Below are 72089 nucleotides of genomic sequence, written 5' to 3'. Positions count from 1 at the left end.
TCCAACAAAAAGTGCTTTAAATGCCAAGGCTATGGACACTTTCAAGCTGAATGTCCTAATAAGAGAGTTTTATCCTTGATATAGATACAAGCAATTGAGGAGTCCTTTCAAGAAGAAGAAGAAAGTGAAGTTTCTAGCCATGAAAGTGATGAAGCCAACAAGGAAGAAGAAGAAATTCTACAAGAAGTTGATGAAGGAGAGTTGCTAGTTATTAGGAGAGCTTTTCATGCCAAGCCTCTTCCTCATAAAGAGCAAAGACTCCACATTTTTCAATCAAGATGCACTATTAGAGGTAAAGTGTGTTATTTAATTATTGATAGTGAAAGTTGTGCAAATGTGGTCTCATCCACCTTGGTAGACAAACTTGGGTTATCTACCATGCCACACCCTTAACCATACAAACTACAATGGTTGAGTAATGGGACTAGCCTCCAAGTAGTCGAACAAGTGCTTGTTTCCTTTTCCATTGGTAAGCATTATAATGATGAGATTTTGTGTGATGTGATTCCCATGGATGCTTGTCACTTGTTATTGGGAAGACCTTGGCAATTTGATAGGGAGGTGAAGCATGATGGCAAGAAGAACACTTACTCCTTTAAATTCAATTTTGGCCCAAAACCACTTTTGGATATAGTCTTATTACATCCACCCAAGGTTCAAATGAATAGCTTGCTCTAATTGATCCAAAAGTTCAACTTTTAAAGTCCATCAATGGCCTAAACATCCAAGCATCATTTTAAGAAGCCCAAAGAGCCCAAAATTAGGTTTTAGTTACATTGAAACTAAATTAGAATTTAGTTGTTTTAGTTAGGAAACATCATTCGTAAAGTTAAGGAAAAAGCAACTAACTTTTGTCTTTAGTTAATTACTATGTATGGGCTTGGTTTAAAATGAATGGCTTAGTTTATTTCATGCCATTTTAGTTGATTTTTGTGTGAAATATTGCATCACTGCCATCCATGCCTCTTATATAAAGGTGTGGATCTTTATTTGTAAGGGTTTTTGGTTTTGCTCTTGAATGAAAATTTGAAGAAAGCTTGTTGACTTTTTTTCTCATTTCCTTTATCCAATCGTTCTTGGTGAAAGATTGGTGGTGGAATACCCTAAGGTTGGTGGAACTTTCGTTTATACCTTGGTTAATTTTCTTGTTACCCTTAAAATCTAAAGTGTAAAGGTATGAATGTGTGTTGAATGCCTCAAATACTGTTCACAGTGTATGTTTTTGCCATTTTCAGATTTTGCCAGCAAACTTTGAGACAAGTTTTGAATGTCTTGTTGATTGAGTTGTGATTGCTACCATATACCATTAGAAAGCTCTTTGAATTCCCTTTCCAATGATCTATAATTTGTATGATTATGAGGTCATTTACTTGGTTAAAACTGAAAGATAAATTGATGTTGTGCCATATAAACAGTAATTTCCAGAATTGAGATTACGTGTTGTTGCATTGTTTTGATGGAAATGCACCAAAATCATAAAAGGTTTATTGGTCAACTAGAATATGTCAATGTCATTGGAAGTTTAATATATGTCATCCATTGCACTAGACAACATATTGCTTTTTGCAATTTGTAAACTTTCAAGATACAAAGGTAATCCTAGCAAAGATCATTAGAAAGTTGTTGGTAGAATACTTGATCATCTTAAACACAGTAAATCATATGGTTTGGTTTATAATAGTTTTCTAACAGTATTAGAAAGATACACTGATACAAGTTAGATTACAAGTATAGGTGACAATAAATCAACATCTGGTTGGATATTCACCTTAGGTGAGGGAGCTATTTCTTGGGCTTCTAAGAAACAAATGGTTATTACTCATTCTACAATATAATCAAAGTTCATTGTTTTAGTAGCTGAGGGAAAAGAGGCTGAGTAGTTAAGGAATTTATTAATGGATGTAAAGTTGTAGCCATAACTAATGCCAACAGTCTCTTTGCACTGTGATAGTCAAGCAACTATGTTTAGGGACTTTAGAAAAGTTTATAATAGAAAATCTAGACATATTACTTTGAGACATGAGTATGTAAGACAATTGATTTCAGATGGAGTTATTACAACTGTTTATGTAAAGTGTAGTAATAATTTTGCTAACCCATTGATAAAAGTACTCATGAGAAACATAGTTAAAAATATAGCCATGGTTTCAAAGTATTTTAGATAAATTGTTGCAACAAGAACCCAACCTTTCTATTTTAAGGAAAAAGTTTAATGGGTAATAACAAGTTATTAATTCACAACTAAAGGAAGTACTTGGACCAATAAAGTGCTTAGAAAAGGAGACTAAGTAACAATTACTCTTAATGAAGCAAAAGTTGTTTAAGAAAATAAGGAGTTTGTATAACAAACTACAGAAGCTTCACCAAAGTGAACATAAAGAGTGGTGCCACTTGTTAGACCCATAAGTGTTTTGATTATGTCAAAACTAAGTTTAAAGTTATTAATTTATATTTAATGAGTTAATTAAGTCCATAGCATAAAATTCTTATGATTGAAAGATAGACAAAATTTATGTTTTCAACTTTTCAGTCATGGGACGCTCATTCCTTTACTAGTCTCATATTTGTCCTTGTAAGTCTGAATGTAACATCCCATCGAAGGAGAAATGTTACGAATTAATATTCGTAGCATCTATTTTTTTTCTTTTTAAAAATACTTTAAAATAAATGCATTATTAAAAGTGTTTAGGAAGTATTCCAAGAAAACTGAAAATCTGGAAGCGAACAAAAGATGTATATACTCATATGAAGACTCATCTGAAAATAGGGAGTAATCATATGCAACTGTATCATAATCTCAAAAAGTCAAAGGTCAATAAGAACATACCACTGTATGCATGTAATATATACTAGAGATAACCCGCTCCAGCCAGATCTACCTACGCTAACCTGACCCTGCCTCGCAGCTACCTCGATCACCTGTACCTGCAATCAGGAAAGAAAAGGGAGTGAGTGATAAGAACACTCAGTAAGGGGAAGAATCAAATAAACTATCTTCTTTTTTTCTTTTTCTGGTTCTAACTCACTTTTGGGACTCAACCTCACATCCTAACCTCTATAAGAGATTGAAGGGGTAATTTAGTTTACTCTTTACTATTTGGGTCATACTTTGTCCCATCTGGTGTCTATTTAATACTTTCTGGAAGCTAACTATAGGGATTTGGCACTTTTCTAAGCTCAAGCTCTTTTTTCTTTCACTATACTATTTTTGAATCTGAATTGAGCTCTACTGTGAGCATGCTCTACTGCGAGCGGACCCTACTAGAGGTCTATGTCCTACTACAAACGTGTCCTACTACGGACGTACCCTACTATGGGCGGTGTAGTGTAAAGTGCCCCCTCATAGTTTATAGCATGCATGCGAGTCTTATATCTTACTAATTTCGCTTCTATCTAAATTTATTCATAACTCACCAGACATTACTCTTGGGACGACCCTTGAATCTTGAGTCTCAACCTTTTCTTACTTTTATTTATTTTCTTTTTCTCTTCTTTCTTTTTTTTTCCTTTCCTTTCCTTTCCTTTCTTTTCTTTTCCTTTCCTTTCCTTTCTTTTCTTTCTTTTCTTTCTTTTTTTCCTTTCCAAACTGTGAAATACTGTTCACAGCCCTGTTCATTTGACAGGGCAGCCTTCGTTTTCATACAATTTCACAGTCCAAATGGTTCCTAATTCATACAAGCTATATATCGTTGAAAAGAGGATTCAAATAGCTTTCTAACAAGCTATAATAGCACTCATAATTCATTCAATCAGGCAGTCAAAACAGCAGATAAATTCAGTGCCAAAAACTGCCTCCCCTGTTTATTTGATAAAGCAGTCCTTGTGTTTCATGCAATATTTAACAATTCACATGATCCCCAATTCATACAAGCTATATATCATTGGAAAGAGGATTCAAAGAGCTTTCCAACGAGATATAAAAGCACTCATAATTCCATATATAAGGCAGTCAAAACGTGAGATAAACGCAGTGACAAAACTGCCTCCTCTGTTTATTTAGTAAAACAGTCCTTTCGGTTTATACAATATTTAACAGTTCAAATGATCTCTAATTCATACAAGCTATATATCATTGGAAAGAGGATTCAAAGATATTTCCAACAAGATATAATAGCACTCATAATTCCATATATAAGGCAGTCAAAACGTGAGATAAACTCAGTGACAAAACTGCCTCCTCTGTTTATTTAGTAAAACAGTCCTTTCGGTTTATACAATCTTTAACAATCCAAATGATCTCTAATTCATACAAGCTATATATCATTGGAAAGAGGATTCAAAGAGCTTTCCAACAAGATATAATAGCACTCATAATTCATCAGATAAGGCAGCCAAAACATGGGACGAACTCAGTGGCAAAAACTGTAAATATTATGCAACTTTCTGCCATAAACAAAATCACATACATAGACATCCCACATGGCAAAACAATATTCCTCAACATCAAAATCAACATTTATAATCTAGATCTAAGGAACCAAAAGCTTAAAACATGTCACATATCAAGGATGATATCCCTTACCTTGTTTCAAGCCAAATCTTTGTAAGTTGGTTTCCTTCTCCTTGTTTTGTTTCCTTTATCACCAAGATCACTTTAAATCAATACCAAAACACACTAACACATTCACATAACATGCATATAAACATAGATGAAAGGGAAAGGAAGGAGATCTTTGGTTACCAAAGCTTCCAAGGTGCTTCTCTTTTTTTTTTTTTCTTTTCTTATCTTCCAACTCCTTCAAATCCTTCCTTTTTCTTCAAGAAAGCAAAGGAAAACATGAAGAATGGTGGCTGCTGGAGGCTGTTGGAATATGGACTAAAATGATGAAAAGTCTTCTCTATAAAGCCTTATCTCTTTCTCTCTTTCTCTTTGTCTTTTTCCTTTTCTTTTCTTTTTTTTTTTTTCTTTTTCTTTAGGTATATATATATATATAAACACTCATATACATGTAAAACAAATATATGTACTTAAAATGGGAAATATCTCTAAATAGAATTAAAAGACATAAATACCCCTGGAACATACCTGAGGGTATTACAACTCTTCCCTCCTCATAAGAATTCCATCCTCGGAATTCACAAAAACAACTCTAGATACTTATCCTTCATGGTTTGCTCCATTTCCCAAGTAGCCTCCTCTAACTTCTGGCTTCTCCACAAGACTTTTACTAGAGGAATCTATCGGTTCCTTAGTTGTTTAATTCTTCTGTCAAGTATCTGAATCGGTTTTTCTTCATAACTAAGGTCTTCTGATAACTTAATATCTTCTGTATTCACAACCTGGGAATGATCACCAAGACATTTTCTTAACGATGAGACATGAAATACATCATGAATCCGGTCCATACTCGCTGGTAAGGCTAATCTGTAAGCCACTTTACCAACTCTCTCAAGTATCTCATATGGACCAATAAATCTGGGAGCTAGCTTTCCCTTATTTCCGAATCTCATCAAATGCTTGAATGGAGCAACCTTTACAAATACAAATTCACCTACATTGAATTCCAAGTCTCGACGTCGATGATCTGCACAGCTTTTCTGTCGATCTTGAGCCTGTTTTATTCTTTGCCTGATCAGTTGGACATCATCAATCATTTTCTGGGTCAATTCGGGCCCAAGGGATCGGGATAACACATCTCTCTCTCCTATCTCATCCCAATGAAGAGGAGAACGACACCTCCTACCATATAATGCCTCATAAGGTGTCATCTGAATAGTCGCCTGGTAGCTATTATTGTAAGCGAACTCCACTAAGGGCAACATTTCTACCCACGTAGCTTTATGATCTAGGCAACAAGCTCTCAACATGTCTTCCAAAATTTGATTAACCCTCTCTTCTGACCATTTGTCTGAGGATGATAAGCTGTACTAAATGCCAAATTAGTACCCAAGGATCTTTAGAGACTCTTCCAGAAAGCTGATACAAATCTTGTATCACGATCAGACACAATGGTCTTGGGTACACCATGTAATCTAATAATCTCCCTAACATATAATCTCCCCAACTGATCTGTGGTAGTAGTATCTTTGATGGACAAGAAATGAGCTAACTTAGTCAATCTATCAACAATCACCCAGATAGCATTACATCCATTCTGAGCTCTAGGGAGTCCACTAATGAAGTCCATAAAGATATGCTCCCATTTCCATTCTGGAATAGGCAAAGGCTGAAGTAACCCTGCAGGTCTCTGGTGTTTGGCCTTAATTTGCTGACAGGTGAGACATCTAGTAACAAACTCACATATATCCTTTTTCATGCCTGACCACCAAAAATGTCTTTTTAAGTCCTGATACATCTTTACACCCCTAGAGTGGGCAGTGTAAAGAGAACTATGAGCTTCTGTAAGAATTCTCTGTCTTAATTCAGTTATCTGGGGAACATACACTCGATCTCTAAATTTGAGAATTTCATTCAATACTTGAAAATCTACCTCGAGACCCTCTTCTACTTTCTGAATTTTCTGATGACACCATCTGAGCCTCTCGAATTTCATCTATGAGAGTGGGTTGAATCTCTAACCTAGCGAAGGCTCCAATCACGAGCTCAATCTGCTCTCGGTCTATCTCTCTCTGAATTTCTCTCTGGACCGTCAATTGTGATATCATCACTTTTCTACTAAGGGCGTCTGCAACCACATTAGCCTTGCCTGGATGGTATTTAATATCACAATCATAGTCTTTTACTAGCTCGAGCCATCGCCTCTGCCTCATATTTAATTCCTTCTGAGTGAAGAAATATCTTAGGCTCTTATGATCAGTATAAATATTACATTTTACCCCATACAAGTAGTGTCTCCAAATTTTCAAAGCAAAAACCACCGCTGCTAACTCCAAATCATGAGTGAGGTATCGAGTTTCAAATTCTTTCAATTGTCTTGAGGCATATGCTATCACCTTGCCTCGTTGCATCAACACTGCTCCTAAACCACCATGTGAGGCATCCGTGTATAAATCATACTCAACTCCTTCCTCTGGAAGTGATAACACTGGAGCAGTAGTCAATCTTCTTTTCAATTCTTGGAAGCTTGTCTCACAGGTATCTGACCACTGAAATGGCATTGTTTTCTTTGTGAGAGTTGTAAGAGGTCTAGCTAATCTGGCAAATCCTTCCACAAACCTCCGATAATACCCTGCCAAACCAGGAAACTACGAACCTCTTTGACTATCTTTGGTCTTTGTCATTCAACTATTGCCCCGATCTTACTGGGATCCACTGATATACCCTCTGCTGAAATCACATGCCCCAAAAAGGTAACTCTATCTAGCCAAAATTCACATTTTGAGAATTTGGCGTACAGTTATTTCTCTCTCAATCTCTGGAGGGTAAACCTCAAGTGTTTTTCATGCTCCTCTCGACTGCAAGAATATACTAAGATATCATCAATGAATACCACAATAAATTTATCCAGGCAGTCGTGAAATACCCTGTTCATCAAATCCATAAATACTGCAGGGGCATTTGTCAATTCGAATGGCATCACTACAAACTCAAAATGGCCATACCTCGTTCGGAAAGTTGTCTTGGGTATATCCTTCTCTGTCACTCTCACCTGGTGATAACCAGATCTCAAATCTATCTTGGAGAAGACCACGGATCCCTTCAACTGATCAAATAAATCATCAATCCTGGGTAACAGGTACTTGTTCTTAACTGTGGCTTTATTTAGCTCTCTGTAATCAATGCACATTCTCATAGACCCGTCTTTCTTTTTCACAAATAGGATGGGAGCTCCCCAAGGGGAATGACTCGGTCTGATAAAACCATGATCTAATAACTCTTGAAGCTGCTTTTTCAATTCTTGTAACTCGGCAGGGGCCATTCGATAAGGTGCTCTAGAAATAGGTGTTGTGCCAGGTGTCAACTCTATACTAAACTCAATCTCTCTCTCGGGAGCTAATCCCGGTAGCTCACTTGGAAACACATCAGGAAACTCACGTACCACTAGTGTTTCCTCAATAGTTGGGCCTGACTCAACCTTACTCACTATATGAGCCAAATATCTTGTACACCCCTTTTTCAACATTTTACTAGTTTTTAACATACTGATCATCAAACTCTGGATATGACCTTCACCGAACTCGAATTGATCTCCAGAGTCTAAGTTAAATCTCACTTTCTTCTTTTTACAATCAATTTCAGCTCCATATCTCCCCAAAAAGTCCATCCCTAAAATCATGTCAAAATCTAGCATTTCAAACACAATCAGGTCTACTAGTAACTGTCGACCCTGAATCATAATACTCTGTCCTAGTAGCATCATCTCACTAATGACTGACCCCCCATCAGGCAATTCAATCATAATCCTCTGGGCTATTCTAACAGGTTGCAACTTTAACCTCTCAAGCAAACCTTTGGCTATAAAACAATGAGTAGCCCCACAATCAATTAAAACATAAATAGGAGTATCAAGATAGAGAATCTGACTCATGACTGCTGATGGGTTAGCCTCTGCTGGGCCTTGGGTGATCGTATAAACTCTGGCTGTAGCCCCTCCTATAGGCTGCTGCTGCTCTACTCTCACTGGGGCAGCTGTACAGAAACGAGCAATATGTCCAGGCTGACGACATCTGAAACAAACCGCCTGACCTGTCAAACACTCTCCTCTATGGTGCTTCCCACATTTCTGGCAAGCTGGTATCTCAGGTCCTCTTTGTTTCTTTCCACTTTTCCAGTTCTTTTTCATGCCTCTGAACTGGAGAGGTCGTTTACCTTTCCTGTCTCACTCTGGAGGAGGGCCTCTCTGTACTGAAGCTGAACCACTACTCACTAGGGAAGTTGGCATGGTAGAGGGAGGTGTAACCTTTTACCCTGTGGTCTGACCAAACCTCCTCCTAACAAAAACCTCTGCCCTCAAAGCTCTATCAAGGGCCTCTGCATAAGTTCTAGGTGGCTGTGCCCCGGTCATAACATCTCGAGCTATTTCTGGATCCAGCCCGTACACAAACTTCTGCATACGCCCCATTTCTGTGCTAGTTATCTCGGGGGCATATTGGGACAATTGATTAAACTTTGTGGAATATTCTTTTACAGAGTCTGTCCCTTGCACTAGATTGATAAACTCTTGGGCCTTGATACAAGTAACATCGGCGCCCCTGTACTCTGCCTTAAATCTGCGTCTGAACTCTGACCATGTCATCTCTGAGACATTGACTGTCTCTCTAACTATGTTCCACCAGATTCTTGCCCCTGACTTGAAAAGGTAAGTGGCATATCTCACTCTTTCTTGGTCAGTCATGTCAAACAAGGCCATGGCACTCTCTACTAATTCTAACCACTCTTCAGCCGCTATTGGGTCCCTTGCACCATCAAATTTTTGAGGTTGGTGCATACTAGGGAGGTTGAAAATAGGATGCAACTGAGTCCTCACTGGGGTTACTGTAGATGCTGAAGTAACCTCTCTTACATCATGTCCCTGAGTTGGTGGCGTATGTGTTGTCTCACTTCCCTATGTAGGAGCACCTCTGTGCTCTCTCATCATCTCCCTAAAAATCTCTTGCACATCATGTGCACTGAGTGCCCCTTGGGGTACCTGAGGGGCTGTTCCTTCACTTTGGCTCCTTTGAGAGGGATCTACTGGAGTTTGACTCATAGGTCCTGAAAATGAACACATTAGTTTCATAAAACTCAGCAGGTATAAATGAAAACTTAACTTACAGTGATCGGCTGCGAGGGTGGTCAGCGTGGCTGGAGGGTATTCCATCTCTGTATTACTTTGATTACTCCATTTTGTTTTAGAAAACATCTTTTGAGTTCCAAAATCATGCTCTGATACCAACTTATAACATCCCTCCCTAGAAGTACTACCCATCGAAGGAGAAATGTTACGAATTAATATTCGTAGCATTTATTTTTTTTCTTTTTAAAAATACTTTAAAATAAATGCATCATTAAAAGTGTTTAGGAAGTATTCCAAGAAAACTGAAAATCTAGAAGCGAACAAAAGATGTATATACTCATATGAAGACTCATCTGAAAATAAGGAGTAATCATATGCAACTGTAACATAATTTCAAAAAGTCAAAGGTCAATAAGAATATGCCACTATATGCATGTAATATATACTAGAGATAACCCGCTCCAGCCGGATCTACCTACACTGACCTGACCCTGCCTCGCAGCTACCTCGATCACCTGTACCTGCAATCAGGAAAGAAAAGGGAGTGAGTGATAAGAACACTCAGTAAGGGGAAGAATCAAATAAACTATCTTCTTTTTTTCTTTTTCCAGTTCTAACTCACTTTTGGGACTCAACCTCACATCCTAACCTCTATAAGAGATTGAAGGGGTAATTTAGTTTACTCTTTACTATTTGGGTCATACTTTGTCCTATCTGGTGTCTATTTAATACTTTCTGGAAGCTAACTATAGGGATTTGGCACTTTTCTAAGCTCAAGCTCTTTTTTCTTTCACTACACTATTTCTGAATCTGAATTGAGCTCTACTGTGAGCATGCTCTACTGCGAGCGGACCCTACTAGGGGTCTATGTCCTACTACGGACGTGCCCTACTACGGGCGGTGTAGTGTAAAGTGCCCCCTCATAGTTTATAGCATGCATGCAAGTCTTATATCTTACTAATTTCGCTTCCATCTAAATTTATTCATAACTCACCAGACATTACTCTTGGGACAACCCTTGAATCTTGAGTCCCAACCTTTTCTTACTTTTATTTCTTTTCTTTTTCTTTTCTTTCTTTTTTTTTTTTCCTTTCCTTTCCTTTCCTTTCTTTTCTTTTCCTTTCCTTTCCTTTCTTTTCTTTCTTTTTTTCCTTTCCAAACTGTGAAATACTGTTCACAGCCCTGTTCATTTGACAGGGCAGCCTTATTTTTCATACAATTTCACAGTCCAAACGGTTCCTAATTCATACACGCTATATATCGTTGAAAAGAGGATTCAAATAGCTTTCTAACAAGCTATAATAGCACTCATAATTCATTCAATCAGGCAGTCAAAACAGCAGATAAATTCAGTGCCAAAAACTGCCTCCCCTGTTTATTTGATAAAGCAGTCCTTGTGTTTCATGCAATATTTAACAATTCACATGATCCCCAATTCATACAAGCTATATATCATTGGAAAGAGGATTCAAAGAGCTTTCCAACGAGATATAATAGCACTCATAATTCCATATATAAGGCAGTCAAAACGTGAGATAAACTCAGTGACAAAACTACCTCCTCTGTTTATTTAGTAAAACAGTCCTTTCGGTTTATACAATATTTAACAGTTCAAATGATCTCTAATTCATACAAGCTATATATCATTGGAAAGAGGATTCAAAGAGATTTCCAAAAAGATATAATAGCACTCATAATTCCATATATAAGGCAGTCAAAACGTTAGATAAACGCAGTGACAAAACTGCCTCCTCTGTTTATTTAGTAAAACAGTCCTTTCGGTTTATACAATCTTTAACAATCCAAATGATCTTTAATTCATACAAGCTATATATCATTGGAAAGAGGATTCAAATAGCTTTCCAAAACGATATAATAGCACTCATAATTCATCAGATAAGGCAGCCAAAACATTGGACGAACGTAGTGGCAAAAACTGTAAATATTATGCAACTTTCTGCCATAAACAAAATCACATACATAGACATCCCAAATGGCAAAACAATATTCCTCAACATCAAAATCAACATTTATAACCTAGATCTAAGGAACCAAAAGCTTAAAACATGTCACATATCAAGGATGATATCCCTTACCTTGTTTCAAGCAAAATCTTTGTAAGTTGGTTTCCTTCTCCTTGTTTTGTTTCCTTTATCACCAAGATCACTTTAAATCAATACCAAAACACACTAACACATTCACATAACATGCATATAAACATAGATGAAAGGGAAAGGAAGGAGATCTTTGGTTACCAAAGCTTCCAAGGTGCTTCTCTTTTTTTTTCTTTTCTTTTCTTATCTTCCAACTCCTTCAAATCCTTCCTTTTTCTTTAAGAAAGCAAAGGAAAACATGAAGAATGGTGGCTGCTGGAGGCTGCTGGAATATGGACGAAAATGATGAAAAGTCTTCTCTATAAAGCCTTATCTCTTTCTCTTTTTCTCTTTGTCTTTTTCCTTTTCTTTTCTTTTTTTTTTTCTTTTTCTTTAGGTATATATATATATAAACACTCATATACATGTAAAACAAATATATGTACTTAAAATGGGAAATATCTCTAAATAGAATCAAAATACATAAATACCCCTGGAACATACCTGAAGGTATTACACTGAAGCTCTTGGGAATTATTACCAAATGAACAGGGACACCCACCCTTATGACTAGTAAACATATTCCCAAATTAAGGATATCCATCCTCATGACTGGGATGCCCATTCTCTTACCTAGGACATCAATTCCCTTGCCTAGGATGTTCAGTCCTCTATTCATACCTTGTTCATCCCTTCATGTCTCAAACATTCTAGAATTGTTGAACATAAAGAGTGGTGCTACTTGTTAGACCCATAAGTGTTTTGATTATGTCAAAACTAAGTTTAAAGTTATTAATTTATATTTAATGAGTTAATTAAGTCCATAGCATAAAATTCTTATGATTGAAAGATAGACAAAATTTATGTTTTCAACCTTTCAGTCATGGGGCACTCATTCCTTTATTAGTCTCATGTTTGTCCTTGTAAGTCTGGAGCTCTTAGGAATTATTACCAAATGAACAGGGACACCTACCCTTATAACTAGGAAACATATTCCCAAATTAAGGATGTCCATCCTCATGACTGGGATGCCTATTCTCTTACCTAGGACATCCATTCCCTTGCCTAGGATGTTCAGTCCTCTGTCGATCCCTTGTTCATCCTTTCATGTCTCAGACATTCTAGAATTGTTGAACATAAAGAGTGGTGCCACTTGTTAGACCCATAAGTGTTTTGATTATGTCAAAACTAAGTTTAAAGTTATTAATTTATATTTAATGAGTTAATTAAGTCCATAGCATAAAATTCTTATGATTGAAAGATAGACAAAATTTATGTTTTCAACTTTTCAGTCATGGGGCACTTATTCCTTTACTAGTCTCATGTTTATCCTTGTAAGTCTAGAGCTCTTGGGAATTATTACCAAATAAATAGGGACACCCACCCTTATGACTAAGAAATATATTCCCAAATAAAGGATGTCCATCCTCATGACTGGGATGCCCATTCTTTTACCTAGGACATCCATTCCCTTACTTAGGATGTTCAGTCCTTTGTCAATCCCTTGTTTATCCCTTCATGTCTCAAACATTCTAGAATTGTATTTTGAAGGTGAAAAGAAGGATGCCCATCCTTAAAGTGGTGCATTTAAAAGATTCGACCATTGGACATTTAATTCAAAGCCACCAAAGTCAGAATGTGTAATAGGACATTGTCTCATCGTGTTTTCAAGGGTAAAACATCATTTTTGAAACTCAACGAATACATTATCCAAACCAACAGTCATATGAGCTATTCCAATCATCCAAGACTATAAATTAAAGACACTTTAATAGGGAATAGGTTAGAGATTGTTAATGCAAAATCTTATACTCATTTCTTCTCTAATTTTACTCACAAGCTCATAACTCAAATTCTTGAGAGATACTTTTAAGCTTATTTTCTAATATCAGTCTTATAGAGACATTCACAAACATTATTTTCATATTCAAACACATGGGCAAAATCTTAGATAAACTATTAAGTTAGGCACAATTCTGGGTAAAATCTTAGATAAACTATTAAGTTAGGCACAATTCTAAATAACTAATATATATGGGTGAAATCCCAAAGAACTATTATAAAGAGACGATATTTTTACTAGTAGAACTTCAAATAGGTTGCTTGAAAAAATAGACATAGAAAGCTTGGATGAGAAAGCTCCGAACCACTATAACTCTTGAGCATTTACTTGTCTTAATCTTTTTACTTTATGCTTTATGTTAGTGTTATATGTTTTGACAATTTGTTGAAAATTATTTATGCTTAATTACTTAAGTTTGTTGGTTATTGGATATCTTCTTGAATTTATTTGTTTGGTTGTTACTTAAGAAATTTTTATTTGGTTAAAAGTTTTAGATAATCTTATTCAACCCCTAGATTTATTAGCCATTATTGGTATTAGAGTTTGGACTCTAGGTTTATATATTCCAAAGAAGTTTAGAGTTTAAGATCTTTTGAAAATGGCTAGTGCATTTACCCTATGTTTGGTGAATGACATCATATTATTAGACCACCATTGGTTTTTGGGTTAAACTACAATTAACGAAATGTTAGGATGAAACTTCATATTTAATCCGTAGATTATAAGTTATGAAAAATCATTAAAAATTGTGACTTTATGTCTAGGGACCCTAGAACAAATTTACCTAAAAATGAAGATGATTTTGATGTGGAAATGAAAAATTGATGAGTTTAAATGCAATGGTTATGAATATGTTGTTTTGCACATTGGACTCAATTGAATTTAACTATGTTTCCTCATTTGATTTAGCTTAAGAGGTATGAACTATCCTTCAAACCACTCATGAAGGTACAAGCCAAGTGAAGAAGTTTAAAATCGAGCTTCTCTTTTGAAAATACAAGTTGCTCAAAATAAAATCGGGAGAAGATATAACTGACATGTACAAGAGGTTCTCAAACTTGGTAAATAACCTCAAAGGACTTAAAAAGAAGTTTGAGACCATGAGTTAGTGAAGAAGATTTTTTTATTATTGTCAGAATCATGAAGCATAAAGGTGACTGTCATCAAAAAATCAAAAGACTTGAAGCAAATGGATATGGATGAGCTCATTGGAAGCCTATTGACATGTGAGATGAAGAAAAAGCCTAAGGAAAAGGAGACCAAACCAAAGAATAATATTGCTTGATCACATCTAACAAGAGGAAGGTGTGAACATTCTTGCAAGAAAATTTAGCAAGATTTTGTCAAGAAAGAAAGGCAAAACTTTCGAAAGCAACAATTCAAATGATGAAAGTGAGTCAGAGCATGAAAGAGTCAATCTATGTTTCAAGGCAAATAGCAAATAAGAGGAAGAGGGTAATAACTCTTGCTCTTTTAATGAATTACAAAAACCATTTGATTGTTTAATGGATAAATATAAATATATGTGTGCTAAAAATAAATCTTTGAGAAAACAATTAACATGCATTAAGTATGATAATAAAAGTCTCATTAGTGAGCATGCTAAGGTCAAGAAAGAACTTGAGCTTGTTAAAAATAAAAATATTTTAGCATCAAATGAGTTAGAAAAGCTTAAAGGTGAAAATGATGCATTGCTTGAAAAAATGACTAACTCAAATGAGATTTTAGATAAATTCAAGATAGACACAAAAAGATTAGATAAGATGTTTACATCTCAAATATGTGTACTAAACAAAGAAGGCCTAGGCTATAATGGAAGCAATCATTTTACTAAATCATATAAACCAAGGATTTAAAAACTGAATCGGATCGATCAGTCAAACTAGTTATTTCGTGAATTGGTGTTGTAGTTGAGTATGTTAAAGTCAGAACTGGTATAAGGTTTAAATCAAGTTGGACTACGGTAGAACCTCTGGTTCGAACCTGAATAACAGTCCAAACCTGAATAACGGTCCAAACCAGTCTAGGCGGTTCCAAGTTCAAGGCTGCGTATAAAAGCAAACTTTTATTTTTTTTCCTGTTCCTTACAGTGCACGCAAACGCAAAACATACTATAGCTGACGAATTTCTTCGAATTCACAAGTTGAAATTGTCATTGATTCATCTCTTGTTGATAATGGTTTAAAGATGCTTGTCGACGATGATGTCTTTATGCCAATCGGTTTTATCAATGGTGGGAAATGTAAAGGCACACATTTATATTTGCTTGATTTTTCAAAAATTTATCTTTCTTTCCGCATTCCAAATTCTTCATTTGCTTCACACTTTTTATCTTTTTTCTTTGATTTTTTTTAAATGTTTTTAGTTAATAAAAAGCCAATCAATTCCATGAAACCTAATTGCAAAACCTCAAATTATCGTGACAGAGGAACGACGACATGGTGGACGATGGGTATCAAAGATCGAAGGATGATGGTTAAGCGATTATGGTGGTGGTCAGAGAGGCAATGACAACTACACAGATGATGCTGGATGTGGTGTCCAGAAACCAACAATCATCTGGCGACCACGGATTTGCTCTTCTAGCAGCCATGACAAGAAGCAAACACAAAAATCATAGACTGGAAGAGAATGCAGTTGTGCTTTTAGATTTTATATTTGAATTAGGATAGAAATTGTATTGGTTTTCGCTTATGATTGCTGGAGATTGGTTGAATTCTATGGGTGTTTGATTTCGACAATTTCAGTTGTGGGAGTTTTATGGTTGTGTGTTTGTTGAATATCATGTGAAGATTTGCCCACCTTGTGTTTGATTTTTTGCCTGGTTGAGTTGCGTTTTGTTTTATTGGTGAATCATGAAGAGACATTTGTTTTATCATAACTTACAATTATCTACTTTACATGGATGGATGGATAAAAATAATATATATTATATGATAATATATATAAATATGCATAAAATTATATATACAAAATAAGTACATATAATATTATTCATATTGGATATAATTGTTTTCTATGGTTGGATATATGTTGTAACAATTAATAGTGCATGTGTTTGTAGAATTGGATTTGTTTAATGCATATGTTTTGTTTTGATGCAAAGTTAGTTGTTATTACTTATTATATTTATGTTTAATAATGCATATACTTTGTTAATTGTGAAAACTGAAAAGTATACACAATATAAAATTTATTGTGTAAAACATATGTAATTACTAATTAGATATAATTTTTTTATGTTTTTACATAAAACTATAATTCCAGTCCAACCAACTGGTCCAAACGATCCAACCAGTCTGACCAAAACCAGTACCTAAAACGGTTTTTATCTTGGTCTGGTTGTGAAAACCTTGATATAAACCATTAAAAAATAATCATTCATTGCATTTAAAATTTGAATTTTGTGCTTTTAATGGTCATATTGTTGGAAAGTATCCAATTAGGAATGACAAACCAGTTAAAGTAAAGAAGGTTTGAATTCACAAAGGGATATTAAAGACTAACCTTGATGAACTCAAAACCATTTGGGTACCAAAGGAAACTTGAAGTTCTTTGTTGGTATGTCTTATAGCATTAGAATCAAATGTTACAAAATAAATAGCTATGCAAGACACATATTCGGGTAATAGAGATAAAAGCACCAAGGTACTTTGAAAATTATAATTTCTTCAAGATGAGAGCTTAGAATATCAAGTTAGTATATAAACTTTTCACTTAATTCAATAACCATATGAGTTTGATTGTTGTTTGGTTAGTTGGTTGTTTAAATATATATTCATTTGATATATTTTTAGTTGAATCATCATTAATGTGATGTTGATAATGTTTGAATGATGCATCTCAATTGATTGAGTGAATTCATCTGTATCTTGATTAATATGTGATGATATGAATATATTTGACATGTTTCAAAGGTATATGAATTTATGATGTTTGATATAAGTTTAGGTGCATAATTGTGTTTAATGTTTATTGCAAAATCGAGTCGAATTAATGCAAACTTCTATTCAAAATTGATCATGACTTGGTTTACATAAATTCTTCTCAAAGTGGATCAAGACATCCAAGATTTGTATCTTGAGGTGTTTTGATTTGATGCATAATTCATTTGTCCCATTGCATGGTTTTAACTTCAAATTTCTTGAAAAATCTTATATAAACAACTTTATGCAAAATGCTAAAGTATCTACAAATTTATGTTTATGCATGTACACCTTTCCATGCATTTCATTTTGTTTTTTACTCACATTGCATTTCATAACATTTTAAGGAACATGTTTTTTTTATTACTCAAGCTTATTATCATGCTTATTTAGTTAATTATTATTGTTCATAGTTGTGGATGATATTGATCTCTAGGTATCAATTTTGAAAATTAGTATAGATACCTAATTGACATAGCTTCTAACATATTGATAATGCTTTTGATATTTTCCTTGAATATTTCTATTGATTATCTTGATGATGTTTTGAGTCTAACTTATATTCTTTGAATTTTATTGACTTGAGAAGATATATTTATTGATGATGACTGATTGAATAGCATTTGGATATATGATATTATCTTGGATTGAATGTTTGAAAAATAGTTCTAAGGTTGAATGAAGTGAAAATTGGTTTAATGTCTTATTGATATTGATATTAAGGTGTATTGTAGCTTGGGGTTGGAAAGAAGTTTGGATGGTATAAATGCCTATATTGAAGTGTATTTGTTATTGATTGAGAAAGGGATTTATAAAAAGTATAGAGGATACCATATCAAAATCTTTCTAAAACCTTATCATATGAACTTGCTTTAACACCAAAACTTGGTAAATATTTTTTGTTAAAGTAAAAGGAGCACATAGAGATTGCCTAAGGGGGAGAAAGTTTTCAAATTGGTACTGTGTTAGCCAATAATTGGAAGTAAAATATAAAAAAATGAAAAATATGATCTTTAATTTATGTTTGTTTTATTATAGTTTTTGATTTATGATAAAAAATGGGGAGAGATTGGTTAAGTTTAAAAAGTTTAAATGGGTTTATAAAATGAAAATGAAAAAATAGGAGATGTCAAATTAAATTGAGTTGTTAAAATAATGGAGATTTTTTCAAGTGAAAGGGAGTTCTAAATTCTTTCTAAAGTTTTTCAAACTCTTTAAATTGTTTTTTCAATACTTAAACTTAAGTTTTGTCATCAATCAAAAAGGGGGAGATTATTGGACCCTTATATGTTTTAATTATATCAAAATTAAGTTTAAAGTTGTTAATTTATATTTAATAAGCTAATTAATTCTATGATATAAAATTTTTATAACCAAAAGATGGACGAAATTTATATTTTCAACTTTTCAATCACGGGATGCCATCCTTTATAGGATTCCCGCTCCTTTCTTGGTCATATGCTTATCCTTGCAGGTCTAAAGCTCTTAAGAATTTTTGCCAAATGAATAAGGATGCTCATTCCCAAAATAGGGACGTCTATCCATGACTAGGACGTCTATTCCCAAGTTAGGGATGCCCATCCCCATGACTAAGACACCTATTCCCTTGGTTGGGAAGCCCATTCCATTATTGGTCCCTTGTCTGTCTCTTCATAATTAAAGTACTCTGGAATTGTATTATGAAGGTGCAAAGAAGGACACCCATCTCTAAAGTGGCCTATTTAAAAAATTTTACCATTGGACATCTAATTCAAAGCCACTAAAGTCAGAATGTGTAAAAGGACACCCATCCCATTGTGTTTTTAAGGCCAAAACATCATTTTCGAAACTCCATGGATACATATTCCCAACCAAGGGTCATATAAATTATTCCAATCATCCAATACTATAAATTGAAGACTCTTTAATGGGGAATAGGTTAAAGATTGCTAATACAAAATCTTATACTGATTTCTTTTCTAATTTCTCTCACAAGCTCATAACTCAAATTATTGAAAGATACATTTAAGCTCATTTTCTTGTATCAGCCTTGTAGAAGTATTCACAAACATTATTTCTATATTCAAACACGTAGGCGAAATCCCAAATAAACTATTGAGTTGGGCAAATCCTTGATAACCAGTGTGCATGGGTGAAATCTTGGAGAACTATTGTAAAGAAATGGTATTTTTACAAATAGAAATTCAAGCGAGTTGCTTGAAAAAATGGATGTAAGAGGCTTAGATGAGAAAACTCTGAAACATTATAAATCTTGAGCATTTTCTTTCTGTAATCTCTTTACCTTATGCTTTATGTTTGTGTTATATGTTTTGACAATTTGTTGAATATTTTTTATGCTTAATTATTTGAGTTTGTTGGTTATCGGATTTCCTTGAATATCTTCTTGAATTTATTTGTTTGGTTGTGATTGATTATAAATTTGTTTAAGGATTTTTTATTTGATTAAAAATTTGAGATAATCATATTCATCCCCTTCTAGGACTATTAGACATTCAGGGTTTTTCACTGCTTTTAGAAAAAGTGAGAATAACTTTTGTTAATGATAATGAGTATAAGATTGTAGCACAAGGTCTTATAATGGTGATACACTACTGGTAACACATTACGAATAAAAAAGAGGTTCATGTGTGTGATATTTTTTATTTTGATATCATAAAATCTTAGTTTAAAGCAAATATTAAACTGTTATAAATTTTGTCAAAATCTTGAAATATTAACACTAATAGAAAGTTTAACTGTAAAAAGATTTTTTTTTATACATAAATCTGCATGTGTTGATGTTGGTTAACAAATACAACCTCAGTGAGGGATTGTTAGTAGGTTTTATTTAGTTTAGAGAAATTTTGGAAGGAAAATTTAAAAAGTCATTAATATATATTTGGTCTAGTAATGACTTTTGACATTGGATATAATCTTATAAAACTAGACATGACTTTTGTTCTCAAAAGTTATATTGTTTCAACTTAAACTAAAAGTTATGATTATTCAAGATTTGACATATCTAATCAAAAAGTTATAACTTTTTAAAAATAACTTTAACTAAAAATCATGACTCTTAGTGTCAATAGACATATTGTTCCTAATCTATAAATTGAGGCTTAAATCATATTTTTTAATTGATTTCAATTTCTCATACAATCCTACTTTCTCTTTAATTCAACATCATTACATTAAAATTATTCATTCTTGTGTTTTTTGGGAAAGTATTTAGTAGTATTGGCTATTATTCTAGGGATTTTGTTGTATCTTGAAGGTGATTTGTCATATCCTTACAATATCATATAACTAGCATGCGGCAAATATCACCTTAAAGAAAGTGATCTACACATCTCAAATTCTTCTAACATTTCTTTGTTCAAGCACATTTCTCTAACATGGACATACAAATAGTACAAGTGCTTCCTATTTTTAGCCATAGTGAGTGCAAAAGAATAAAGAAGCTTTAGTTTGTCCCTTTGAGTTCCCCTGAAATCTTCATGGGGTTTCGTTTAGACCATTATCAAAATGGAAATTGTACCTTTCTGAAGTGTTTGGGGGAACTCTGGATGGCACTTGAAACAATTATTCATGGTAACAAAGTTGATCTAGATTGGTAGGTATAATTAAACATCTCTTTAGAAATATGTCAGTAAAGTTGATTAATTTATTTTTCTTATATAGAGTTTAAGTAAGGTAACCACTATGCCCGATTGCTTCTAGAAGATGAGGAATATAGCTTTGTGATGATTAAATCAAAAAGTTTCTTTCTGCACACGTAAATCTTGATAAAAATTTCTCTATAAGTTACATTTTTACTAATGTAAGAGCAATGGTGAACTTCCCATCTTAGGTTAATATATGTTATTGATGTGATTTCTCGTCAACAATTAAGTTCTTGTCAATATATGTTATTCGCAGTAAGAGGGAATATTGCCTCGCTATCCTTTACATCGACTGAGATTATGTTAGCCTTAGTAAAAGGGACGTTCTTCCCTATTGGGTTTGGTCCTAAGATTTACTAGGAATGTGTGTAAAATGATTTAAGTTGTAAAACTAAACCAAACCATTTAAATTTGTATTTTGGTTTAGTTTGAGTTGGAAAAATATAAAAAAATAATTTATAGTTTGGACAATTTTCGTACTAGACCAAATCGTAAATCATTTCATTTTAATATATGTGTGTGTGTGTGTGCGCGCGCACAATTGATATGTATTTGTATGTCATATTAGAATAATTAATAGGTATAATTTCGTTTGACTTTTTTGTTTCAAAATTGAACATTTGTGAGGAGTTTTAAGATTTTTGAAGAAAGTTTAATCAAAGACATACAACATTTATCATTAAACTGAGTTTGCTTTTATTATTATATGTAGTTATTATATCTCAATCTTCTAGTTTTGACTCAAAGCAAGAATAAGATTGTGGTTATTATTAAGATGAATAAGTTTATTATGTAGGTTTTTACACCTAATATGAAATACTTTAATATAATGAAATAAGCCCTTATAATTGATAACAAACGTTTTTTTAGGACGAAAGGGTGTATTTATGTTATAGAAAGAGCTAATTTGCTAGAGTCTATGTAATGATTTGATATAGCAATAAAATATTAATCAAAACTAAATACGAAACTTGTGTCATTACTAATCCATATTCAAAGTTTTCCCATCATGTACATTGATAAGCAATTTACTTTGCTTATTCACACCTCACAATATGTTAGATTGTCTAGATAATAATCCATATCCATAATTTTTTATATGTTGAGTCTAAGATAATATTGACACTAATGATAATTAACATAAAAAAATTTTATAAGTGAATAAAAGAACAAAATATCGAAAATGTGATTCATGACCCCTCCTTCATTGATAATATTGTATTTTTTTAGCAATGTTATATGTACATAATTTTAAGTACATAAATATTATATCATAATAGGTGTTACTTTATCTTTAATTCAAAATTATTAATTATATAATAATATATAATCTATGTACCCAATTGTATAGTCAAAATTATGTGCACAAAGTTTAATTTTTATTTTTATAACCCAAATCATAACCGAATCTTAATTTTTGGTTCAGTTTAGTTAGGTTTGAAATAGAAAATAGTTGGGTTTGGTTTGAGATTTTGAAAATCCTTTTTTTTTTTCTCCGACTTGGTTAGAAAATTTTCCTAAGTCATACCAAACCGGACTATGTTGTTGCACATAACTTGTAGGTATATGAATCAATAAAGTAATATAGAAAAGATGTCGATCCCTGAAGGATTGGTTGTTTAGTATTGGTTCATTTTGTAATTTAAATTAGCTAGAGAAATAAAATGATGAATAAAGGAAATTGAATGTAAATGAATTAAATTGCAATCTATCTAATTAAAATGGATGAAAATGATAAATATTCAACAAATTAATAGCAAAATATCATTATAAAGAAGCCAAGGGTTTACGATTTTACTATCAATTACTTAAAAATCACTAATGAACCTATTAAAAGCAATAATAAAATGAATTGTTGATGTGGCCAAGTATCTTATTTTACTCAATTTCTCTCTGAAGATTAATTAGATGTGTTAAGATTAAAAAGTTACTTACTTTTGTGTATAATGTTAATTAAAATCTATTAATTTCTATGACAATTAATTTACTCACAAAAAATTTATATTTATCTATAAAAAAAATCACAGATGTAGGAAAGATATGAACTAATTAAGTATTTATTTCTTAATATCACACTTAAATCCACAAACAAGTATGATATTAGGCTCTAACATAAAACAAGAAGTTAAAAATACAATTAATAAATTAAACATTCATCATCATTGATTAATAATCAAAACCCATTATATAATTTTTGAGAATTTATAGATTTATCATAAACTCTACGAAGAAATTTAGCTATTAATAATAAATAAGTCAAAATTACAAGATGAAGTTGAAAAGAGAGACATTTTAATCAATAAAAAAAGATATCAAGAGAAATAAGAAAAACTCTAAGGTTTTCAAATTTTGATTCTCTTGAGTTTTCCTTCTCTAATCTTCAATCTTCTCTTTGTTTTTTGATGTTTTTTTCTCTAAAAATCCCTTCGACTGTTGTATTTTGATTATTGGGAAGTGGTAAAGATGAAACTTCCTTTATATAGTAAGCCACTAAAACTTATTTTCCTATTTTTCAAATTTTATTTTTGCTTAGTAATTATAAACACAATTATGACCATAAGACTGTCAATAATTAACCACTGTCTCCTTTTATATACTTTCCTTATTTGCTTTTATAAACTTCCATTTTCGCTCCAAGAAGGTTTGAATATCTCAAAAACATATAAAAATGATTCAATGTGCAAAAATAAAATCAAATTGTCAAAAATAAATCAAACTTAAAGAATTCGACAAAATAAACTAAAATTTCACTTTAAAACATACTATTATAACCCTATTTATGTGTATTTCATACACACATCAAAACACCCTTAGCATTCACTTCTACAAGTTGTTCTACTATGACTCGCTCTAAAGCTCTCCTTTTGTTAACTAGCTCTAATGTCTCCTTAAAAAGCGAGTCTATTGACTCAGCATAAAGGCAAATGTCATCATTTTTTTGTTCATCATTAAAATGTCATCATTATTAGAGCTCTAAGAAGACATCTCAAAGACACAAACAAATACAATTGTTAGTCATCAGAGACTTTACTTGATGACCATCCCAACATCCCAAAAGATGAACCTTAGCAACCTTCACTAAAAAGCCTTACTGAAAAAATCTCATGAGAAGACATAATGATAGATCTAGGCCCTTTGAAGTAAGCCCAAACCCACCATAAATTCTTGTTTTCCCCAAGGGATTAATTAATTTTTCTCAACTAATTTGAGACATTAAATATGTCCAACTGTAACTGCTACTAACTCCCACCAATTGCCATGCAATTAATTAAGTTTCAGGTTGGAATAACTTGTCATGGGTGGATCTAAACCTAATAAAGCTCAACTAATCTCTTCTCTCACTGAACTTCAATTCATTTCTTTTAAAGACACTTGCACTTAAATCAATCTTTGTAAGACATTTTCATACACAAAAACTTGTATCCAAATCATTGTGGGCAAAATTCTATATAACTATTATATTAGGCATAATCCTAGACAAACTAAGTGTAATCATTTGAAGAGTTAGTAAAACTTCAAGTTGGATTGCTTGAAAAGGTGGATGTAGGAGGCTTATAAGAGAAAACTCTGAACCACTATAAACACTGAACATCTCTAATCTTTTATCTATTTAAATTTTTCTTATATTCATTATTGTTTTAAATTTATATTTGTACATTAAAATTTTTAAAGAACTTGTTCACCCCTTCTCTAGGTTCTTTTTTAGCCAACAATGGGTTTTCCACTTTGTGTGTCGCCTTTGCTTTTAAAACTTTAGTTCACTTAAAATTTTCCATGGAATGGAAATTATTTGACAACCTATCATTTTGTACCTTTCTCAAAGTAGTTACATGGTGGATTTGCTATGATGTTTATTGCTTGACATTTGTGCTCCTTGTGCCATTCTTTTTGTCCCTTTCAAGAAGCCATTGTTTATTGATGACAAACCATGTTTATGGAAGCATGGTTAGTGGTCTTCATTAGTTTGTTATTTCATTTGTTGTGAATAAAGTTGCTTAGCGACTGTATACTCCTACTCACTAAGACATGTATGTTGTCAAGTGCATTTTTTGGTACATTAAGAGAATCTTGTTTCATAGTCTCACCTTTCATCATGACTCTAGTCTTCATCTCCTAACTTTTTTTTTTTGGGTTGATTGGGTTGTTGATGTTTCCACTTAGTGATCTATCACTAGTAATTTTGTTTTCCTTGGCCGCAACATGGTTTCTTGGTTTGCCAAGAAGCAAGCTACTATGTCTTGATCTAGTGCAGAGTTTGAATATTGTTCTCTTGCTCATGTTGTCGTTGTTGGATTTTTGGTGGTTTTGTTATCTTTCATGTGAGCTTGACATTCCCTTGCACTCCTCTCTATTGATGCTTTGTGACAATCAATCAATTCTCCACATGGCCACAAATTTTGTCTTCCATGCTTGCATTCATCATATCAACATTGATCGTCACTTCGTTTGTAAGTTGCTTGCTTATGGAGTTCTTATCCTTTACCATGTTTCCACAGTCTAACAACTTATTGATATTTTCATCAAATGGCTTCCTTGTGAGCCTTCTTTTTTTCTTGCATCTTTAATTACAGTTTTGTGAACTCTCGCTTCAATTACGGAAAAGTGTTATATGAATTATACATTTTCCTTTCTTGATTAGATGTCTATTTGTTTTCCTTTTATGCACTGATGTATTTCCTTAGTTTGTATAATTTTTTTTAGGATTAAAATTTCTTATTAAATTATTTTGTAATTGTATAAATTGCACAATTCACTATTAATAAAATATATAGTTAATCACAATTTTCCCTTTTTGTATCTCCGAGCTCCTCTGATAGAATATATTAAACATGTCTATCATATTCATGATAGAAGAGTGAATGAATGTATTCTATGATACAAAGGTGAATGAGATATATCATTTCCCTTGAAGAAATGGATCAAGTCCAACAAATTGAAATTTTCTTTAAAGCATTTTAATATATTGTTTCCTTTTCAACCTAATCTCTCAATTAAAATAAGAATTCATGATATTTTTAAACTCAAAATACAAAGACTAATTCCTTTGTACTAAATGGGTTTTGTTTCAAACTGTCGTAGGAAAATCGGAATAAAACAATGATAAAGTGTTTGACAGTTCCAATTCCAATCTGTAAGTAAATATTCTTTTTTTTTTTTCCCCTATTTTTACTATTAATTACAAAAGAAAAGGAATGAAAATTGAAGAAATAAACTTTTTTCCCTTTTACAATTGCAGATGAAATTTGTCTGAGACAATGGTTTTGAGTAACAAGTTGAGTACTATTGCTATATACTTCCATGAATTAATGGTGGAATTCTGAAGGAAAAATTTCGGTTTAATTCACTTTACAATTTTACCCTTGTTGATAAAGAAGATAATGTTTACCTAATAACAAAGGGGGGCTTATATAACACAACTATTTTAATTGGTATAGTTATCATGAAATCGGTTGGATTGGTAGCTGAATCGAATCCAGGCTAACATTCAGAATCAAGCTGGTTTATACTTTAACGGGTGGGTCTTAAGAACATTGTCCTCAAATTTATTTTTAAGTTGAAAAATATATGTTAGTGACTTTTTTTTTCTTTTTTTTATAGTGAAGAATCCCACCGAACCGTTACTTCGAGACTGAACCAACCCTATGTGGACTTGGTGGTTTATGTTCTTATGGGATCATATTGGTTGGTCTCGGCTCGAGCACAAGAAGGTAGGTACACCCAAGGTTTGCATGAAATGACAAATTACTATTTTCTCTCCACAGACAAATCTGAGACTGAAAGGGCAGTCTGTACGTTAAGCTTGTGAACCTGGACGGGAAACAAGGCTAGATTATGAGACATATGGTGGGAGAAATAAGGCTTAATTATATATTGTATGCTGAATTGAGTAATTTAGCTAGCTAATGCAGTTGAAATGTAGAAGCATTTGAGTGAAGATTGGAAAAGATAGAAAAAGGTTAAGAAGCTTGTTTGGATAGGAGAGGATTATGACCACTCACCTCAAAATATTCTCGACAGTTGATCTTCCCATCATTCAGACTACATTCAACCCAGTATATCTCAGTAGAGTTGGTGTGTGGTCCCCCTACAAAATGGGTGGCCTGGTCACCGAATTTTGATAGCATATCCAGCTTAATTTCATAATAAATAGAAGGACCAACAAGCAAGAGAAATTGAGAAACAGTCCGTTGTCATCTGGAGTTCCCTCGACCACTTCACTGGTGCATATTTGCAACTCTTTAATTTAAGACCTTTCCAAGGGTTATAACTTCATCCCACTGAAGTGTTTGGGGGAACTCTGGCTGCCACCTGACATTAATTTACTGCTGAATGTATATAGTCGCAAGACATTGTTAGATGGATTATTTTTTGACTTCTTCTTGATGGTGCGCCTCTTTACTTTATTTTTTTCATTCAACTGTGATTGCCACCCTTACGATTTTTTTATGACAAAAAAAGCTACCTATTATCCTTTTTCACGTTTTTGTTACATTATCTTCTCTAATTATTTCATTGCATTGAAGTATAATTATATGGCCAAATTAACCATTAGATACATAATTCCACACATGCAGAAGCCTGAGGCCATCTCTATAAATTGTTATTGATAATCATATGCACCACATTCACAGCATCCTATTTCCTTGGATACTACTTAGAGACGGTCCAACTATATTGATAATTGTAATCTATAGAATATTCGATGTACTCTAATACATTAATGTTATCATAGTATAACAGTAATTTTTTTGATGAGGGATTCTTAATTGTAGACACTGTATATATGGTAAAGCAACTACAAGAATAGGAGCAAGTATAAAAAGGGAATTTGCATACAAAATATTCTGCATGTGCGACTTCTTGTGGGTTATGATTAGCAATTATCTACAATAACAACGACTAAATTCGTTTTTAATTCTTTAATTGCTTAAGTGCACAACTAAGCATTCTTTTTATTCAAAGAAGGATGAGAAGTACATCTCCTAAATATCCACAAGATTATTTTCTTAATCTCCCTCATCTCTATAGGGAAAAAAAACCTTTATAGATATCATTACCAAGAATTATCCTCTAATAAAACAGAAAAGACCTAATTGAGATTTAGCTGTCATCCTTAGGACCTTTCTCCTAGAATTAAATCATCCCCACTAGTTATGAGACGCAGGTTTTTGACCATCAAATTGAATTATATTAACAATTCTTTATTTTTTGTTTTCTCTATATTTATTTTATCTCATTTTAGTGGATATCAGTATTAATTAAATAGGTCGTTATCGTCGCTATTGTAAATAATCTTTTCCAAAGCTCAAATAACAAAAAAATCTCATCAATATCAATATTAATTTTACAAAGCAGAGATGATTCTTTCATAAAATTCACTCTTAGAACAATATTACGTGTTTGCACAATTCTGCATACAAATTAATAATTACAAAATAACTGAATAAATATTGAATAGTTGTAGGCGAATGATGAGTTAATTTCAAAATTTAAGTTTGGATACATTTAGTTTATGCTTTAGACTTTAATTCATATCACGTGTCCTTGAATGAACATTTTCATGTTAATGCGATTAAGTAATTAAAGGGAGATTTTATTATGTATGTTTGTTCTTAATTAACCATGAAGACTATTTATTAGCCCTTCCAGCATGACAACTTACCTAGTCTAACTGAAATTAAAATTTATAATTCAGTCATAATATTTTTTCAATATTTATAATCTCAGTGTAGATTTGTAGTGATAAGATTTCAAAGAAATTTGAATATACTCTTCAATTTTTTTTTTGGTTAACAACAAATTTGGGTAAGACCCTCCCTTTAGGGTTGAACTAACAGCATTAAGTAGTTGAAATCTTAGATCTAATGATTGAATCTACAAGCAAAGTACTAAACCAATAATTTGATTTTAATATGTAATCAATTGATTTCAAACACATACTTTTGCTTAGACAATCTGCCTTTTTCACTCATGCTATCATTTGGACAAAATATTACCTTCTATTTGTAAGGAATTTTCAAGTCACCAAAAACAATGGGCAACAAAATATGATTTAAAATTTCGAATAGCCCGAAAATCCCCTTTTAGTATCATGTTTTGGAAAATAAAGTGTTTGGTGAAATAATATCATTGTTTGGAGGCTTCTTCAATCTTTGTAAGGCAAGAAAGTTGTTTTCCAACCCATGATGATGCAACATGTTGATATCCATGCGGAGCATAGACTGAGAAAAGGTTGAAAACAATCACAAAAGGCTACTAGGGCTTTATAATCAAGGTGACCAAATACAACAAATCATATTTAAACACATTCAATCTCCATGAAATCTTAATGAAAACATGACCATCCGCCTCTCTTATTGATTTCCTTAATTCAAACATAATGTAGTGCGTTACTACCATAATAATAAGATCATAAATCATCAACAAGAATCATAAATGAGATTACAAGTCCTACTTACCAATATTCGTAAAAAGGAAAATGTACAAGTTTCCTTCTCTCTTCTTCCTTATCACCATGTCTCTGGAACTACTAATGAAAGCCTAAGGATCAACCTTCAACCCTTTATTTTTCTTCAAAAGGTGTATGCTTTTGATTAGGAATAAAAATCCCAAAAAAATAGCAAAACTGCGTTTAACACACATGGGTGTGTACCCAGGGCACACGATTGTGTATCACTTAATTTCATATGTATGCAAAAATCATCTTAACTGGCTGATGTGGCAACGATACATATGCATAACCTCGTTATACATGGTCGTGTGTCATAAAAAGCACAGACTTTAACTTTCAAATCATATTAAATCCTTCATACATCACATAAACTCATGCATAAGGACTTGTTTGCCTTTGAGATGTATTTGTAGGTGTTACAATTTATGTGAAAATCATCTTATCCAGCTAACATGGCAATGACACATGAGTATGGCCTCACTATACATGGTCGTGTGTCATAGAAAATGCATACTTTGACTTTCAAATCACATTAAATCATTCATACATCATATAAACTCATGCACAAGGACCACTTTGCCTTTAAGATGTGTCTATGGGTATTACATAGACGAAGCATGAAAACATGCAAAATACTTATTATATACTCGTCGCCTTATCAGAGTTATATGGCAAAAATCCACAAATGGTCGAATATGAACTATATGCAACACTTTTCAAAAATGAGATTAAAGGAAGGAATATCTTTGGATGATCACATCAAAATGTTGATAAACATCCTAGGGTAGTTGGACATGAACCCAATAGAGTCAAGGTGAATTTGATCCTTTAATCCCTTTCAAACAATTATAGACTGTTTATAACAAATTATAATCTGAATAGTTACGAATGATGTTTCCAAAGCTTTTAAATGAGATTTAGAAGTTCTACAAATAAGGAAAAGGGCATAGGGGAAATTAACATTGTTTTTTTTAATAGGATAAAGAAGAAGCAAAAGAAACCCCAAAAGTTGGATGAAGAAAATGAATTTCAAAAGGTTGAAACTAGTATGGAAAAGACCAAGGCCAAAGCTAATGGGCAATGTTTCCAATACAAGAAAGACAGGGGCAGGGGGGACTTTCATAAAGTGGCTAAGGTTTTTTCTTATAATGTGCACCTACCTCATGTTTCTTCCATGAGAAAGTCTCATAACAAGCATATAAATACATATGCACTTGCAGAACCCAACACATACATACATACATACATACATACATACATACATACATACATACATACGTACATACATACGTACATACATACGTACATACATACGTACATACATACGTACATACATACATACATACATACGTACATACGTACATACGTACATACGTACATACGTACATACGTACATACGTACATACGTACATACGTACATACGTACATACGTACATACGTACATACATACATATATATATATATATATATATATATATATATATATATATATTATTTAGTTTACTTAACTTTTATTTCATCCAATGGTCCACATGCAATTATGAATAGGGTTTGAATTTATCCAATCGGATAAATTCAATCCAACCCTATACTTTTCACATACAACCTTAACCACTTAAAATTATTTTACTTTAGTCTTTAAATATCATAAAATACACTTTCAGGTCTAAAGATCTTTCCAAGACTTGAAACCCTCAATTTGAAATTATGATTAGATCTGACTTAGATTTGGCTCAAAAAATCCTATACCTCCAAGGTTCAAGAAACTCTTTTTATGTGTGATTCATAGGTTCTCCACTAAGTTGGTAGTGATTGGATTTGTATTAGCCTCACAACCTATCATTTGTTTGGACTTAGACTAAGAGCAGTATTTAACAAGTTATCATTGTCATCTGATTAGTGGAGTGTTAACATATGACTTTTTAATCTGATAAAGATATGATTACTTATACAATTCAATCGTTTTATCATACGATATCTTTTCGAGGCTAAGGTATAGATAAAATGTCTTCTTTAAGGGTCTTTGAGTTACATAGTCTGACTTCATCAACGACTGAAAGAACATTAAATGGAACATTAACTTAATCTCACTATGGTCATAGGTTTAATTGGGCATTGTTTTCTATCATGATAATTATGATATCAGCTTCGATGCTTAAGAGTAACGAATCCTCAATTGATCCACCATAACCTTAATACAAATCTCAATATGGTCAATCACTACCTTCCTAAGAATCCTCTAACTAAACTACACTGGGCTGGTGTCAAACCATATTGATCCTTATATAAAACGGTCTAGCAATCTCAAGTGTAAAGATCACATATACATTTATTCACTAAAAAGATATATTAGATAGACACTAGAGCAACCATCCATATGAAATCATTTTGGTGGGTTAGTCTGGTGAACATGTAATACCCTCAGGTATATTCCAGGGGTAATTATGTCTTTTGACCCTGTTTTGAGATTTTTCTTATTTTAAATATATATATGTAGGGGTGTGCTTTATATATATATATATATATATATATATATATATATATATATATATAAAAGCAAAAAAAGGGCAAAAAGGGAAAAGAGAAAAAGAGAAAGAGATAAAGCTTTAGATATAAAGAGAAAGAGAAGACTTTTCCATCATTTTACATCTTCTCCCGTAAGAAACTCCAGCAGCCACCATTTTTCATGTTTTTTCCTTTGCTTTCTTGAAGAAAAAGGAAGGATTTGAGGGAGTTGGAAGATAAGAAAAGAAAAGAAAAGAAAAGGAAGCACTTGGAAGCTTTGGTAACCAAAGATCTCCTTCCTTCTTCTTTTATCTATGTTTATATGCATGTTATGTGAATATGTTAGAGTGTTTTGGTATTGATTTAAAGTGATTTTGGTGATAAAGGAAGCAAAACAAAGAGGAGGAAGCCAACTTTCAAAGATTTGGCTTAAAGCAAGGTAAGGGGTATCCTCCTTGATATGTGACATGTTTTAGGCTTTTGGTTCCTTAGATCTATATTATATATGTTGATTTTGATGTTGAGGAATGTTGTTTTACCATTTGGGATGTCTATGTATGTGATTTTGTTCATGGCAGAAAGTTACAGAATATTTACAGTTTTTGCCACTGCGTTCGTCCCATGTTTTGGCTGCCTTATTGAATGAATTATGAGTGCTATTATATCTTGTTGGAAATCTCTTTGAATCCTCTTTCCAATGATATATAGCTTGTATAAATTAGAAATCATTTGGACTGTTAAAGATTGTATAAACCGAAAGGACTGTTTTACTAAAGAAAAACAGGGGAGGCAGTTTTTGCTACTGACTTTATCTGCTGCTTTGACTGCCTGATTGAATGAATTATGAGTGCTATTATAGCTTGTTGGAAAGATCTTGGAATCCTCTTTTCAACGAAATATAGTTTGTATGAATTAGAAACCATTTGGGCTGTTAAATTGTATAAAAAGTATGCTGCCCTGCTAAATGTCTGTTCTGTGAACAGTATTTCGTAATTTTATCACTGAGTTTAGCTCACGTTTTGACTGCCTTATCTATTGAATTATGAGTGCTAGTATAGGTCGTTGGAAAGCTCTTTGAATCCTCTTTCCAATGATATATAGCTTGTATGAATTAGAAACCGTTTGGGATGTTAAATTGTATGAAAAAGAAGGTTGCCCTGTTAAATGACTGTTCTGTGAACAGTGTTTTGCAATTTTGGGCAGGAAAGAAAGAAGGAAAGAAGGAAAGAAAGAAAGAAAGAAAGAAAGAAAGAAAAGGAAGAAGAAAGGAAAGAAAGGAAAGGAAAGGAAAGAAAAGAAGGAAAGAAAAAGAATTTAGGACTCAAGATTTAGGGGTCGTCCCAAGAGTAATGTTTGGTGAGTTATGAATAAAATTAAATGGAAGCAAATGTAGTAAAATATAAGACCCGTATGTATGCTATAAACTATGAGGGGGCACTTTACACTACACCGCCCGCAGTAGGGCACGTCCGCAGTAGAACACGTCCGTAGTAGGACATAGACCCCCAGTAGGGTCTGCTCGCAGTAGAGCATGCTCGCAGTAGAGCTTAATTTAGAGTCAGAAATAGTGTAGTGAAAGAAAAAGAGCTTGAGCTTAAAAAAAAAAAAAGTGTCAAATCCTTATAGTTAGCTTCCATAAAGTATTAAATAGACACCAGATGGGACAAGTATAACCCAAATAGTAAAGAGTGAACTAAATTACCCCCTCAATCTCTTATAGAGGTTAGGATGTGGGGTTGAGTCCCAAAAGTGAGTTTGAACAGGAAAAAAGGATAGTTTACTTAATTTTTCCCCTTACTGAGTGTTTTTATCACTCACTCTCTTTTCTTTCCTGACTGCAGGTACAGGTGATCGAGGTAGCTGCGAGGCAGGGTTAGGTCAGCGTAGGTAGATCCAGCTGGAGCAGGTTATCTCTGGTTTTTAGTACATGCATACAGTAGCATGTTCTTATGGACTTTTGACTTTTGAGAATATGGTACAGTTACATATGATTACTCCCTATTTTCAGATACTTTCAGATGAGTCTTCATATGAGTATATACATCTTTTGTTCGCTTCCAGATTTTTAGTTTTCTTGAAATACTTCCTAAACACTTTTAATGATGCGTTTATTTTAAAGTATTTTTAAAAAGAAAAAAAAATAAACGCTCCGAATATTAATTCGTAACATTTCTCCTTTAATGGGTAGTACTTCTAGGGAGGGATGTTACAGAACACGTCAACAATATGCACCTATGTGTTACACCAAGTTATCAACAAATAACTTTGACATGTGAAAACTGTCATCATCTTACTCGGGCCCTTAGTCATGGTAATATTAGAGTTATAGGCATTTTAAGAATAGTCATCTAATATACACATAAGGTTCTCATGGTCAGGTGTCAAGCACTGATCCCTTCATCACTGTTTAACTATTTTTAGGATATTTGTCTGAATATATATTAATATGGTTTATGGACAAAGAATAACACATGAAATTACAAATATAACATTTATTAATGAACTTTATCATCATGGGGATTGGCTTTAAGGTACCAACCCCAACAGTTGTATGATCTGTATACATGACCATCTTGGATCCCATTAAGTATGATATGAATTTATTAAATACGAATACTACTTCTAATAGTTCTTTTTCTATGGTTGTGTAATTGATTTGTGTTTCATCTAATGTGTGGTTTGCATAGTAGAATTCATAGGCTAATTATCTCATCTTTGTCTGAGTACTATTCCTGTAGCAAAATCACTTGCATCATATAAGATTTTGAATGGTAGGCTTTAGTCAGGTGGTTGCATAATTGGTGTTGAAACCACTACTTTCTTTAACTTACCAAATGTATTAACACAGTCAATATTGAAATCAAAAAGTGCATCTTTAGCCAAAAGTTTTGATAGAGGTTTCGTAATCTTTGATGAATCATTTGTAGAAGCCATCATGTTTGAGGAAGCTTTTGAATTCATTTATGTTCATTGTTGTCGACAACTTCTTAATGACTTCTATTTTGGTTCTATCAACTTTTATTTGTCTTTTGGATATCATGTCTCCTAATACAATTCCTTCTTTGACCATAAAGTGACATTTTCCTAGATTAGCACAAGATTCACTTCCTTGTATCTTAGTAATACTTTGGAAAGGTTAGTTAGATAGTTGTCAACAGTGTTACCATAGATTGAGTAATCATCCATAAAGGCTTCCATTATATGTTCTACGAAAGCAAAGAATGTAATTGTCATGCATCATTAAAATGTAGTAGGTATATTGTAGAAACCAAAAAAAATTCTTTTATATGTGAATGTTTCATATGGTATTTTCCTAGTCATCTAGATGGATAGAGATTTGATAGAATCCTGAATATCCATCTAGGTAACAAAAATATGAGTGTTTGGCTAGTCATTCTAAAACTTGATCTATGAATGGTAAGGGAAAGTGATCTTTCCTAGTTACGTTATTTAGTTTCCTATAATCTATTCGAATGTGCCACCGGTGACTATCCTAATTGGTGTTACATTATTTTCATTCTAAACAATTGTCATCCCTCATTTTTTTATATACTTCATGCATTGGACTCACCCAATCACTATCGGATATAAGGTATATGATCCTTTTTTGGTACCAAGATTATGCTCTGATACTATAAATATAACATCTCTCTCCAAATATAAACCCTTGATGGGAATATACCCAAAAGAGGCATGCACAACTGAACTATTTAAAGACTTTAATGTGTGATCATAATTAGAAAGCATACAAAAAGATGATGTAATAAATATGATTTTATTAATCAATACTCATAAGGTAATAAGTGTCTAAAAACAATATCAATAATAATAATGATAATATTAATAATAGCAACATGTCTGATAAAATAAAACTGAATATCCAAGAAAGCCTCTCTACCCTCGTGTAGTTGTTTGTTAGATCGATAGCTCCCTCGTCTACCCTGTTACTCGCATCTACCTACAAACATACAAAAGAAAACATATAAGTAAAACTCAGTAAGTGGAGACCTTTTGGTATCCCTAGCTACTAAAATATCTTATGTTAAACTTGTGTTCAATTTGTAAGCTAAATATGGTCATACTAAAACACCTTGGTGCCCTAACATGGCTCATCCATGAAAATTAGGGATACCCAAGCTAGAATCAACACATATAATAACCTGGTGAAAACTACTGTGGTGCCTTGCGCATAAGCTAAACACCCTATTAGGCAAACTAATTAGGACACACTGATCACATGAGAAAATTTTTGATAGCAGCTATTTGCCTTACCACATAAGCTGATCGAAACTACTAACAAACCATCCGAAGATGGCCCTTACCTCGAGTACATATGTGATGCATCCTACTAATCATGTAAGGAATATCTAAAAGTCACATTCTTACCATGCACACTTGAACTAAACTGGGTGGCTATGCACCTTGGCTCTGAGTGTATAATGCATCTCATGGGTATCCAATGTTATCACTTTCACAATTATCGTCACTTACTCACATAACAATAACTATCTAAATATCTAACACTAGTCTTAAGTTTGTTAACTTTTTTAGGCCAAAGGACTATTTCCCACCCAAGGTATCTTGCAATGTCAAGGGTCCCCCATTTTATCTATAATAACACTAAATGCCCACCCATCAACAGTTAAAATTAACGAAACCCTAACCTCTTAAAATTTTATCTCATTTTGCCCCCCTAAACTTTAAAAACTAAAAATTTCCCCTAGCCTAAGTTTTAAAAAATGGTAGTTTCACCCTACAGTTTCGTTTTAAAATCTTTGGCTTCATCTCCGACTCTATTGTTGGTGGTCTCTCCCTCCTGAAGCATCCTCTCCCTCCGATAGTCTTTTTCCTCCCATTGGACACCTGATCGACGTCGAAAGAGTGGTGGAAGACGAAGAACTTCATTGGGAAAGACGAAGTTCTTCGTCCTCCCAGATGAAGATGACAACTTTGTCTTTATCTAGGAAGACGATAGCTTCATCTTCGTCTGGGAAGATGAAGATTGGGTGTCCGACGTCAATCAGGCTTTCAAATGGGAGGAAAGAGACCGTCAGAAGGAGAGCATGCTTCGGGAAGGAAAGGTCATCGGTAATAGAGCTAGAGATTTCAAAACGAAACCCTAAGGTGAAACTGCCATTTTTTAAAACTTAGACCGAGGAAAACTTTTAGTTTTTAAAGTTTAGGGGGGCAAAAAGAGATTATATTTTAGTTTATTTTTAATATTATAGATAAAATAACGATTTTACCCTTACTGTCATTAATTTTAACTGCTGCTGGGTGGGCATTTGGTGTTATTATAGATAAAGGGGGGACACTTGATATTGCAGCATACCTTGGGTGGGAAATAGTCATTTGGCCACTTTTTTACTCAAATTCAACTCGATCTGAGCTTATGTTGTCATCCATATAATTGAATATCTCATCTATGTCTTTCTTAAATTATTTATCCTCTAATAGGTCATTATTCTTCCTACTTAACTTTTTTCTATGCATATACCTTAGAGGTATAATTGACATTCGTCTTTGTCTAGAGGTATAAAATTGTGTGTTTTTTGACCCACACCCGTATGCCTCTTAATCCATATACACGAGCATATGAAACTTAACACAAAGTCGTGCATAGAGTATGTGCACACAAGCAGGTGACTTGGACACTCTCGTGCACTTTGTTCCACGCATACCTATCACGTGTCTTATGTTGCATGTCGTCCACTTTTGGAAAGCCATGCATGGACATGTGTCTTATACCACATGATTGTGTATGTCTTCCCTCAAAACAAGCATAGGAATTTCAAACTTTTGAATTTTCTGGAACAACACATGGGTATGTATAAGTTCATACATGACCGTGTGTCACGATCTGAAATAGTGTCCAAAAAGTTTCTACGTTATTCTAGTCTCAATAAGGTCATTCAATCACACATACAAGCCAATACAAGGAATCTCTAAATCCCCTAAGCAGTTTATTTTATTGAAAATCATGTCTTATAACCTATATACATATCACATCTATGACATTATTGAATTATCAAGCCAAAACACATAATATTCATATACTCAAGGGATTAAGCATGCATATGAAATCAAATACAACATATAAATCATCATATTCATGTTTAAATAACTCTAAATCATGTGTACAACAAAAAATTTATAAGATTACATGATCAAATAAGGGAAGTCACTCCACTTACTTGGATTTCGACAAAAACGCTTCCCTTACACAACAACGATAATTCTAGTGATTGTTGGTGACTCTTTAAAAAACAAAAATACCTCATCTTTCTCTCTCTCTCACTCTCTACTTTCTACAGCTATGAAAGATAATAGACGAGAGTTAGAGTTGTCGCATTTTTTTTTTAATTCCAGGATGCAATACACAAGCTTGTATAGGTCACACATAGTCATGTATCTAGTTACAAAACTAAGGAAACTTTTCATTTTATTGCGATCAAAATCTAATCCACTAATTTGACTTTCTACTAACCATACACGATCGTGTATGCCTTCATACATGGGCGTGTACCCCTGAAAATCATTAATCATCAAATTTAAAACTAGAAAAAAGACTAAAATGCCTTTGGGCTTACCTACAGGTGTTACAAACCATCCATATAGATATCCTCTAGTTAGGTCAATCGATAAACATATCTATAATATGCACCCATGTGTTGTATCAAGTTGTTTACAATAGCTTTGACACGTGAAAACTGTCGCCACTTTTAATGGACTCATTCAACATTACGATAATTGCATCATTATTACACGTGTCTTTATTCATTGTGATATCGAGATTACGAACGTTTCTAAAATGACCCTTAAATGTCTACATGGGGTTCTCACAATCAGTTGTCTAATCCCCCTATCACAATTCTACTATTCTAAGAGCATATTATTCATATGATCATATAAATAGTCAACATATGAATTAAATAAAAAACAATCTTTTTATTAATTATTAATATAAAATTACATCCACAAATGTCAAATTCGATTAACTCTAAGGCACCTATCCTAGTAGGAAAAAGTCAAACTGGGTTTTTCAATCTTATTAGACAAGCCTAGTTCATTCCCAATTTCACCTTAACCTAAATACTCGAAGATTATCACTAAATAACCTCATGCCTCTAGAGTTCGAATCGACTTTGCATATGACCTATAAGGCCTCTCTTGAGCCAATAATGTCTAAATTCAAATCGAATCTAAACATAGACTAAGATAAACCTCTAGTAAGACATTATGGTCACTCAATTAACAAAGTGTTAGTGAACAACTCTTAAGCCTTCTCAACTTCATGGGTAAGTGCAATACGATACTTCCATTGATTGATCTCTTTTGAGATTGAGACACAAATACATGTTTGTTTTAGTAACTTTCTTATATGAATTGATATATATCAATTACCATATGATTCAAACCGGGCTTTAACCCAATCCCACTGTGACCACAATTTCAAGTGGTAGTTAATGTCTTTCAGTATTCAAGATACTTTTTTTTGTGCTCAGAGGTAACGAATTTTATATTAATCCATCATAACCTTTATACAAATATCAATATGGTTTATCACCACTTTTATGATTACCCTTATTATGGTAGCATGTTAGGTTATATCAAATCATATCAACCATTGTATAATATGGTCCAGTGACTTCAACTCAAAGGATCACATATACCCGTGAGTTAGAATATATAATTCATAGACATAAGAGTAACCATACAAATGAAAATCTTTAAGTCAAGCCAGTCTGATCAACATGTTTACAACGTGTACCCATGTTTTGCACTAAGTTGTCCGCTAACAATTTCAATATATGAGAACTGTCATCACCTTTCGGTGAAGTAGCTCAACAGTAAGATATTTTTTTCTCTATTACGTGTGTCTTTGGTCAAAGTAATGTTGAGATTATGAATATTTCTAGAATGACTATCTAATATATTTATATGATTCTCACAATCAATTGTTTAATTTCCTCGTCATGATCCTACAATTTTAATAACATATTATTTATATAATTATATTGTACATATTAATATAAATAAATAATAGAAGCTTTTTATTAATAAATGAATCACTTATCACTTATATAATCACAAATCCATTAGTTATAAGATGCTACCCTAACATTATTATCCCAAAGGCATGAGCTAAATAACCAATTTGGCAGTAGATCAGAGCCTAAAAGAGCTTTGTCGACCAATTTCAACTACCAAACGGCTTTTACTCGATAATTTGTTGCAATTCAGTCACTTTGCTCAGCACTCCTCGATAAAGTTCAAATTCTATTATTTTATTACATGTGTTCAAACAAACCCAAGATTTAATAACAGCTAGTTGTTCGAAAAAGAGCCCTGAAGCCAATGAACGTATCAATGATCTTTTGATCTGGTTAAGCACTTTAATGAAAAGCTTCATCTTTCAATGACTTTAATTTTCTGTCGACGCCTCTTTTTATTCAATTTCTTGGACGTTTCTCTAATGCTGAAGGGTTTGGTTTGAAGGAATTCTTTTCATATTATATTTTAAATTTTAAATTTATAAGAAAATTATTTTCATTAAAATCTATCTAAGTGTATATTAGATATTAAAAAATAACAAAAAACCTCTGAACTGTATGAAACAACAAAATTTCTACTATTATTAATGAGACTTAAAATTTTCATGTATTATGAGTTAGTAAATGTTACAAAATCAATATAAGATTTAAAGACATTTTTCGGTTTGAAAATATAAAAGATATGTGTTTAATTAATTTCACGATTTTTCTCCTAAAATAAATGTGTTTCAAAATTTTTCAAAAATTTTGAAATGACCCGAAACGTTTCTTACAAGTTTCAAAGAGTTTCGGAAACGGAAACGTTTTCGAAACGTGGAAACACATCCTATTGTAAGTTTCCGTGCTACTTAGGGCATTACAATCAAGCAGTTCATGTAAGTGCCAATACTTTGTGCGATTTCAGCTTCTCAAAATTTATACGTTAGGGAGCAAATTCTAATTAGTCATTTTACGTAATATATGGCTTTTGTCAGTGGCTAAATCATGGAGGAGACTTAAATAACAGAAGGTATGCCAGTGAAGAGGTGCTCATCAATCCCTCAACTGCGAACAAGTTACGGCTTAGATAGATATTTTATGCTGGCAAAGACATAACAGCAACTCCAGCAATATCAGACGGAGTGGTCTACTTTCCATCATGGAATGGAAATTTATATGCAGTTAATGCCTTAAGTGGTGCTCTTATATGGAAGAAGAACCTTGCTGAGTTAACAGGATTAAATGGTACTGGGATCATTGTCAACATTGTTGGAACTAATTGGCCTAGACTATTTTAATTTCAAAATCAAGAACAAGGAGATAAGAACAGAAGTACTGTATCTTTTATTCTCTCTACAATTAATAGAAAAATTACAAACTTTATAAAGTAAGAGCCAACACAAATTAAGGAATTAACCAGCCAACTCTTAACAAAAATAACTAATCAAATCAATTTATAATCAACTTATAAATAGCATCTTGCAGATCCCATGGCAATTTGTCTTCATTGCCTTATTTAGCAAGTTTAACAGCTAACAAACTCCCCCTTAAACTTGAAACTTAACCACGTTTGCCAATCATCACCATTTTATCAACCATGCTCAGTCTTCAAATCACATATTCCCAGCTTGCTTCGAAGAACTGAAAAACCTTCTACCTTCAGTGGCTTTGTCAATATGTCAACTACTTGTTCCTTTGATTGTATGTACACCAATTCAATCTCCCCTGCCTTTATCTGTTCTCGAATGAAATGGAATCGAGTGTCAATATGTTTAGACCTCTCGTGATGAACTGGATTTTTTGCTAAAGCAATAGCTGACTTGTTGTCTATGAAGAATTTTGTTGGACTACATTGCTGCAACCTCAGTTCTTTTAGAAGCTTTCTTAGCCATACAGCATGGCAAGTCCCTGAAGCTGCAACTAGATACTCAGCTTCGCATGATGAAAGAGCAACTATAGGTTGCTTCTTTGAGGTCCAAGTGAATGTTGTATCTCCAAAATAGAATACAAATCCAGTTGTACTTTTCCTATCATCAGGATTACCAGCCCAATCACTATCACTAAAGCCCCTTAACTCCTCATGACTCTGTTCTGAAGGATACATTAAACCAAATGTTGCAGTCCCCTTAATGTAACGAAGAATTCTCTTTGCAGCTAGCAAGTGAGAACTTCTTGGTTCTTCCATGAATCGACTTACCAGACCAACTCCAAACAGAATGTCAGGTCTTGTGCAAGTTAAATATCTAAGACTTCCTACCAAACTCTTAAAGTAAGTAGGATTTACATACCTTCCTTCATCCTCTCTAGTTAGTTTAGTCCCAAACTCTATAGCTGTGTCTACTGAACTACAGTCCACTATTCCAAACTTCTCCAAAATTTTTTTAGCATAACCGGTTTGAGATACAGAGACTCCCTTCCTGCTTTGTTTTATTTCCAGTCCAAGAAAATGTGCCATGAGTCCGAGATCAATCATCTCAAATTCCTTCTCCATTGAGGCTTTAAACTCTTGAATCATTTCAGCATTGTTTCCTGTAAATATTAGATCGTCTACATACACACATATTATCAATATGTCACCATTAGCATCCATTTTTGTGTACAAAGCATGCTCATGTGGGCATTTAGTGAATCCAACTTGTGTAAAGTAGGCATCAATCCTTGCATTCCAAGCCCTTGGAGCTTGCTTCAACCCATACAATGCTTTTCTGAGCTTGCAGACTTTAATTTCTTCTCCTTTTGCCACAAATCCAGGAGGTTGATGAACATATACTTCTTCTTCGAGGTAGCCATTTAGAAAGGCTGATTTTACATCCATTTGAAACAGCTTCCATCTCTTTTGAGCTGCCACTGCCAGCAATAGCCGAATTGTATCAAAGCGAGCCACTGGAGCAAATACCTCATCGTAGTCAATTCCTTGCTTCTGCTTGTATCCCTTCACGACTAATCTCGCTTTGTGTTTTTCAACTTCTCCTAGAGAGTTTTTCTTGGTTTTGAACACCCACTTCACATCTATGGCCTTTTGGTTCTTGGGTAGATCAACCAACTCCCAGGTTTGATTTCTGTGAATGGCTTGAATTTCTTCCTCCATTGCTTTCATCCATTTCTCCTCTTGTGAAGCTTCCTCATACGTCAGAGGATCAAAATCTGCAAATAAACAAAACAGAGAAAAACTGTCATCTGTATCTAATCTCTGTGTATTGTTGTATATGTCCTGAATGCTTCTAGTTCTTCGTGCTAATGGGCTACCACCTTCTACTTCTTGAGCTTCTGTTTGATCACATCTCCTATTTTGAGTGCTTGAGTCACCTACTTCTCTTACTTCGGGATAATTGTTCCAAAAATCTTGTTTTTCTTCTATTTCTATTACAGCTTGCTTTCCTTTCTTTTCTATTTGCTCATCCCAATTCCAGAAATTCTTTTCATCAAAGATAACATCTGCTGACTATATTATTTTCCTATTTACTGGCTCATATAGCTTGTACCCTTTAGCAGCTTCATTATATCCAAGAAATATACACCTCATGCTTTTATCTTCCAACTTCGTTCTCTTTACATCAGGTGTCTTGGCATATGCAGTACATCCGAAAACTCTCAGATGATCGACTTTTGGTTTTCTTTTACTTCATGCCTCCTCAGGTGTTACACCATCTAATCTTTTAGAGGGAAAACGATTTAACAGATAGACTGCACATACCACAGCATCTCCCCAGAACTCCTTCGGCATGTGGCTTTCTTTTAACATATATCGAACCATATTAAGGATGGTTCTGTTCTTTCTTTCAGACACTCCATTCTGTTGGGGAGTGTAAGGCATAGTGTATTGGTGCATTATCCCATGCTGTGTACAGAACATCTCAAATTCATTTTAGGTGTATTCTCCTCCATTATCAGTTCTCAGCTTTTTTATCCGGGTTCCACTCTGCTTCTCAACCATAGTTTTAAACTCTCTGAATTTAGATAACACCTCTCCTTTTTCCTTTAATACATAAGCCCACATTTTTCCACTATAATCATTTGTAAACGTCAAGATGTATCTATTTTCGCTCATAGAAGCAGGGGTTATTGGTCCGCAGACATCTGAATGTACTAGCTCCAATTGCTGGGCAGCTCTTCTTGATCCTTTACTTGGAAAGGTGCTTCTTTGTTGTTTGCCCATAACACATACTTCACACAACTGTTTTGGTTTCTGTATTTTTGGCATCCCAGTTACCATTCCTTTTAATAGATCTAATGAGTCATAATTTAGATGTCCATACCTTGAGTGCCAAAGGGTTGAGTCGATGTCAATCGAAGCTTTAAGACACTTCGGATTGCATACACTCAAGGATAGAGGAAACATCCTGTTCTTCGCCATCTTTACAAGGGCTACGAGATTCTGATTCTTGTCTTGCATTTGAAGTGTTGAATCTTTCATTTGAATCTCATATCCCTTTTCAAGTAGCTGCCCCATACTTAAGATGTTGTTTTTCATGTCTGGTACGTAATACACTCCTCCAATATATTTGTGCTCTCCATTCTTCAGTTCCAACGTAATTTGACCTTTTCCCTTTACTGGTCTTCTAGATAAATCTCCTAATGCAATTTCACCTGAGTAGCTTTCATCAAGTTCAGCAAAGCACTCTTTAGATCCACAAATATGGTTCGAGGCACCTGTATCCAAGTACCAGGTGCCAGATTCACTTGCTTCTGAATTGTTGTAGGCCATTAGCAGAATATCATCTTGCATTTTTTCTTCTTTTTCAACAAAATGTACCCTGTTTTCCTTTCGGTGCCAGCATTCGAATGCATAATGTCCGAATTTCTGAAAATTATAGCACTTTATCTCTGCTTTGTTACCTCTGCCTCTGCCACTACTTTGTCCTCGACCACGTCCCCTTTGATTGTAGTTAGTTTTTACTTCATCTTCTTTGTCTTGTCCATAATTTTGTCTTCCACGACCTCTTCCTTTCCCTGGGCCTCTTTCTCTTCGCCAACTTCCGCTGCTGCTTTCACTTTTGGAATCTCGCATCGTCAACCTAGTCTGCAATCCTTGTTCGACTGGTTGGTCGTCTTCTTTAAACCTTTCTTCGTATGCTTGAAGAGAACCCATGAGCTACTCCACTGACATATTTTCCAGATCATTTGATTCCTTAATGGTTATTGCCACCATTTTGTATTTTAGAACCAGGGACCGCAGGATCTTTTCGATTACTCGAGTTCCTTGGATTGTTTCACCATTCCGTCTCATCTGATGCATAATTCCAATGACTCGCGAGAAGTAATCAGCCATTGATTCTGAACCTTCTTGTTTTATCGTCTCAAACTGAGACCTCAGCGTTTGAAGACGGACTTTTTTAACCTTTTCTACGCCTCGAAATGATTTCTTTAGAAGATCCCAGGCTTCCTTAGATGTCTCTGCCGAGGCAATGAGCTCAAACATGCTTTCATCTACGCCCTGATAAATTGTAAACAGGGTCTTCTTATCCTTCTTCCTCATTCCTTTCATCTCCTTTTTTTCTTCTTGAGACATCGCATCTTCAGCTTCAGCATCTGCGGGTTCATCGTATCCATCTTGGACTAACTCCCAGACATCCATTGATCCAAGGAGAGCTCTCATCTGGATGCACCAGATATCATAGTTTTGCTTTGTGAGCTTTGGGGTTTGAAATCCGTTCGTGGCCATCTCCTCCTTTTTTTTTCGTGGCTCTGATACCAATTGTTGGAACTAATTGGCCTAGACTATTTTAATTTCAAAATCAAGAACAAGGAGATAGGAACAGAAGTACTGTATCTTTTATTCTCTCTGCAATTAATAGAAAAATTACAAACTTTATAAAGTAAGAGCCAATACAAATTAAGGAATTAACCAGCCAACTCTTAAAAAAAATAACTAATCAAATCAATTTATAATCAACTTATAAATAGCATCTTGCAGATCCCATGGCAATTTGTCTCCATTGCCTTATTTAGCAAGTTTAACAGCTAACAAACATTACTGTCTTAAGAACAACTCCCACCATAGCCGGTAGCTTATTAATTGTCGGAATATATGGCCCAGCAGTTGTAATCGCTGTTACTAGATCAACTGGGAGACTTGTGTGGTCTACTCAGCTAGATTCACGTCCTCGAGCTCAAATCACTATGTCCGGAACAGTCTATCCGAGGAGAGTGAACCCAGCTGATTAGTTCAGCATATAAACCATTTGTAAAGTTTTCTTTAAAGAACTGTGTTTCAATTTATAGGGGATTATATGTTGGAGTATCTTCATTAGAGTAGGCCTTACCAGCTGAAGAGTTTTGCACTTTCCGCGGCAGCCTTGCAAAGGTAGATGCTCTAGCTAGCAGAATCATATGGCGAACCTACATGCTTCCTGATAATGGAGGCAAACTGGATGGTTACTCAGGTGCCGCTGTATGGGGAAGTAGTCCTGCCATTTATTTTAAAAGACGACATGTTTATATAGGAACTGGGAACCTCTACACAGCTCCTCCTGATGTGCTACGATGTCAAGAGAACCAAAATAATCAGACCAAACCACCAACTAAGCCCGATCTTTTGCATTGGACCTGACGTCAACTTCAATTCAATACTAGCATTCGATAGTGATTCTGGAAGGATTGCATGGACAAGGCAACTGGGTGGCTATGATGTCTTCTATTTCGCATGTTTGGCTCCTGATAACCCTGACTGTCCTCCAGGGCAAACATTGATGCTGACTTTGGAGAAGCTCCAATGCTACTTAGCATTTATGTAAACAGGACAATGCGTGATGTTGCAGTGGCAGTACAAAAAAGTGGGTTTGTATGGTTGTTAGACAGCGACAATGGTGACATAGTCTGGTTCAAGGTAAGCCTGCAACTCTGATTTAAACTTCAATATTTTACCTCTGCAAACAACAAAACCAAGAAATTCAAAATGAAATCTTATACTTGGGGTGCAGTTGGCTGGACCAGGTGGCAAGGAGGGAGGGGGAATATGAGGTGCTGCCACTGATGGGAAAAGAGTGTATACAAACATTGCCGACAGTGACCAAGTGAGTTTCCCTCTTGCACCTTCTATGCAAAGAACGACGGCTGGAGCTAGGGTAGCTCTTGACGCAAGTACAGGGAAAATTGTTTGGTCGACCGCAAATCCCAGTGATGACACTGCACAAGCGCCTGTCACCCTAGTAAACCAAATCCCCTTTGCCGGTTCTGAATCTCCTAATGGTCCTCTGTACGCGATGGACACCGACACTGGAAATATTATCTGGTCTTATGATGCAAATGCTAAAATATATGGTGGTGCATCAGCAGCTTATGGGTGCGTTTATCTGGGAAACGGTTACACAGAGAGCCCGGCAAAGTTCCACCCTGACTGGACTCCTGGAATTTCTCTATATGCCTATGGCATTTGGTGAATTAGAACCTCAACTAAGAGAGAAAATTGTCAATAAAAATGCATCACAGCTGAGGCCCCACCACCCATGTGACCCTAAATAAGAAACACAAGTCTTCACTAAGGTCCAGGCTATTATGTGTTTTAACAGCCACAATAAGAAGAGTTGCCAAATTCAGAAGTTGGCTCTGACAGTTATTTAATACAGGCAATATTAAGAATTTTTGGCAGCTTCCTCAATGGGCCATTGTCCGAGATTTATATTTAAAATTAACAAGATTTCCCAGAGTAGATACATATATAGTATCTATTTTTCAACGATTCCGTCGCACTGTTGAAATTTGAAATAGAAATTCTACACACTTGAATATCTAATAGTTAAAAATGCAGCAAAATTAATTGTACAGCAAAGAAAACACGAAAGAAACCAGCCCATGCTCTGGAACCTTTAAATATTTACCCACTCACAACCCCAACTAAGAAAATTGAAATCGCTTGGCACAAACCACACATCATGTAGGACCTGACGTATCCAATTCATTGTTCTACAATTCTTAGACATAAATGAATCCTACTTAACATTTTTGTTTCACCTCTTTGATTGACTTTTCGTGATAGACTGCAAATCACCTCCTCCACTCTGCTTGGATCACCTTGTCTGAAATAGGAAGGCCCACAACAATCAATTAGAAAGAGAATTATCCATTTTAAATCTTTATCAAGTCAAATAAGAACTCATATTTTTAAATTGCCACCTCAGTACACAATAACCCACCCTCCACCACCTAAAAAAAAGTCTAAAATATATGCTTCCCAAGGACTTCTGAGACTTTACAATAAATATAAGAAAAGATCTCAGTTTATCAATAATCATAGACAATAAAGTTGGTCATCTATATTAAGCAGAACTTGTAGCTCTGCAGATAGATTCATCACAGCAAAACATAACTATGGCATACCTATCTGCAGAGATGAAGTAAATCATCCTTAATATCCATGCATCAACACCTACCATTCCAAATAACTCACCAATTGGTAAATGTGTATCTATGTGTCTAAGCATCCATACAAATCCATGAACTAGAATTTATGTAGTCAAACATATAAAGGGCATACTGGAATGGGATCAAATGTACTTACCACCACCATCTCGAGAAGATGTTAGGGATCGATCCGGTCTGACTACTCCTTTGCCAGCTGCTTGAACAAGTCTTGTTACTCTTGGAGACAGTGAACTTGGCTTACCATTGGAAGATGGCAGAGAATGCCGCCTGGCTATACCATTATTCTCAACTAAATCTTGTGAAAACCTGGGGGAGCTTTGTCCTCTAAGCTTAGCCTTGGCAGATTCAGTCGGTGCCATATAGCTAGGCACTTTTGGGGTAGATTCAGTTGGTGTCATATAGATAGGCACTTTTGGTGTACTATGTAACACATTTTCTTGATGATCAATTTTTGCGGGCAAAGAGGCTCTTCTCTGGCTATTTTTTTGGTTCTTAATGCTAATATGATGATCCTTAGAATTTAGTTCATCATTTGTCCCTTGTGTATTTTCAACCTTACCATTGCTCTCTGTAGGTTGCAAGTCAGGTGCTGGATGGTCAGGTAATGCATCAACTGGACCATCATCTTCTGACAATTTCAAAGCTGTGTCAACATCAGAATGTTTAGACACTGACAAAGACACATTGATCATCTTCTCAAAAGAATCACTGTTCCCATGTGCTGGAACATCAGGGACAGCAGCATTTGATGATTTTTTTGGACCAAGCTTTCGTTTCTCATTATCAACCTCCAATTGCTCAGTTGCTTCTCTTGTGGAGCTAGAATTCTTTCTTAAATTGCGTTTTACCTTCAGAAAATCATTTTGTGGATGTTCATGAACAGAATCAACAGGATAGGTGGAAACTTTCCTGGGATTGCATTTAGATTTCTCAGACTCATAAGTAGAACGAACTGAACCATTTTTAGTATTTAGACTTGACTTTCTGACATTTCTCTTCAACACGTTGCTGTTAGTTTCTACAGTTTTTGAACTGCCACGCTTGATTTGAGACTTCGATTGGATATTCTTCTTTGATTGCAGGTGGGGTTGCCAAAATAGTGCCTTTGTCCAGCGCTCAAGCCACTGCCAAGTAGAGTTAGGTTCCCCCGGATAGTAGCTCAAGTGTAGAGGCATTGCAGAAGGTGATGAAGCCAAAAGCTGACATTGGTCATAATAATAAAAACGTAATTTACAACCACGTGGTAAACTAATTACTTGAAAGGATGACACATGCAGCATGGTGTACAATACTATTAAAAAATAATATAGAATCCTAGATAGTATTTACAAAAGATTGTTATTTCACCCTTTTTTTAAACAAAAACAGAAGAAAAAACCCTTAACCACCACAACCTTATTCCTCCATTTGACTTACTTCAAACTAATTTATTGCCATCTTCTCGACTAGTGAATCTAAATTTGAAGTATGTAATTAAATTGTTTTGGGTTTATGCATATGGTGCTTGAATCTTAAAGTCATGTGAATCTTTAGACTTTCAACCTCTAATTTTATTTCTTTGGTTCATGATTTGTTTGGATAATTTTCGTGGTATAATTATAGAACTTTGAATATAAATTTCATCTTTGATAATATTATTATTTTTCATTTTGGTTAATTTATTTAAAAAATTATCAATTGTGTAAGATTTGACTTTTTTTTATATGAAACAATGGCCAAATAAAGCAATCCTAGGGTTTCCAATAAAAAATGGCCCAAACCCAAAACCATTCCCACTTTTAGAGTTGATAATAGAATGAATTCGGGTATTCACAAAAGATTTGTGCATGGGTATGTACTTCATAGTGTCCAACCCAACCTGCCCCATTGGCATCCCTACCTAGATAACAGGTCTTTTTGCAGCCATCACAAAATTTCTTGACTGACCTAAAGCCAATACGTCAAACAAGTGAATGGGAATACATCAAATGCACCACGTATAGCAATCAGCCGTAACAAAAACACTCAACAAAGGGAAAATATAAAACAGACGCATGTACAAGACCAGGATATATCCCATCCTGCCACCCATACAGCATTATCCAACTGAATGAACATTGGCACCAAACAAGATAAAATCCTTCTATCAAGAGTTTTATCTCATTCCACAAAGCTGAAGCTAAAAACAATATAGAAATGGCCACCTGAAAAGAAAAGAACTTTTGAACCATATACTAGAAATATATAAGTGAATCAGACCTTCTGAATAATAGCATTTTCTGAGAGCTTCCCTGCTACAGTAAATGTATTTATTACAGCTGAATTCGAACAGTCTACCTGATTGAAAACATAGACAATAGGGGTAAAATAACATAAGAGAAAAGATTTGAAGATACTCAAACACACAGAAATATTATCATAATGGTGAAAAGAAAATTCAACAAGCCCATTCATAGAACCAATGTGATCTATTCTTATATACAATTATGAAAAGCTTCAGCACTTGTATACAGTGAAACAAAAACTAATGGAGCCACGTAATATGAAGGCAATATATTCCTCCAATAAACATCATGATAGGAAATATTAAGTATTACCATGTATATAAATCAGAAAAAATTACCAGAACCACTCCCTGACTGCATATCTTTTGTACTTCAATCCCAATATCAGACCGTCTCACCTTCTGACCTCGAGCCAGCGCCTGAAACTTAACAATTCTCTGTATGCAGAGCAATGTAGAAATAGCTTGTCTTCTAACCAAGTGACCACGAATAAGAGCTTGGAGCCTGATGATGCCTTTGAGGGTTCGAAATGCACGGCGAGCCTTTACAGGAATTAAGCTAGTAAGCATAGCAGAACTTAACAAAAAGAATCAAATATTTATATGTCAACAAGAAAATAAAGCAAAAGGGTGTTTCAGCTTCATTCTAATTGAAAGAACTTTTGCCGGTGTTAGCTTTGCAGAATGGTGTGAAGTTAGGAAACTATAGTAAACAGCTTATATTAGAGTGACCCTTGTGTCATTGTAAAGCCTAAATGTCCTCCCTTTATGTAGGAAAATAAAAGAACTCCAATTTCCTATGCACTCAATCAATTAATTTTGCAACACCTTGATCGTATTATTAATAAATGAGGTCAACAGCCTGGCCTGTTTAACATGGCTCCATATGCCTACATAGTCTTTTAAAGAAACATTTCTAAAATAATTTGGTACTCATTAATTCATATATTAATTAAAGCTGTTCAGCCTTCCGTCTCCATGAAACAAGTTAAATGTTTCTATCACAGTAGCAGGTAAGCTGAGGGCTGATTATCATTAAATTCTTAATTTCAAAGCAAAATAAGCATATATCACTTTTGAATTATTATCAGATTAAATTGCCACAGAGAAACTTACATGTACCACAATGTACTAGAATCAAACACACAAAATAACACAAATTTTGCACATGGGCCAAAACACATTTAAAACAGTTCTTTCTACATCATTTCCACCGCATGTCCAATCTTTATTTCTACTATCCAGATATTTAAACAACAGGCAATTTTGCTACAACAGTCAGGCTTCAGAACAATATGGAAATTATCATTGACAGAGAAAATTATTCAACAAAATTAATTCATCAAATCAAAAGTTTTCAAAATTGAAAAATAATAGAAAAGTAGGATTGTGAATGCGTGACATGAAAATTCTCAGTTCATTACATTTAATTCAGACAAGGTCTTAACAATTAGAGCAAAAAGAAATTTACCCGATAACCTCTAAATGCAGATTGGGCCCTTGTGGCAGCTTGGTTATGCAGAATTCTATCAGGGTCTTTTTCCGAACCCAAATCAATAACTGTTTGAAGACTTCCATCTCCTTTTGCAGACAAAAGATTAACCCCTTCATCTGTTAATTCTGCGGCTACACCATTTTTTGAGTCCACTCCAATTCTAGAACCAGTCTCAAGAGTAGGTTGTGAGATCAACAGAGGAGCCACAAGTGAATCAGAGACAGGCACTTTAGAAGAAATCAATGACTCTCCTGTGTTCGCAGATTTCTTAAGACAAGATTCAGATGCTAATTAGAAATTGCATATGCTCAACTATAGTTAAAACAAAAAGTAATGGCATTATAGTCAACTAGCCAATGACAATTCCGCCTTCGCTTTCTATACAAGTCACTTCTAAGCATTTGAACGACCTACTTAATTGAGTATGCGATTAAACAGGACACAAACACTGCCTAATTGCATGAATACAGAAACAAACTTCAGCGCTACATTCCGGCCATGTAATTCCCCACTCTTTTCGAAGCAATATGCGATTACGCATGGACATAGGAGAAGAGAAAAAGAAATAAGCTGATCGAATTAAAAGGCAAAAATTAAGATGGAAATTAATTACCAGAATATCTCTTCCTTTAAAGTCAGATTTGGAGGATTTCTTTCCCCGAAATAAGGTCTTAATCCATTTTCCAGGAGTCTTCCCCATCACAGTTGGAGTATGGATCTTAACACACCAATCTGCATCATTGTAATTTGTATTAAAAAACAATACAAGTTCAACAAGCACGTGGCAGCATAAATTACAAGTAAATCATATGTAAAGTCACACAACCGAATACATACACGTATGTTTGAAATCAACAAAAATTTAACAGTTTCACTTAAAAATAAAATGTTCATGTATACATGCGCACAGCACCAATAAAGCCGAGTAAAAAACGAAATATAGGAAAAAGATAAGCAACTAAAGAAGCACAGAACTTGAATAGAGATCTGTTCCTAAAAAAACACACAAAATGAGTGTAAGCAAGACAGTGAAGTAGAAGCTGATATATAATTAAAACTAAAGCTGGATCCAAGCATTACCGGTAATGAAGCAGTTGAGGAACCTTAATGAGCATCCATTCCTTTAGCACCTATATAAAGGAAGGAAGAGCATACACCAAAAGAGAGGACGAACACTTAGAGATCTGAAGAATATAAACTTTGTTTATTAAAAAATAAAATATAAATATAAAAACGAAAAGAGACAAATCAAACTTACTTTGATCTGAATAAAATCTGAAAAAAGAAAATTTACCTTCCACTTTGCAGAGTTTAATTAATGACTCTCTCTCACGGCTGAAAAAGCAGAATATGTTTTTATAGGTAGTAAAGAGGAGGTAAATTAATCTTCAGAAAATTACAAATACGCGCAAGGGTTATAAATAGTTAGTTCTAATACACTGAAGTAAAAAATATATATTTAAATTATTTATATATTTTTTTTATTTTTATACATTTAAAATAAAAATTTAAGAAATAAATATTAAAAAGATTTAAACAAAAATCTTCGGATGTATTTATGATTTTTCTACAATTTTTTAATGGAAAAAGAAACAACTTTAAAGTATTTATTATACGGTACCGTTTTGCATAGGGCCTCAAACAGATGGGAACATGAAAGAGAGAAGAAATTATGAGTTTTGGTTTAAAGTGAATAATTAATTGAAAGGGTGGTTTTAATTTTAATGCAAAAAACAATAATCAAGTAGGATTAAGATAAGATAAGATAAGATAAGAGAGATGGTGTGTGGTTTGGTTTTGGTTGTTGAATTGAAACGAACTGATATTATTAAGTGACAGCTGTTGAGGTGAGAGAGAGAGAGAGTGTAATTAATTGGAGTTAGGTGGGGCCATATAGGAAACAAGCAACATTCTCGAATAGCGTACCCACTTAATTGCAAGCCTTGGATTCTACGGGTTTCAAATTGTGCTCAGCCGCCACAATTATCGCCTGCAAAAAAGCACAAGAATTATTATAAAAACGTTTTCAATCATTTTATTTTTTTCTTTATTCATATTTTAAATTATTTTTATTAATTTTATATATATATAATAAAAAGTAAAATTACTAAAAACTTATGGATTTATTTTTATTAAGTTAAACTTATGGATTTTTATTAGGGAAATTAAAATAATTATCTCTTTTTTTAGAACAATATACAAATTTATCCTAATTTTTTAGGTTTAAGCAAAAATACTCTTATATTAAAATATTTAAACGAAAATGCCTCAAATATCTCCTTAAATATCAAAACTACCCTTCTTAATTAAATTATTATTTTTTTAAGGGTAATAAACAAATTTACCTCTAATGTTGGAGTTTAAACAAAATACCCTTAATTTAAGGCTTTTAAACAAAAATACCCCAAAATAATATTAAAACTATTCTTCCTTTATTTATATATAAATCACATATCTTCTTTCATTTTTAACATATCTGAGAGAGATTTTTGAAAAAAGAAAAGAAGTTTGTGTTCAGAATTTCAGGCGAGAAGAGAAAAGTTCGTCTTTTGAAGGTATTTATCTCTGCTATTATTTCAATCGTTATTATTTTATTAATAATGTAATTATATGTGATATTTTATATAATAAATTATAGTTGTGTGTAATAAATAAAATAATAAAAATTAGAGAGGTTATGTTGTAAATATTATAATAGTATAGGATAAAATGATATTTGTTAATAAAAGGTGTTAGAGGATAGTTTTGAAAAGATAATATTAGAAGGTAAAATGATATTTTACAATGAAGGGGGTTAGAAATATGTTAGATAATATTTAGAAAAACATGATATTATACAATGTAAAAATAAAGTGATATTTTCACAAATTAGTATAACATTAATTAAAATATTTAAATAGTCACAATATATAATTGAATTATGGAATAGGTATAATTATGTAATAGACATCTGTAAATAGTATTTTTAGTCATATTATTTATGTTGATTATATATTTTATTGTAGGATTAATCTAAATGGCTGAATATGCTTCAATTAGATATGGGAGAAAATGGATAGAAAAGGGTGGCGATGTTATAAAATATGTTGGAGGTTATAGGAAACTGATTAAAATTTCAAAACACACATCATTCAAAGAATTAATCCAAATAGTGAGCGACAAGTGTAATATAGATCGAAGGATATTTAACATTCAGTTAAACATGAAATCAAAGCATCTCGACGACGACATTCCCATAGAAATTTCGAATGATGAAGATGTTGAGGTTCTTAACGGTCTATCTAATCTCTTCAAAGAATGTGTTCCAATTTTTGTTATAACTACAGCTAATGATGATAATTATGAGGCTCAACAAGCAGATGAAGATTTACAAGGTGGTGAGCCGAGTAGTTATCTAGAAAATCAAACTATTGGTGTAAAAGAGATTCAAAATATCGAGATCAATCCGAAACAAAAATTTTTAGAGAAAGATTTTACGTATATAAATGAAATTGATGTTGGTGCACTGTATCATGTGGAAGAATTTCTTAATGGCTACAAAGAAACTTTTCCAGAATGGAGTGAATTTGATAGAAAGGTTGTACATGATATTCCAATCGAGGAATCGGAGATTGAAGAGAAGACCTACGTTAATAAAGATATCAGAGGTACAAGTAGTTTTTCGGAAACAAATCTTGTTGGTGGGAATGTTCGTACTAATGCATTTCATTGGTTACCCCATTTTCCTGATCAACCATCTACATCCAGAAGCTTAAAAGTATCGACCGATAATGATTTTCTAAACGTTAGTACATTATTTCCAAGTAAACAACATGTCATTGATGCGATATATCAAGACGCGCTTCGGAGGAGATATCAATTTTTGGTGAACAAATCAGACACGCTTAGATGGGTGGTTAAATGTTGTAATGAAGAATGTAAATGGCGTGCACAGGCAGTTAGGGTAGGAGAAAGTGATAATTTTGAATTATGTCATTTGGATAGTCGTCACACATGTTATAGAGATCAGATATTACCTCATCATAGGCAAACAGATGCCCGAACTTTAGGACAAATTTTGAAGACCAAATTTATATTAGTTGATCATGTTTATCTACCAAAGGAGATCATTACTGATATCGCTGATGATATAAAATTGATATATCATACGCACAAGCATGGCAGGCGAGAAATTGGAAGCTTCAATCATTGAGGGGGACACCAGAAGAGTCGTTTATGTTGCTGCCAGAGTATTGCTTCGATTTAGAACGTTGTAATCTGGGAACTGTGACACATACACTAACGGATGAGCAGGATCGATTTAAATACTTTTACATGACATTTGGTTGCAGTATCCATGCATTCCAGCAACATATTGGACCAATTATTTGTATTGATGTTGTCTTCTTAAAGGATAGATATCTGGGTTAACTATTTATTATTGTTGTATTGGATGAGAATAATCAGATATATCTACTTGTTTTTGGGATTAGTCATAAGGAAGATCGTAACACATGGTGTTGGTTTTTAATAAATCTGAGGGATTGTATTGGTGAGGTACCTCATTTAGCCGTCATTTCAGATCGACATATCAATATATTTTCTACAATGGCTGAAGTATTCTCTAGTGTGCACCACTATTATTGTTGTCATCACCTCCATTATAACATGTGGTCCAAATACAAAAAGAATGCCAAAATCACATAGACGTATTGGAAAGCAGCTAAGGCGTACACAGAGTATGAATTCCAACATATAATGAAGTCATTGGCCCGTATGCACCCTGATGCAGTTGCATACCTGTGTGAGGTGGGTTTCGTTCAATGGGCACGGGCATATTTTCTAAGGTATAGGTACAATATAATGACTACCAATATTATTGAGTCATTTAATGCCTTAGTCAGACACGCTCAAGGCTTACCTATTATGATGCTAATCAATTTCATCAGAGGTACATTGCAGCGATGGTTTTATGAAAGAAAAAATCATACCAGTAAGTTCATATTCAATGTTATAATTTGTTATAAATGTGTGTTAGTAAACTTATACTTGATTACTCACCAGATCTGTTTATATTTATATGATTTACAGATGCTTGTATCAGCCTAGACACACCTTGGGTTGAAGATAAGATCGCCAAACGTGTGCGAAAGTCTTCAAACTTGGAGGTGCGTTCTATAACATCTGAACGATACCAGGTCATTGGTAGTGACCAATATGATGCCCTAGTCGACCTGACGGAGCAGACATGTACCTATAGAAAATTTCAATTATCACAGATTCCCTGCATGCATGTTATTGCTATAGCTAGATATATGAAGCTCACCACTTGCATTCAATGGGTGCATCCATACTACAGCACAACTTTTTATCGTACAGTATACGCGGAGGCAGTCAATCCATTAGGAGATCAATAAGAGTGGATTCATCCAGAGGAGGCAAGTGTTATCCACCCACCGTTTGTGCATCGTCATCGTGCGGGCCATCCAACAAATAAAAACAGACGTCCTTCCCAAAGAGAGATTGTTAAACAACTTATCTGTAGTCAATGTCACAAACCTGGACATACAAGACAGAATTGCAAGAGTCATATTCCAATACCTAGTCTGTACCATCAAGTTCAGAAAGGAAAAAAAAAGATGGAAAATAATTGTACTTGTTAATTGTACTTATTAATTTTAATATAGATGTTGTCTTTATACTTGTTTCTGTAACTCTAATGTTTGTGATTGTTACAGTGGACAGATTCTGATTATAAAATGTTATCTTTTTATATCGTTTTTTTCCATTATATTTGTCGCTTATGGTAACTATATAAAAGACAAATGTATATAAATGAATCAATATATAGATAAACATATATACATATGAATAAATAAACATATATACAAATACAAATAACATATAATATAATCGTTAATCAATATCCTGAAAAAATAGTTGTGTGCCTAAACGTATACGCAGGCGTACTGAGTCCTCCCCCTCAAAAGATAACAATCGGCGAAGTGTTAAACATTTGATGTATCGTAACATGAACACACCATATTTGTCTTTTAGGTAATTCTCTTCAAGCAATACACCTGTTCAATTTGATGTGCTAAACGATCGGCGAAATGCTAAACACAAGTGAATTTTATTAAAGAAAAAAAAAAAAGGGAAATAGGCCAAAGAAAGTTCATGCATTCTTTCTTTCTCTTCAAGCAAAGAATAACTCCCTTCCTCTAGGGTTTCCACCATATCTGTCTCTTGGGTGAAATAACTCTCTTTTCTTCCTCTTTTAGGTAATTCTCAAGGTAAGAAATGAAATCGCGTCTAAGTAAATATTAAATAGAACGCCTAATTCTTTTCTTTTTCTCATTTTTCGATAGGAGAAAGTGACTCTTGAATAAAGAGTTAAAAATCTATGGTAAGTGAGGCCCATTTTGGCATTCAAGGTAAGTAAAACGTCAAAAAATCCACCCTAAATTGTAAATTAGGAGGTGAATATGTACTGAAAATGAAAATCTCATGGGTTTACTCTTCCAGCAAACTACCTTGTCTGACTAAGGCAAAACCTTCTAAACCATTGAACTAGTTTTAGATATTCACATATGAATTTTAGCTCTGTCCTTGATATTTCTATTGCCACAAAAATCATTTTTCCAGTATCTAGGGAAGAAGTTATTGACCAAATACTACATGCTTAGACTGCCACGAGATGAAATCTTTCTTTATTAAGACTGAATAGATATGTTTGCTGTTCAATTTGATGAATTTTACTCTATTTATTATAGGTCTGATTGTGCTTATGATTTTATGAGATAAAATTGTATTTTTGAATAGAATCGACAGAGAAATTGATTATGAAAAATGGTGACTTTCAATTTCTTTTGTGGACTCTTTTGGATCTTTCTTTCGATTACTTTGAATTAATTACATTTTTTCAAAGCCCAATTTTCCTAATGAGAGAGTACAATAGGCTACTAAAATTAATTTTCTAATAACTAATTTTTTAGTTACAAGTTATTGTGTTTTGGCAATTAAGCATACGATAAAACTATACATAATAACTTCCAATATACAAATATATACATATTTATTGTGTATATCCATTTGTATATTTAAAGTGAATACACATAATATTTCTCTTAAGCATTTAGTTGCAAAATAAAGATAAACTTATTTCATTCTTTAGTTTTCCCATGTTCACATTGGAGTGAAATTTTTTTGAAACTAAATTGACAATTGGGCAACTAAAATTTTAGTTATAATTAAATTTGTTTTGGCAACTATAACTTTAATTGTTTGCAATTTTGTTTTGACAAATAATTTTAGTTATATATAAATGCATTTGAGGACTAATACTTTAGTAGCAAAATATGTAATTAAAATTAATTTTCTACAACTAATTTTTTAATTACAAGTAATTTTGTTTTGACAATTAAGTGTTTAGTGGAAAAATAATTCCACCCTTTTATCACCTCATTAACTAACAACTAAAACTTTAGTTGTAAATAAATTTGTTTGGCAACTATAACTTTGGTAGCGAAATATATAATTAAAATTAATTTTCTAACTCTAAGAAGTAGTTTGAGTGACAAAAGAAAAAACTTAATGTATAAAAATGATATAAGTTTAAGTCTCCTATAACGATGTTTCAAAATCAAACACTTAGTTTACCTGAGTCAGTGATTATGATATTAGATACTAGATCCTAAATTTAATTTGTTCGGTATGATTAGTTTTGCTTTAAAGAAATGGTCTGACTCTATTAGGGTTCCTCATTACAAATAAAAAATTATTTTTCTACGACTAATTTTTAAGCTGCAAGCAATTTTATTTTAGCAATATAGTTTTATTTGTAAATAAATTTATTTGGGAATAATAACTTTAGTCACTAAAATAAATTTTTTGCAAATAATTTTTTAGTTTCAAGTTAATTTGTTTTGGCAACTATGTATTTAGTTGTAAAATAATTCCACCCTCTTGGCCCCACATTCCCGCTCGAGGAAAATCGGTGGCAATTCAAATTTTAGTTGTAAATAAATTTATTTGACAATTATAACTTTAGTCACAAAATATGTAATTAAAATTAATTTTTTGTAACAAATTTTTTTATTGCACATAATTTTGTTTTAACAACTAAATGTTTGTTTTTTAGTTTCAAAATAATTTCATCCTTTCGGGAAATTAATGATAACTAAAATGTTATTTTGACAATCAAGATTTTAATTGTAAATAAATTTTTTTGACAACAAATTTATTTTAATAAAATTATATATACATACTTCTAAATACACAGATGATGTGTTATTATGTAATTGAGTGATTTTAAATTAAGATAAAATAATACTCAATCACATGATAACTAATATATTCTTAAAAATTCCATATAAAATTTAAAAATTATCAATTTACCCCCATATGTTGAATGTCCATTACACCCATTCTAAAGTTTTTCTATTTATCATAAGTTCATAAATAATAGTATAAAAAGGTTTATAACTAAAACTACAAAATAAACTCTTAAAAATTTTATATGAAATTTAACAAACATCAATTTGCTTTCATATTATAAATATAAATTAACCCATTTGTAGTTAAATAACAAAGAACTCTCCCCATTATAAAGTATAAAATAACCCCCGTGATAAAATATTGGTTAACCCCACAATTAAAATATTAAAAAACACATTTTTTTCTATCCCTCTTCATTTTGAAGCACAATTCAAAACTTATAATCAATGTAACATAGATTAACAAACGACTAACATATAAATACAGTTTTTGATTAATGTTCATATAAATACCTTGATATAACAATCTTTCTTTTTTAAAATCGAAATCACAAAATGAAAATTTGAGTGAGATTGTGAAAATATGAAATTTCAAAGCTTTTAAGGTGTGAATGTGATGCTCACTTGTTAATATAAGATTAGGGTTTATACAGAAAATGTAAAGGGAAATTTGGTACTATATTAAGGGTTTTAGTCATATCTATTTAAGACACAAAAAATTAATCAATTTTGCTTAAAGTAATGTTATATATATAAACTTTTGAGTATATAATTAAATATACAAATAATATATTATCATATTATTAAATATTATTTTATATTTAATTTAAAATTATTTATTTATACAATTATATTTTATTAATTATATAGTTAAAATAGGTAATCATAACATTATTATTTTGTCTAAATCTATTGATGACATTGAATCGTGGTCCATTTAATTAATTTCCCTTGTATTAAATAGCTTGCAATGTAATTTTGTTATTTTTAATTATTAAAATAAAGTAAATATGATGTACCATGCTCACACTAAATGTTTTCGAGGATATGTAGGTAACGATGCCATCAATTAATAAGATATATTATTACGAGATCCAATAAATATTGGTCAACCTGATTCCATAATTTTGGTGTTGACCTTGGACCTAAAAATAATTTTCAGAACAATGAAATTAATTTTTGTTGTGCTTTAATTGTGGTATTAGGGTTGTTGTAAACGAGCTGGAAATCGATTTAAATGAATTAAGGCAAAACTTCAACTTAAGTTAAAAATAATTAACTCAAATTTTATATTTAAATCTAATTGGTGTGATTTCATCAATTCAATTGTAACAACACACACAAAATAAAACCTAGAATCATTGTTTATATAGTTGGACAATTTTTTTCTTCTTCAAAATTAACAGCTCAAATGAACCCCGATTCACACCAAAATTATATCAATGCAAAGAGGATTCATAGAACTTTTTATCAAGGTATGACAACATTGAAAACGCATCATATAAAACAATCAAAATGTGTGACAAAGTCAATGGTAAAATTGTTATTATTTCACAACTCTTTGTCATGCAACTTCAATACCTACACATGCATTCAAATTTGGATTTTTAAGGAAAACATAAACAATTATCCCAGGCATAAAGGAAATTCCACCAACCTTAGGGTCTTCGACCACTAATTTTTTCACCAAGAATGAATTGGGTAAAGAAAAATGGAGAAAGAAAAGTCAACAAGCTTTCAACTTCAATCTTTTATGAAAATCAAGTAGCTAAACTCTTACAAAAGTATGACCACCTTTTATATACGGAAAAAGTGACAGCAATATAGACTTTTCAATACAAAATTTATTAATTTTTTTATGCAAAAATCTCTTGAATTAATCTAAATAATGTCTCTTAGTTGCTAAAGACAAAAAGTGAGTCATTTTTTCCCTAAATTTAGGAACCATATTTCCTAGCTTTGCAACTAAGTTTTCATCTAATTCTAAGCCAACTAAATACATTAATTTGAATTTAAATGGGCTTCAAAAGAGTCTTGAGGTGGATTGGGCTTGGAAAGACACCATAAATTTCCTAGCTTTGCAACTAAATTTTCATCTAATTCTAAGCCAACTAAGTACGTAAGTTTGAGTTAAAATGGACTTCAGAAGAGTCTTGAGGCGGATTAGGCTTGGAAAGACACCATGTGAAACTTATTTTAGGCCAAAAGAGTAAACTACTCAAAGGATTCTTGAATCCAACTAATGACGTTATACCCAAAAGTAAAGTTGGGTCAAAATTGAAGGTGCAATGCTTTCTTTGATTTAGGATTTGTTAGAACTTCATTCTTTTTTATTTCAAGGGCTGCATGGAGACTTAAGAATGATTTGGAACCCAAAAATGACAATGAAGTCGTGTATACATCACAAATATATATATTTATTAATCAATTTTATATTCAAAATTAAAGATTTATGTAGATTTATCTGCATAATTTTTAATTTTTAAAAATTTTTTTATTTCATTTGAATGATGAACTCACAAGTTCATCAAATAGACCAATAAGAATGTCGTGTTCGGATCAAGAATTAAACCCAAACCAAATCGCAAACAGCTCATAAACGGGTTGGCTTCAATTATACCGTTTGATCAGTCAATTTGACCTATTTTAAATTAATAATAATAGACACAGAAGAATTGGTTGATATCGTCAGAAAAAAATTAAAAAGCCCGTTTTGGTAGATCAATCACCTGCTGGGCATCCAATGCTACTGGAAGATTACAAAAATCCTCCGTTCGAACCCACTTGTGGCATTTTAATTTGATTAAGAAAAACAAACATATGTTACGGATCCACCAAAACACGACCACCTGCCATTTACCTTCTGTTTGTTTAATTAGTGAGTAGTAGTTGAATGAATGCATTGTTTTAAACGCAAACCATGTGCCCTATTGCCTGTGTTGATTCAATTTTTCTGACATATCTTTTAAAGACATTAAATAAAATAAAAATCTCTGTGTATCTATTTCTTTGTCGTTAGCCACCGTTATGTTCTTCGCACAAGGCGATAAAGAGTGAATCACATGTTGCCACCCAAAGTTTGGTCCAAGAACGTTTTCATCCTTAATTAGAATAGATAATACATTTTCACTTAAAATCAAACCCTGTTTAAAAAAAAAATAATAATTACCATATAAGGGAAAAATAAATATTTTTAAAATGACAATTTAACCATTAAAAAGTTCAAAAATTCACAAATCAATCTTTTAAATCTTTTTAAACACTCATTTATTTTAAAAAATAATAATTTTGTTATTCAGTAAACATAAAAGTTTTTTATCATATCTAAATATTTTAAAAATGACAATTTAACCATTAAAAAAGTTCAAAAATTCACAAATCAATCTTTTAAATCTTTTTAAACACTCATTTATTTTAAAAATATAATTATATCTCTAATATTTTGCAATATAATATTTACACCATGGTTTATAACATTTTATTCAAGTTTTTGAAGTGTAATTGTCATTTTTTAAATTATAAGAGGAAAACTGATATTTTAAAAATTTTAAAAGACTCATAAACTTTTTTAATATTTTCAATAACCCCCTAAAAAGTTCTAAAAAGATCTTCAATATTTTTTAAAATAATATTTATCTCCTAATATATAACTATATGAAAAAAACACTCATATCTATACAAAAGAGAGGAAAATTCATGAGAATAAAAGAAAAGATAAATAAAATTCTTCTTACATAATTTGGATATTTAAAATTTTATTTTTAATTTTTCTTAATTTAAGGTTATATGATAATTTTAAAAAATAAAATAGTAGAGGTGAAATGTAATTTTACTTTCTAATATTGTTGTTTAATTAGCAAAATTTAATTTTAGGTAAAAAAATATTATTTATATTTGATTTTGAGTCAGAATATTTATTTAAATTAATTAGAGGTAAAAAGGTGTTTTAAAATAAAGGCCAAAAGACTTATTCCCACTCAAGGTATAGTGAAATCTCAAAGTTCCACCCTCCAATTTTCAGATATCTAAACACTCACTCATGAGTTAAAATTTCTTAAAAGTTTTAGTTAAAATTAAGAGTAAAATTATCATTTAATAATAATATTTAAAAAATAAAAGTTTATATCATTTTACCCCCTTGATTTGGAAAACTAACAAATTTTTTTCCAAATTTGAAAAATGACATTTCCCCTTTACCTAGGGTTTCAAATTTCACCGGTGAATTTTCGACAAACGACAACCAATTTCTTTGCCTCCCGATGATGTCTCTTCCTTTGACGTTTTCCGTCTAATTGATAACGTCTTGATTTGATATAATTCAAACAAAGAGTCAAAACTCTTCATTTGAATCTTCGTTATCCAAACTAATTGGTTTTTTTTTATGATAACAATAGTCCAAACGAGGAGTCATCTTTGTCTAGAGGAGAGTGCTCCTTGACTAGATAGTTATCGTCATCCAGATAAAGAGTTTTGACTCTTCGTTTGAATTTTGTTAGGATTCCATTGAATTTAGTGTCATTAGTCAGAAGGTCAATGTCGAAGGGCAAGACGTCACCAAAAGGGAGAGAAATTAGCCGTTGTTCGTTAGAAATTTGTTGGCAAAATTTGAAACCCTAGATAGAGGAAATATTACTTTTTAAAATTTAATTTTGAAAAAAAATTATTAATTTTTCAAATTAGAACGGTAAAATGATATAAACTTTTATTTTTTAAATATTATTGTTAAATAATAATTTTACTTTTAATTTTAACTGAAAATTTTAATATATTTTAATTTATAAATAAGTATTTAAATTTTTAAAAATTAAATGATAGAACTTTAGAATTTTATTATATCTTGAGTGAGAATATGTCTTTTGGCCCAAGATAAAATGTAATTCACTCTTAAAGAAACGGTGAAATCAAGGAAAGAGAAGCTGAGGGGCTGGTGACGGTGAGAGGCACATGGGATGGAAGGTGTTTTCAAACAACGCACTAACTCATGACCTTGGCGACATTTATTTCTTATTTATTTACCCCGCTGCCCATACATTTCTAATTATCAAGATTCCCCAATCCAATCTAAAATCAATCCAATTCCAGATTCATCATCTGCAATTGCGTCAATCCCCATACTCACATCATGTCTTCCATATGCGAAAACAACACATGTCACAGAAGATAACAAATATAAATATCTACAAGTTTATAATTTTCAATTTTTAATATTTTAATATAATTAGGAAAAGGGTAAGTAAAATTTTTTTATTCAAGATTTGGTTTTACTTTCGTATGAATCGTAATGCCACTTGATTTAATTTTGAGTCATGTCAGGTTAATCCAAAATATATTTTGTGTAAAAAAAACTTAAACTTAACCCAATTTTTTAATGTCATGTCATATCAAATTAATAAATCATATTAAAAATTATTACTCTAATTTTATTCATTTCTTTATAAGTGAAAATCATTTGTTAAACTATTGGGGATGGAATGATATTTCAAAATTTTCTCAAAGGACCCCAAACTGCGGCGCTGTTTTTGCGTCTGAATTGGGGGAATTTTTCAGAGCAGCTAGAGGTAGGTAGTTATATTAATTCATAATAATTATATTATTATATTGTGGTTCAGTAAGATAGTACGACTATGAGAGCTGCAAGAGAGCAGAAAGAGATCACCCCCCATTTGTTAACATATAATGGAAACAAAAAGAAAGAGAATTGGGTAGAACCAATCATTCATCTACAGTACTACCAAATGTTACACCAAACCCCACCGCTGTTTCACCCTCACCCACAACACTTCACTTTCATTTATTTGTTATATTTTTTTTAGACCTAATGACTGTTTCCCACCCGAGTTTGATGCAAACGTGATTGTTTATCTATTAATTATTAAACATTTATATTAGAAATAATTAAATATATCAAACATAACATTATGTAAATATTATAAATTTTATAAATATAAATAAATATACCAGATATCGAGTTTGTGACAAAATTCATTCAAACACGATACGAGATGTTGATGTGAGTCATTTCTACGATCGCATTTACCCACGTATTGCATTCTTTTTGGGAGACATAATCTCTCTGTGTATTTGGGTTCTAGGAGAAGAAGAATTTTTCTTCTGTTATTAAAAATAGCGTCATGTAATTTGGGGAGACAATTTAAACATTTAAATAGATGTCCAACTGTCGAGAACTTCACACCAACTGCCTTTGACAGTTAAAGTAAACTGGATCGGATCGACCCTTCATAAGTGAACCTAGACCCAATATCTTCCACTCACACATGATAAAAGACCCGAACCAAAAACTTATCTACAAAAGTCTCATACGACAGTAAGTTTCATACTTACAAATGTATCATGCAACCTTATAAGCACCCTGCACTAAAGACATCAATGCGTTGGCCCAGGTCTGGCCTTAGACTTGCATATTAATAGGCCTTTCGGCCAGGCCGACCCATGGATTTTCGAAGGCCCAAGACCTAACCCTATATATAGGGTCGGGCCAACCCATTTAAACAAATTTTTTAAAATTTTAATTAAAACTTTTTAATACAAATTATTTTTCAATTATTAAAACTGAGGATAATAATCCAAATATTTTATTTATAATCTCTCACTTGTGACAGAGGAATATCGTTTATAATATAGTACAAATAAATTAATTTATATACTGTATAATTACAAATATAAATAAAGTATATATATCATACTGTTTATCTACTCGTCCTCAATATCCAAATTTTTGAATTCATTTGACATTGGATTCATTTGATATTGAATTCATTTGTAATATTTTGTAACGATAAAATTAAAATAAAAATGAAATTATAAATATAAAAAATTATTATTTACAAATTCAAATAGTTTTTTAAAGAGAGTTGATGAGATAAAATGAGATTGAGAATATAATAAAAGAATTGAGATTAAGAGATTTGTAAATAAAAAAATTTTGATTGGTTTAAAAAAATAAAAAAAAATAATTGCCATAAGCAAAAGCGCATAAAAGCCATGAAGGCTTCTACCTTTTTTTTTTTTTAAATTTATGAACAGTATCGAGTCGGGCTGTACAAGTCCATGGGCCTAATATTAAAGTGCACAACTCAAATTGGAAGACCTATGGGTTGGGCCCATGATGCTATAGTACCAGGCTAGGTCGAGCTTGAATTTCGAGCTTTGAGTCAGACCTTCATTTGACCTAACCCAATTATCATGTCTAACATACATTTAAGAGCTAAATACTTTATATATGTTAAGAATCCCAAACTTATTCGATAACACCAGCTCCTTTCAATCTCTCATTTATCATTGTATTATTTTCCTATGTATCTATGATCAAATTCATTCTCTCATATGAGTGACATGAGCGACTAACCAATGGACACGCGTAATATATAAGTCTTCCTCTTCTACTTGAAATTCTTAATTTAAATTTAACTACTTTTTTAGTCATGTTTCATAGACTGGATCGTGTGTGACCATAGATGTCAAATTAAGATAGCAACACTAAGAGTAAACATCAAATAACAATAAAGAGTCAAAAGGTACTAACATGAGGTAATCCTCAAAGATTCATCCTCTCACTACTTTAACTAGTTGTCTTATGTATGCACACATGATTTGAATCATGTGCTACAATCTATATTTTCCCAAATATCATTAATAATACTGTACAGATCTTAGTTCAGTCTCAACGCCTATTGTCTAACTTGAGTTCTTAATCATCCTCATACTCATTGGTATTTATCAATATTAAGAACTCACATAAGATATTCTCAAGTTGCTTGGATGTGGGAAATACAAATCAGTCATTTTCAAATGTATCTATCCATAACCTTATCTTGATCAATCATCAATGTGACATTTTAACTTTGATAAATCTTTTCTTGAGAAATTTGTCTCTCATTGGTATGTCTTCTCAATATCACTTTTTTCAAGAATAATTTCTTATCTTTACATGATTTTTTAGCGCTAAAAGAGATTACTCGTGGGAGTGAGTCAATCTTTAACTTGTGTGACATTAAACAATGTGTATGTAGTAAAAATATAAGAATTTCAGGATACAAGTTTAAATAAAAATAAACTTAAATTCATGGTTTTCGATGTTGTGTCACCAATACAATATATAAGCTCAACATTTATTAATCATAGTCTATACAATCCAAGAGATTTAACATATGCAAGATATACTTTTTTTGGAATAATCTCGATCAAAGTATTAGTGACCATACAATGCATAGAATTGTATTGTACGTTCATTTTCCTCTTGGAAATGAAGTCTCTTAAAATATTGTGTCTAGTGTCGATATGTTTAGTCATCTTATAATACTTGAGATAGTTTATTTCAACAGACAATTATTGTTTCGATAATATTATCCTATTTACTCAGATTATGAAAAATCTTCTTAACCAAATAGTTTCTTGTACAATCACTAAATAGTCTATATACTTGGCCTTTATTGTGGATAACGCTATACGTTTCCATTTTTATCGCTCCAAGATATGAACCCTTCTAGAGTAAGAATACATTGTAAGAATTCAATTTGTGTTGGTCTAAATTACTTCCCCAACTAGCATTTTAATAGCCAATCAATACAAATTCGATCCTTAATCATATAAACAATAATTCATAGAGTCTTTTAAATATATTAATATTCTATAGACAACATTTCAGTGCTCTTTTCAATATTGACTTATATCGACTAACCAACCTAATAACAAAAACACATAATTAGGCATGTGCACACTATAGTATACATAATACATCTGATGGCATCTAAATAGGTAACTGTTAATATTTCTTTGCTTTTATCTTAAGTTTTGGAACATATCTCTCGGCTCAATAATTCATCATTTAACACAAAAGTATCAACGGGTTCATAATTTACCATACTGAATTGTTTAAGTCTTTTAAATAATATACTCTTATGATAGAGTTAAAAGTTTCTTTGAACAATCTTTCTAGATTTAATTCCTAATATGTAATATGTTTTCCCACATCTTGCAGGTCAAAAGTATGGACAATTATCCTTTGATGATCATAACTTATTTCAAATCATTTCTAGCTATCTGCATATCATTACATGCATTGATAGAATCACAAAATTTATCATCAGACTTCGTCATATAGACATGGTGGTCTTGATTAATCATTTTAAATTCATAAGGTATTAACACTTATGAAATTTTAAGTATCAGTATCTGGATGACAGTTTTAGGTCATTCAATGTTCTTAGAGCTTGCACACATTGCTTTTCAACCCTTTAACAATGAGATCTATATCTCATTTCACGTGGATTTCTTTGTTAAGTTTTTTACTAAGAAAAGTTGTCTTGACATTCATTTGGGGTAGTTCTAAATTCAAATGTGTTACTATAGTTAAAGTTAAACATATTGAAGAAAATCTTATAAATGAGAAAAATGTTATTCTTCACAATCTATACATACTAATTATGTATAGTTTTTCACTATAAAGTGAAACTATATCTATTTATTGAGTTATGCACCTTATGATTGATACAGGAATCCACTTGTTTCCAATAGATATTTCGACCGAATGGTGAGTCAACCAAAATCTAGAATTGGTTTGTTTTCTTCGTATTCCATCTCTTTTTCCAATGCATATTAATATTTTTCTTAGTAAGAGATGAGTTAACTTCTTTTATGATTTTAGGTTTTTATCATCTTAAGAAATAGATATAAAAATCTCGTTTTTAATTTAAAACGTCACTAAAATATTTTCGAACAACCACTCCTATAAAATTGAGGATTATTGCTCCCACTATTCGAAATAGAGTGAAGTTTAATCTCAATACTCTCACTAGATTGAGATGGACAAAACAAGCTATTGAGGATCATTGCTCCCACTATTCGGAATAGATTGAAGCTCAATTGCATTTGCTTCCACTGTTTGGAATAAGTGTAGCTATTATTTCTTTATACTCAACTAACGGTCGCTAAGATGTAACTATCTTCATTTTTCTCTTATCTCATTCAGATGAAACCTTTTATCAACATCATTCCTATTAAGAAAACTATCTTCTATGAATATAGTATTTCTTAATACAATTTTAGTTAATTTTCCAACGAAATCCTCCTTAATGAACACATATCATTTAAAGTGTTCAGCATATCTAATAAAGATATATTTCTTTCTTCTTGGCCCAAGTTTTTCAAACTCATGGGAAAAACTATAAGTAAACATTGCTAAACCACTAAGGTTGCAATCGATTAACTCAGGTTTTTTACCTGACTATAACTCATGGGAAGTGAAAGTAACTATTTTAGTATATACTCGGTTAAGTGCATAAGCAACAATTAACGTTATATCATCAGAAAGTAATGTTGATGTTTTGCTTGTATCATAATTTACCTAACCATTTCTAATAGAGTTTAATCACTCTCCTCCGTTATACCAGTTTGTTGCGAAGTTCTTAGAATTACTAGTCATCATACTATTTTTTTTTTATTACTTAGTTCCTTGAACTTTTCAGACAAATACTTAAGACGCCGGTCAGTTCTTAAAACTCTTATTCATTTTATCTAATTGATTTTCAATCTTAATTATATATAGAGTGCAGTTTACTACTTCTAACTCATCAGAGATCAAGTAGACAAGCTTAAATCGAGCATTGTCATCAACACAAGTAATGAAATATGAGATCCCTTATCAAACGTTACATTCATAGAAAAACATATACCTAAGTATCTAAATTGCAAAAGAAGTCTTGTAGCTCTATCAAATAGTTTTATAGTAGTTTTTTCAAATAAGCAATACACACATGTAGGGAGTTCTATTTATGTGAAAGTTTCTAATGAACTTTCATAGGCCAATTTATTCAATCCATCTTGGCCAATGTGCCTTAAACTACCATGTCATATATTTACATTTATATCCAAACATATAGAAGAAACAAATAATGAAAAACTAACGTTATCATAATGAAGGGCGATAAATACCATATAACCATTCAATCAACAAACCGAATCCATAGAAATAAATTCTATTACATTTTGATAAAGTTTCCAAAGAAATTCAAATTATACCTTAATTTAAGAAAAACAAGTACTTTGACTAAGATTCATCAAATATTTGAGGTATATTAGATTTCATGTAGGTATATGATTCAACCACCTCACAAAATTCATTTTTTAGTGTCAATTCCTCTTACTACAACCCTTTTGTTATTATCTACATATATTCAATTCACCTTCTTTAGAATTTGACAGAAATCTACTAAAGTTTTTTTATCATGAGTTACTTGGTCAATGAGTTTTGAGTCTATAATCCATGTAGGATAATGCTCAGTTAATATCATAATACTAAAAAATAAAGTTTCATCACTTTATGTAAAATAAGACAATATCATTTTCAACTCTATTCATTCATGGACGAAATAATTTTCATTGCTTCTATTGCAACAATTCATCTTATTCTTGTTCTTTGAGCATTATACGACATTCTTTCCCTACTCAGACTTAAGTCACTTACTTTTGAAACTTTTAGAACTCGATAGCTTTAGGAACTCAATTTTGTAACATATGCATGAGTACTAGATCTACCTCCTTCAAGGATGTTTATCCTCTATCCTATGTGGCAAGAACAACTAATAAA

General features: G+C 32.6%; 1 protein-coding gene and 1 pseudogene across 4 annotated transcripts; one reads left to right on the top strand and one right to left on the bottom strand.

Annotated features, from left to right (window-relative positions):
- Positions 1–40883: 40883 nt before the first annotated feature.
- On the top strand, positions 40884–47501 carry LOC123213682 (annotated as a pseudogene).
- A 202-nt stretch (positions 47502–47703) lies between these two features.
- LOC123213745 (protein IQ-DOMAIN 29-like) lies at positions 47704–53568 on the bottom strand. Of its 4 annotated transcripts, none has more exons than XM_044633254.1 (9): positions 53524–53568; positions 53310–53359; positions 52843–52961; positions 52206–52496; positions 51074–51277; positions 50710–50787; positions 48608–49670; positions 48427–48475; positions 47704–48125 (listed from the first exon to the last, which is right to left on the bottom strand). In XM_044633254.1, the coding sequence occupies exons 3-9, from the start codon at positions 52927–52929 to the stop codon at positions 48005–48007; spliced, it is 1893 nt and encodes a 630-aa protein (XP_044489189.1). In that variant the 5' UTR covers positions 52930–52961; positions 53310–53359; positions 53524–53568; the 3' UTR covers positions 47704–48004. The 4 variants fall into 4 exon arrangements, with proteins under 4 accessions (XP_044489189.1, XP_044489188.1, XP_044489190.1 ...); XM_044633253.1 differs by having other exon boundaries at positions 53310–53413; positions 53524–53566; XM_044633255.1 differs by having other exon boundaries at positions 53488–53541.
- Positions 53569–72089: the final 18521 nt, after the last annotated feature.

Source organism: Mangifera indica, chromosome 4 (genome assembly GCF_011075055.1).
Source record: "Mangifera indica cultivar Alphonso chromosome 4, CATAS_Mindica_2.1, whole genome shotgun sequence".
Lineage (NCBI taxonomy): Eukaryota > Viridiplantae > Streptophyta > Magnoliopsida > Sapindales > Anacardiaceae > Mangifera > Mangifera indica.
This window is presented reverse-complemented; position numbering and strand designations above follow the sequence as displayed.

What these genes read in the sequence shown, in the direction of transcription:
- LOC123213745 (XM_044633254.1), bottom strand. Translation starts at nt 52,929, where the DNA reads ATGGGGAAGACTCCTGGAAAATGGATTAAGACCTTATTTCGGGGAAAG. An exon ending in CTGCATTTAGAGGTTATCGG is followed by an intron (nt 51,278 to 52,205) that starts GTAAATTTCTTT and finishes ATTCCTGTAAAG; the next exon opens with GCTCGCCGTGCATTTCGAAC. An exon ending in TACTTCATCTCTGCAGATAG is followed by an intron (nt 48,126 to 48,426) that starts GTATGCCATAGT and finishes TTCCTATTTCAG; the next exon opens with ACAAGGTGATCCAAGCAGAG.